The sequence below is a fragment of the Lottia gigantea genome (genome assembly GCF_000327385.1).
Source record: "Lottia gigantea unplaced genomic scaffold LOTGIsca_14, whole genome shotgun sequence".
NCBI lineage: Eukaryota > Metazoa > Mollusca > Gastropoda > Lottiidae > Lottia > Lottia gigantea.
This window is the reverse complement of record NW_008707617.1, coordinates 3,978,872-4,048,941: the sequence shown is the minus strand read 5'-3', so window position 1 is coordinate 4,048,941 and position 70,070 is coordinate 3,978,872. Positions and strand designations below refer to the sequence as shown.

The following is a 70,070-nucleotide window of genomic DNA, read 5'->3' as shown; positions in this document are numbered from 1 at the left end:
ATATTCAAAGTGTCTAGTTGTATTCCAAATATCAAGGTTCTCCATAAAATAGGTCATAAGATATACATACACCAAGATCAAAAAGACACAAATATGGTAAAACAAAACTCAAATTTGAAAAAATCACGAATTTCAATTTTGCTTTAAAAAAGCAATTGTTCTATATCTATGTAAAGTGCATGAGAAGAACATTAGGAAACCAAAAAAATTAACCCTCTAGGTTAATTAGGTCACGTGTTAGAGCAGTCCAAAGTTGCGAATTTGGCTTTTTACGGATAGCTATAAAACCGGAAGTACATGTCTGGGGTCAAAGGTCAAAGTATCAAATGATAGCCAAGGTCAATGACCTTTGACCTTAAAAAGGTCAAGGTCATCAAAGGTCAAGGTCACGAGATACAAGCCTTCAAAAAGTGAAAAAATTCGACCGGAAGTTGCAAAAAAGCAAAAGTCAAATTCAAAAATCCATTTCCAACATTTTTGTCGCCATCGACTAAAGTATACACCAACATAAAAATTTGACCAATCCCATTCTCCCCCGAAGCCCCATTTTGAGTTTTATGAAAACGTATCAAATCAAGATGGCGGCCGAAGTATTTTTTTCGGACTAAATTTTATTTTAAAATCGGCCATAGAATTAAGATTAATAACGATATACATAATTTCGTTGAAATATTTCAATCACACCGGAAGTTATTCAACCGGAAGTGAAAATCGATTTTCCACTTTAACCGGAAGTGACGCAAAAATTTTGAATACGTCAAATGGTTTACATTAGTGACATGCATCTTTTATCAAAATTTCAAATTAATCCGAAAAAAACTGAAAAATGGTCCAAAAATTTCGAAAATCGGCCAAAAAATGTCTGCGACAAATTTTCGAATTTTGAAACTGCTATTCTTTCAGATTTTAACAGTAGATTCCAAAAATGCAAACCCAAAGAAAATCGACCGAAAAATACGACTTCTAGAGCCGATTATCTATTCTTGCACATATTGAACTGTGGCACTTCCGGTTTTGCAAAAAAGATCCAAAATATACTTAAGCACTTCGTCGCCTATATCTAAGGTTCGTGAATGTTGAATGGTTGCTGCAACTATTGTAGTCTAAGCTCAGGAAGGTGTGTAAATTTCGAAAAAAAAAAAAATCTCATTAACCAACTTAAATTTGATACCACAATGTTAAACGAATAGAATTTTTAAATATGCATGTTACATAGACATGTTGTATATCACTGGAAAGCTCAGAATCTCAGCATTATGAATTCGAAAGAATTATTGCTATATCACTATTAGGCTACGAGATACAGCACTGCAAAGGTTCAAAATGGATCATTTTTAAACCCATATAAAATCGAAAATATTTTTCTGAGCCCAAAGGTCAAAAGGTCATCAGATATTCAAGGTCACAAATTATCATCGTTATTATCGTTCGCTTCCGAACGCCCAGCAATAAAACATTCCTGTCTTTACAGGAAATACAGTAAATTAAATTATAGTTCAATGAAGAGAGGGATTCTAATAAACAAAGACTCATTTTGGTAAAGATTGAAAATGTCAACTTTTTGGTCGTCCTAATAGGTAGTAGGCTTATACTATATAACATGTTTGAAACATGTGGTTGATATGAATGCATATCTATTTACTTGACGCCAATGTATAAGAAAATAGGTCAATAGCTTGGATTATGACATTTATTAAGGTAGGGCTAGTTTCTTACGCTAACTCATTGCTCTGTTTATATACACAATTTCACCTTGATTTGGATTTTCGTGTTATTTTAATATACCTTGGATGATACAAAGTTAAAATATCCAAAGATAAATGTAATTTAGGGATAGGTTAGCTTTTGTCACTACTCGAGAATGTTTGTTGCATTGCAACTACCGAAACTATATATGGCCGTTATTGAGTTTTGAATTATTTCCTCCTTGCATAGGTGGCCGCCCACTAAGCGATGTGTAGATTCGCAAACTGTTTTTAAAAAGGATCTCCACGAAGTAAAGGTTGCTTTAGTTCTTAATGGTATATTGTTAAAGAACAATTTGTTTAAATTTGGCCTCTTACAGCCAGTTCCCTTAAGTTCCTGGAAGGCTTTGTCTTCGTAATAATCTATATTCTATAAATACTGTCAGGTTATGGTTAGTTTTTCATTTAACATTTGTTGCCCTGCCAGTTAATGATTCTGTTTCCGAGGTATTAGACGATGCCATAGCAGAACCTTCAGAAATGATGCCTGAATCACCCTCTTCTTTGGGCCTTCAAATCTAAATCAGTAGACTCGGCAGCATTTGTTGAATCCAATGGTTCATACATACCACTTTCTTGTATTGGCTTCTTTCGTCTCTTTCGATGTTTCAGATAGGTTATTACTCCGATAATGGTTGCAATCAACAAAATTACTACAATAATACTTGGTAGACCGACATTAAGAAATTTATCTGAAAGTATAGAAGTAGGACTTGCTGAATTTTCTACCTGTATAATACACATTTGAATAGTGACATCCGTTTTGAATAATGTAATGACAATTTCTATCTACGATTTTATAGGCAAAACATATTTGACTTGCAATATTATAGCATTAATATATTAAGAAGTACAGTGATCAAATTTTGTGACGTTGCATTTCTTGTCAATTTGACGACAATAATTAAGGGAGTACAATATTAATTGTTCTGTTTTTCGATGTCTAGGTGTTTGAATTATACTTGTTCGTTTCAAAAACAAGATTAGTCTCCCATAAATATACGTACCACAATTTGCATCGAGTGTCGGTTCCGTTGAAGAAGTCGATGTCGATACTTTCATCATATACTTTAGATAATATTCTAGATAAAAAAAAAGAAGAAAAAAACAATAAACATGATTATAGAGAATTCTATAAAATATAAAAGTTTATAACTAATACTTGCGTAAAGGAATTCGGTACATTTCGAAATCTTTTAATTGATTTCATAAAAAAATCACAACATTCAGACAGTTAAAAGAAACTTGAATTAAACCTGAATTCATATATAGGAAGAAAACTACCTACATTAAGTATTCATATTTAGAATTCTTAACCAGAATATGGGTGGGTTAGGTAGTGACTTTCAACATTCCCTTTAATTCATAGTTTTTCAGGCAATCAATGCAGTCAGTAGGCCTATAGCAATCAGTTTCAGATTTTTGTTTTGTATTTCATAAGCATCTTCACTATTAGTAGTTCACGAATCGTATATCAGACTTTGACAATGCAATCAGCAAATATTTAATTGTCATTTAATCAACATTAAATACTGTAGCCTTACCTAGACATTCCTGTAAGCATGCAGATAATGCGTTTCCTCTTGATTCACGATTATGGCATAAATTTTTGCAAGAAAAACAATCATCTAATGATCTAACATAATACTGATAATCTAAACATTTCATCTTGTTGTGAATGTAGGCCTATCTAACTGAAGTAGTGATAATAAACCATGCCTATTACATATACTGGTATATAGGGTAATTCCCTTTCTGAATTTCCCTTATAATGTGAACTTTTATAAAGACACACGCTATTGCACTTTCTAGTTCTATAGCGTCAGCCACATAATAAATGTGCCATTATATGTTATTTTTTACCATTAATGTAATAATGCTGATAAAAGGTCCTTACTATCCTGTACCAAACATCTAGGGAAATTGACAAATAAAATTGTTAGTTATTTATAGATTTTCAATATGCCTAAGTCATTATGACTTTGGTATTTTTCAACTAAAGAAAATAGCTTCTACTACGCCTTTTATGAATGGCAGGAGATATTTACTGTGTTTGGCTATAATATGTACTTATTGTTATTTAGCATGTTGAATTTTCAAGTTAGTAACTTGAATTTTCAAGTTATTATCTTGAATTTTCAAGTTAGTCTTGATTAATCTAGTAAATCTAGATTTTAATGCGATAAAGTTTTCATAAATTAAAGCAAAAAAAAAAAATAAATAAATAATACCACCTATGAATAAAACAAAATGCCCCTTAAAGTGGAGATGGGTCCCAAAACGAACGAATGGTCTTCCTGTCTCTCAACCATAAATCGTTGGAATAGTGCGTCGCAGGCTCAAAATTTCGGATATCATGTCCCCCCCAGGTACCCCTTCCCCCCCGTGATCTCTTTGTCTCTTATGTCTCTTATGTTTCTACTGAAGTTGTTATATTTAATTGAGGACCATTAAAACTCTTTTGAAATAGTTTTTTGTCTTTTCCTCAAATAAAACAAATGACTTATCTATATAGACACTATTTTTTTATGAGTCTGACGAAATGAGAATTGATTAATTTATTGTTCAAATGAATTCTAGTTTTAAATTAAACAATACAATAAATGTAACATTATAAGTTAAATATAAAATAATTTTATGAGCCATCTCTATTTTAAGGTAGATAACTCTCTAAGGACAGAAGTACATAGGCTAATCCAACTCTTATAGGATAAGAAAGGTATATTATATTTGTTGGGTAAGAAAGTGCAAAACAAATTTTTGTTTTGCTATGATGTATTTTATAATCATCGAGGGGTTCTTCTTAATTATAAAATGAAATTAGGATTACGTTCAAGTATTTGAACACAGGGGCATATCTAAATTGATTGACACAATAGTATTTTGTCATAATTTTCAACGTTGCCTAGTAGCACTAAAGTAGTGAGAAAAATTATTTGATGTAGTTTTTAACCAACTAAAATGTTCAATGTATCATTTAAGAAGATGATGATGTTATTTCAGTATGCATGCAGTAGGGATTTGTGTGATTAAAAGTAACATGAAATAGAGAAATATATCAATAAAACTTTTGATTTCAGGATTATTAAGTATCAAACCCAAGACCATGATAATAATAGAAGTATTATCTTTTCACTAAATAACAGCCTATACTCGTAGAAGAGGAACTGAGAGATTGAATTAAGAGAAATGGAAACAAATAGGCCTACACCCATTGAATAAATCCAAGACAAGTTTATTATATTCAGTGCAGTTTGTGCTGAAAATGGTGGCCACGTTGATTATTTGTTCAATTGAAGATGATAGTAAAAAATGCTGATGTTTTATAGTGTTTCAACTTTGATGTCTAATATTCTCAATATCATTATTCTCTAAGCTTTGATAATCCTGAATTAATGATTAGTGGTAGGCCTATAGTTTTTTTCTGGCCCACCAGATATTTTCACACCTAACAAAAGTATGCCATTTTCATTGAGAAAAAGAGCCCTCATGGATCTACTAAGAGGGCTGTGTAAAGGTAGGGGTGAACCTAACATTATTATCGTGGTAACTGAATTAGATAAGAAGTTTATCTCAATCCAACAATTTACTTTAGAGAAGCTTTCTTAATTGCCGATCTACAATACTACAATGGCAAGTCTACAGCCGATCCTACAGAAATATGAATGCAGGAATGTGTAACGGCAGTGGCTATTTAACTCTGGCTTTGTTACCGTGGTAAACAGTCATAAGTACCCTTACAGCTTTACCACGGCGTGGTAACTTGTTGAATTAGGCCAATGTCGCCATATTAGTCTATGGAGGCAAACGTGGTAAATTTACCAGGTTTTTTTTACTTGATGGATTTTTAAAAAAACCCATAATTTTAAGGTTTCTAAAATATAAATATTGTGCACATTTAACATTGTTAGCACACTAAAATAAGCATTTTAATATCCCTACCGAAGGAAAATATCCACCATATTTAACATCGGTGACTGTGGTTTTCAAGCATTTTGGACGCTAAATTTCACAGTCTAAAAAGTTTTGCAATCGCTATGTGATGTGAAAAATAAGGAATGCGTGTTTATGATAATACCTCGGTATTGCGTCCATTTCCAGCTGTCTAATAGTCTGCAGTTCGTTTATATATACATTTTAAAGCTTTTGACAGACTTTTATTGAATTTTTAAATTCGAAGCTATAATACCGTATATTCCTGGTTCCCAGCCTGGGTTTCTTTTCACCCCCTGAGGTGTAGGGTGCGACTAACTATTGTAGGAGAAGAATTATAGAGTTTCAGGATTTCTGGTGGTGCCCTTCAACACAACGAACCCAAGCGAACATTAAATCATCAAAACTAAAGCTATAGAAGTAGACTTAATGCGGCGGATGATATTCGTAGGATTTGTCGACATGTTCGTATATTTGGACTATTGGTGCAAAGAAAACAACAAAGTCTTCCTACTGAGCATCTAATTGCTTATTTGATTAGTATATTATCATACGAGTGATTATTATGAATGAAAAATCATAAAATTATTAGCGCTTTGGACGAAACATGGTTCCTATCACGAGCCCTATTGAACTTTGAAATATTTGATATTGCCCTTCTCTTGGAAACGCGTTCAATGTTTAGCTTGTAAACAGTGTAGAATGCACAATTCTTTTGATTTGTAGATTTTCTTTTTGATAATTACTGACCTAGACTACATACTACAGTCAAACACTATCAATATCTGTATAATTACTGGCCTAGACTACATACTACAGTCAAACACTATCAATATCTGTATAATTACTGACCTAGACTACATACTACAGTTAAACACAGTCAATACCTGAATTATTACTGACCTAGACTACATACTACAGTCAAACACTATCAATATCTGTATCATTACTGACCTAGACTATATACTACAGTCAAACACTATCAATATCTACATAATTACTGACCTAGACTACATACTACCTCCAAACTCTATCAATATCTGCATAATTACTGACCTAGACTACATACTACAGTCAAACACTATCAATATCTACATAATTACTGACCTAGACTACATACTACCTCCAAACTCTATCAATATCTGCATAATTACTGACCTAGACTACATACTACAGTCAAACACTATCAATATCTATATAATTACTGGCCTAGACTACATACTACAGTCAAATACTATCAATATCTGTATAATTACTGACCTAGACTACATACTACAGTCAAACACTATCAATATCTGTATAATTACAGGCCTAGACTACATACTACAGTCAAACACTATCAATATCTGTATAATTACTGACCAAGACTACACACTACAGTCAAACACTATCAATATCTGTATAATTACTGGCCTAGACTACATACTACAGTCAAACACTATCAATATCTGTATAATTACTGACCTAGACCACACACTACAGTCAAACACTATCAATATCTGTATAATTACTGGCCTAGACTACATACTACAGTCAAACACTATCAATATCTGTATAATTATACCGACTTTGACTTATACTACAGTCAAACATTATCAATATCTACATAATTACTGACCTAGACTACATACTACCGTCAAACTCTATCAATATCTGCATAATTACTGACCTAGACTACATACTACAAACACTACCAATATCTGTATAATTACCGACCTAGACTACATACTACAGTCAAAGACTATCAATATCTGTATAATTACAGGCCTAGACTACATACTACAGTCAAACACTATCAATATCTGTATAATTACTGACCAAGACTACACACTACAGTCAAACACTATCAATATCTGTATAATTACTGACCTAGACTACATACTACAGTCAAACACTATCAATATCTGTATAATTACTGACCTAGACTACATACTACAGTCAAACACTATCAATATATGTATCATTACTGACCTAGACTACATACTACAGTCAAACACTGTCAATATCTGTATAATTATACTGACTTTGACTTATACTACAGTCAAACACTATCAATATCTGTATAATTACTGACCTAGACTACACACTACAGTCAGCCACTATCAATATCTACATAATTACTGACCTAGACTACATACTACCGTCAAACTCTATCAATATCTGCATAATTACTGACCTAAACTACATACTACAGTCAAACACTATCAATATCTGTATAATTACTGGCCTAGACTACATACTACAGTCAAACACTATCAATATCTGTATAATTATACCGACTTTGACTATATACTACAGTCAAACACTATCAATATTTGTATCATTACTGACCAAGACTACATACTACAGTCAAACACTATCAATATCTGTATCATTACTGACCAAGACTACAAACTACAGTCAAACACTATCAATATCTGTATCATTACTGACCTAGACTACATACTACAAACAAACACTACCAATATATGTATCATTACTCACCTAGACTACATACTACAGTCAAACACTATGAATATCTGTATCATTACTGACCTCCACTACATACTACAGTCAAACACTGTAAATATCTGTATCATTATTAAACTCTACTACATACTACAGTCAAACACTGTCAATATCTGTATAATTACTGACCTCTACTACATACTACAGTCAAACACTTTCAATATCTCTATTCTTACTGACCTCTACAACATACTACAGTAAAACATGGAAAATTTTGGACACACGTGAATTCTAAGGCTCAAATTTTGACGGTGAACTGTGAACACTATTACTGATTGGCTCAGCTAAAAAAATCCCGTTTCTGAGACTAAAGTATAATTGGTCAAAAAATTGGCGTAACCGTCAAATAATTATTTGTCCTGGTCGAAATAAAATTGTTCCATGCTGCATGAATCGAGTTGAAAATTGGGCCATGTTTCCACTTTCCTGAGAATTTTAAGGAATTTTTGAAGTTTTTACTTAATTTATTTCTTTGTTTCAAAGTTCATGTAAATTCTGAACACTTTAAGAATCGTTTGGAGAAACAACATGTTTCTGGATGACAAATTGGAAAATGTTTGAGTGAACGACTAACAAGTCAGTTTTTTTACTCACATGATAGCGGACGGATCCTTTATAAATTTATAAGTGACCAAGTTTGACAATATAACACATATTTTGCCAAAACCTTGTGGATTATGGATTATTGTGTTGCAAAATATTGTGGAGCGAATGGACCCAGGGCGAACGAACTCGGGGCGAACATGAAAAAGGCCGAAAATATACAGGGGCGTACGCGCTTTTGTGAGATTTTTTATTCTCATATCACCCTAACACCCATAGGACCGGCCTAACATTACAATTTTTGTGGAACTCAGTGGCGTAGCCAAGATTTCATTGGCGGGGTGAGGGGCACCTTTAACCCATTTTTGGCTTTTAGAGGGCACTACCCTCTAAATACGCCACTGTAGTTACTTATAAAAACGCAGTAATATTAGAAGACAAATTTTTTTCAAAAACTATTCTCAAACAAAGAACTATTACGACCGTTTGGGGAAGATTAGTCCTGAAAATAAAAATTTTAAACTAGGCCATTTAGAACATATTTTCATCAGTAGATATACCTGGTGTCATTATAACATAACAGGATCCTTATATAATCCGATAAATCCAAAAAGCTATTGAAAAACGCCTTATATTATGATTAAGCGTTTTTCAGTAATTACTTAGTTTTATGAATTTTCCAATTTTCTAGATATTACAGGGATTCTGTTGTAACTTTATGGCACCAGGTAAGTTCACTGAAGCATATATACTCATATTGACCATTCTTGATAATTAAATTTTATATTCATTCTAAGACGTAGTATCACTTTAACAAGGTTAAAAATAAATTTTGACTAATTAATATCTATTGCCGAAAGAACAGGTAAACACTAAATTTCATACAACGCGGAGCTTTTTTAGATTGGTTTGAATTGAGAAGCCTTCAGCCTTGTCTTTACAGTCGGCCTTGTTTGTAAATAAACACGACTTTTTTTTCAAAAATGGACTTTTTGATGAACATGATTAGGTTTTAAATGCAAAATCGTTCTATTGAATATTTAGGTAGCTTTAAGCAATTTTTCTCGAAAGGGTACTATGGATATTTACCATGCTTACCACGCCAGTGGTAAATAGCCACATGACTGTCATGTGTAACTGTTCATGATGTGATAATACCTGCATTGTAGTTGTAGTAGAAAATGACACGAGCTTAAGCTAGCTGCATGGAGTCTTAAGTTTCCTTACAGATCTTACAAAATCCTGTTTTATAACCTTTCATCCATCTCATTACAACTGGTAGATATGGAGTAGTTCAGAGATTTCTACATTGCTGAAAGTTCACAAAGCTGGGAAATGATGTATAATTTAAAGTCTGCCTCTTTTATCAGTGTACATCTTGAAAAAAAATGTGTTTATAGAACACTTTGGTAATGGTTTTGGCTATCCATAGTTTTACTCCAGATTTTACAGCTTAAATCACATGGCCATACTGTGGAATCTGCTGCAGTCGATTTGATCAGTTGTTAGTTTATCGGGGATACTGATAGCATCAAGTGTATAATAAATCCTTTAATATTTTGAAGTGCCTTGATTATTTACTGACAACTCTAGAACCTGATTGGTTCGCATCTGGTCAGCATCTGTTCTATCAGGTGTCTATTGTATCTTTTATATGGGTGTCAACTACTTGAATTTTCTCACAAAACTACTGACTAATTTTTATTGTACATAGAGAAAATCTATTAAAAGAGTGAGGAATATCTCACCATTAACGCATAGCAGGCGTCTGCACCATCTTCACCATATGCTCTGACTTAAGCAAAGAGGCTCAACTATTGAAACGTATTTTAAAATTTATAAATGCGATTTAAAATTTGTAAAAATAAAATCACTAATTTAGGTGGACGACTGGCTTTGTAAAATTAAATGCACAGCTTTTTTCATGTATAGCCTACTTATTAAATTTAAACAATACACTTAATATAGTTATGAAATAATGAAAAAATTCATGCAAAATCTACTATTTTTCTTTAATTGATAATAATAATGATATCATTAGTTGGAAAATAAATCCTGACCTACATCAAACTATATAATTTACATTATGTACAAAGTATTAATATATATTTTATTCGTTCTCAGAAAACATGGTACACTTTAGACAATATATACAATAAATAACTTCACATCAATTCAATTACGATGTACAAAGATGTTATGTTAGAGTAATCCACTTTGTGTTCTTTTGACTCTATCAATGACGTCATATCTCTAATTGATTCTGCAGTCTCGTGATTGGCGTAGAAAATATTACACGCTATATAATTTATGTTATAACGGGAAAAATTATATTTATGACAAATATATGATAGGGTGTTACAAGTGGCAGACTGGCTTCCATTAAAAGCAAGATTACTGCACATCTTAATACATTCATAGGTTTTAATTTATCAATTATTGTTTTACCGAAAGACTTTTCTAAATTTTAATTTGTTATACTTCTTGTTTAAGAACATGTTTTAATTCATTGAATTACTGCTTTAGCTAAGATATATCTAAATTTCATATGTAAATAACTATGTTTTAACCAGTATGTGTCACATAGGCCAATCTTGGCCGGGAATCTTATTACTGTATATAATATACGTTTTATATTTTATGTAGCTGATTCGTGACACAATGAATAAACTAATTTATTATTATTATTATTTATTTTCATTCTTATTTATAAACGATATTCAAATTATCTGTACAATCTACTTTAAACTAAGTATAACTTTAGACTTTAAAAAATACCATAAAAAAATATTTTCGCTGTTAAAATGGTGTTCAATACATCAATTGTAGAACGATCTTCGGAGAAACTGACCTATTTCAGCCAGCGTCCATACTGAAGTTTGGCAAATAGAACTTATGAATTAAATAAACCACAAAAAACAAAACAAAAAATTAAATTATTATTTTTTTTTGCAGGGCGTCCCTTGCTTTGTTTGCTTAATTGAGAAAATATACTCTTTTTTTGCTTTGTTTTCATTTTTGTTTTTTCGATGCCATGAAACGATACTTGGAATGATATTTCATATAACTAAACATGTGGAAGAATAGATTTTAAAAGTAAAACGGTATAGTTTTGAATTAAAGGGAACGCACAAATAAGAGAAACATTAAAGTCGAATCGAGCGCATATTACCATTTATCTTATTTCTTTTCCAAATTTCTTCAAACTTCTATGTTTTCGAATAGACAAGTTCTGAATTGCAGGGCTATATTGAAATTTGTGCAATGCGCATACGCGACCTTCACCCTTTTCCACTTTCATCACAGTATCCTTTTGATAACAAAATCCACCAAGAATTATGCCTTCTAAAGTGTTTACGAGCAATCGTGGGTGAACTGACGGGCGGATGACGTTACAATTATATCAGCTATCTATAATGCTTGGGCTCCACTAGCATCGGAGGCTGAAATGGAAAAAAAAATATTCAATTATTGAAAAAGAAAGCTTGCCAGGCAAGGCAAGGTAATACACACCACCGAATGGCAGAAAAAAATATTTATTTGGCAGTACAGTAACAATCACCAGTATGTAATATTCAACTTGCCTTTAAGTGTTTACGAACTAAAAATTGAAAGCGTTTTCAAGAACAAGGGCAATAACTCATTTTAAATATTTATCGATTTTTTTGATTGTCGATATAGTAGATCCTTTAAGGATTGCGAACACTCACACCAAGTTTCGTCAAAATCTGTTAAGAATTGTGCCTTCTAGAGTGGGCATAAATTCATACTAATTATTTTTCGATTTTTCTGATTTTCAATAGGGTTCATCCTTAATATGATTACAAACACTCACACCAAGTTTCATCAAAATTCGCCAAGAATAGTGCCTTGAGGCGTGTCTACATGACCTAAAAATTGAACGCGTTTTCAAGAACAAGGGCAATAACTCATACTAGAGCTCTGTGACCTAGGCCAGTGCTTTCATTGAGACTCGTCTCAATACACCCTAACACTAGATATTTTTCAATTTTTCTGATTTTCAATAGTGTTCCTCTTAAAACAAAAACTTACCATTCTTCAGATATTTAGAATTACAACACAAATCACTCAGTACAGTTTGAGTTTCCTGGTGTATACTTCCGCTTATTTGATATCCATCTTGTTCAGTCGACCTGAGTGTAATATCAATTCTGGTGGTATCTATTCCGGAATCCCCGAGACACTCTCGTCCTTCAACATCATCACCCACTTCTTCTTTAGTCAGTGTGAGAGGTGGAGCTGGGGTATAATCAACCCGTGGCAAATTTTGTCGTCGTCTATTGTGATATTGTGGGTTTCTCTTACGGCGATGTTTTAAAATCAAAACGCCAATAATAATGGAAGCTGATATCAAAAGTACAATTACAGGTACGATGATTTCTAAATGATCTGAAAACAATACAGTCTTCGTGACTAAAATACGAATTTTCTCATTTTAAAGATCTTTAAAATGCATATGTAGTTTGAATTTATTGATATTTACTTTCAGTGATTTATCATGAGTTTTTCTATGACATTATTCAAAAGCAATATCAATAACCCCAAAACATCAAATTATTTTAAAAGTAAAGGGCAATAACTCAAATTCAACCTTGACCATTCATCAATATAAATGAATACAATAGCTTGCCAGGCAAGGTAATATACGCCCACTGGCAGCTTTGATTTTAAATAAAAATATTTGACAGTACAGAAACAATTACCAGTATGAAATATTCAACCTTAAGTCATACATAATAACATTACCAAGTTTCGTCATAATCTGTCAAGAAATGTGCCTTCTAGAGTGCTCATACGAATTATTTTTCGATTTTTCTGATTTTCCATAAGGTTCACCCTTGGGTGATAACACTCACACCACGTTTCATCACCATCTGAAAATAATTGAACTTTCTAGAACGTTTAAGGGCAATAACTCATACTAAATATTTTTCAATTTTTCTGATTTTCAATAGGGTTCATCCTTGGGTGATTACAAACAACCATACCATGTTTTACCAAAATCAGTCAAGAATTGTGCCATGTGGAGTGTTCACAAGCAATTGCAGACGGACCGACGGACGGACATATATTACTCCGCCAATTCATGTGGGCGTATAAAAATGTAAAACTTCATTAATTTCATTTCATTTTTCTATGTAAATTATCCCACCAAATTTCATTAAATTCAGATGAAAACTGTAGTCTCTAAATAGTGCTCATGAAAAATTTTGACGCGTTTTTTGCTAGGTCAAGGGCAGTAACTCAAAAACTGTTCATCGAAAAATCGTCAAATTCGCAATTGACCAAGATATCATCAATATGAATTATCCAAATCAGATGGAGACTGTAGTCTCTACAAGTTTTGATGCGTTTTCCATAAGTCAAGGGCAATAACTAAGATAGATTGCCAGGAAAGGTAATACCCGCCCACTGGCAGCTTTGATTTTAAACATAAATATTTGGCAGCACAGTAACAGAATGAAATATTCAACCTTCAGTCACACACTTTTGAACTTTTTGGGTTTATACTGAATAATAATACCTTATTTTGTCAAAATCCGACAAAATTCAAGCCTTAAAGTATTTACGAGTTTCTAGTTTGAGATAAATAACTCTTATAAAATAGTTCTCAATATTTTCATTTTTAATAGGGTTCAACTGTATAAATTTTTGCATGAGTGTTTACGAGCAATTGTGGATGGACCGACATGGGAGACGCCTATATATATAAAAGCAATATATCAATATAAATGATCATGCCAAGTTTAATTAAAAGCAGATAAAGATAGCTTGCTAGGCAGGGTAAGATAAACATACGTCCACATAGCAGCTTTGTTAAGTTTTGTTGCTCATGAATAAATTTATCATGTTATAAATAAAGGGTACTAGCTCAAAAAGTTTTAGTCAAATGCAAACTTTTCCAATATATCAAATGTGTGATCACACAAAATTTCATGTGTTTTTTGATGCGTTTTGACGTTCGCATTTTCATTACAAGATACCCATTCTCATTATACATAGGATAAAAAAGTGTTACCAATATTCTAGAATTATCGTCAGAATTAGGCGAAATTATTGTATACAAATCACTAGTTATGTTGAACAATTACTTACTCTCTTTGTAGTCTGTTAGGTTTTTATGGCAAGTAACTCCTATTTTTCACCAAGTTATTCTGGTATAAATTTTGAACTGATTAACACTCTTCTTATTACTCAAGCAAAATGCATCCAGTGTTTCAAATATTTTTATGATGTGTATGAAATTGGATTATATTTTGGTCAGTATATTCAAGGAGAGAAGCAGACATGATTATTTTTAGCATTTTTCCAAACATAGAAAAGAAACGTTTACAAAATGTGTGGCGGGACCTTTTGTAAAGTCTATTGTCGCAATATATTAAGAAAGGCTATTGGCAAATTTTCAGGATATGATTTATAATAAGTGCTCACACAACACACACCTCTATCACGTTCACAAGCTAACAAATTTTGATGCGTTTACCAAGAGCAATAACTCAAATTCCGTTGATCGAGAAATCATCAAATTTGAACTTGTCCAAGATCTGATCATTATAAACGATCACACCAAATGGACACTGTATAGTCTCTATTGTGTTCACCGTCAAATTCGAACCAAGATCTCATCAACACAAATGATCATACCAAATTAACTATTATCAGATAAAAACTGTAGTCCCTATTGTGTTCACAGGCAAATTTTAACATCTTTTTCCAGAGTCAAGGGCGATAACTCAAAAACTGTCCACCGAAAAATTCGAACTTGACCAAGATCTCATGAATATTAATGATCACACCAAATTTCATTAAAATCGGATAAAGACTGTAGCCTCCATTGTGCCCACAACAAATGTTGACGGACGAACGGACCGACGGACAGAGGCGACGGCAATATACGACCACATTTTCATGTAGACGTGTACAAACTGTAGTCTCTATAATTTCACGATCAACGTTGGCGGACCGCAAGTCAGTGAAATGGGGACATATATTGCCCTGTCCGTCGGTCCGTCCATCCACATTTCAATCGGATGAACGATTTCGGGGTTATTGCCTTTGACTTAGTAAAAACGCGCCAAAGTTTGCATCTAGGCACGATAGTGACCTACAGTTTTTATACTTTCTTGATGAAACTTGGTATGCACATATTCAAATATTCATCTCATGTTGACAATTGGTAAAAATAAGATGAACGTTTTGTGACTTGTAGGCACGATAGAGTTTACAGTTTTTATCCGATTGATGGAACTTGGTAGGCTATGCCTGAATATATTGATGAGATCTCGGTCAATAACTTTTTCAGAGTTATTGCCATTGTGTGTACGTCGATCAGGCCTTGTTCATGTTTTAATTTGATAATTTGATGAACTGTTTTCGAGGTTTTGCATTGACTTATCAATATTAAAGGACAGGTAGGCCATTTTTTTTTGACAAATCATAGGCTATACTTTAATCTTAGAAACTGTATTTTTTTTAGATGAGCACAGCTCACAATCGAAATTTGAACCTTTAAATCCATATGTGTCCAGATTTATCTGCGTTTGAATGTTAAAATGACGACTCCTCAATATAAGATACTCTGTGATATATAAAAAGGCATTATAGAAATAGTGAGTAAAATTCATAGTTTGAAGTTTTTTTAAAGGAACTATCGTACATTTCTAGTACTTCTGCAGAATATTTACATATATTCAAGACTAAAATCAACCCCCCAAAATGGCACACCTATCCCTTTAAGATATGTTATACTTTCTGACAGTTGGTAGTGGGCATATTTTACCTTGTCTGGCAAGCATTTTGTGTATAATATATAGTCAGCCTGCTATGATAATTGCAAACTCATGGTTTTGAAAAATTATTAGCGTATAAAAAAAAATGGCTAACCCGGCAACAAAAACTTGGTGGCGTGGGTGGATATGAAATGCAAAAGATCTTGTGCACGCATCCCAGTGGCAGAACGCCTCAGCGCGGATTAAATTTAGCACGGTACCTATTAGTAACCTTCAGCACGCAGTCAACGAACCAATGTTTCAAGCCACGGAAGTGTTAACCTTGGGGCAAAGATTTATGATGTAATATTCTAAAATACTTACGAGATCCAGTATTAGCTTCCGTTGTCTGAGAAAAGGTTGGCTTGTATTCTGTAAGAAAATGAACACAAAAACATGTTTGATGTCAAATAAACGAACGGTCGCAGATACACAAAAAGTTCAAGGTATCTTTGATTTTTGGAAGAAATTATCAATCTGTAATTAATATTGTCCAAAGGTTCACCAAAGGTCAAGGTCATTACTTAAAACCAAACAAAAGTAAATCAAAGAAACTCCAAGCTATGATGATACGCATCAATTTTTACGTGTTTTACTAATAATATAAGTACCGGTATGTAAATTGAAAAACGGTAGCTTTTATTTTTCTTACTCATCCACTCCAGTTAGGGTCTGAGGACTCTTATTTCTTTGTATCAATAACCTTTGCCCTAGCCTGATGACATCTACTTACATCGAATAACACTGGGATAATTTAGAACACTGAATCCTCGAAATACGGGAAATACATTTTCAACGGAACGAAAGATTGGTTTAATTCTAAATAAGACTGTCATTGGCAAAAAATATATAATGGTGCATAAAATACGTTACTTTCAAGAAACGAAATATAAATAAATAATTTTAAAAACACATTGTCTCCAATTATTGTTTGTAACTGTCTATTCCTAAAAAGTCACTGTTATGGCCATTTTAGCATTTATTGAACGTTTTAAACTTATTTCGTTTTTTTCACAATAGTACACAAGCTAATTCCTGAAATTTAGTATATCATATTATCTTTTCGTTTCTTATTGTGACAATTGAACCATTTTTTAAATGAATCATCATGGCAGAATGTAGAATTCTCAAATTAACATTTTTTATCAGTTTGAACTTATCCGTTTTCAGTTAGTTCTCAGACTTTATCAGATTGTTGTATCAATATTGTAAAAGGGGCCAGGAATGTCTAATAATACGGTATTTATATATTTATGTCATATGGTGTGTATAATTTGCAGACCGGGTATTCACCTAAAATCCGCGCGGTATTTTCATTTGTCAGACCACAATTAACTTTTTTTTTTTTTCATATTAAGAGTTACGTCCCCGTTATACTATTGATTTACTTCGCGTTGACATAAGTAAACCGCTATTTTATGAATGTAATAAGTAGTTTATTATTGTTTGTCAGTTATTTATTTATCAGATATATTTTTAGATTAGGATTCATTTGGGAACCATATTAGTCTAAGTACCCCTTGACATTTTATATACATGAGCCTATACTCCCATGGTTTCCATTTGTTATCCAACATTTGTGACATTTGTAGTAAGTCTTTTGATTGATTTATACATTATTTTGACAGCCATATTTATATTGTATATTTCAGTTAATCGCTCTATGCTCTACTTCTACAGTTATCAGATGTATAATAATTCAACTTTTCATTCATCTTATGTTTTATGCTTTTAATTATATAAACATTTAAAAAACCAGATTCTTGTTCAACTATATCCACAGCGCATTATCGTACCACTCCTCCTGACCCGCTGGCAGCCACAATAGTCACTGTGAGCTAATATTCTTTTCTTTATACATGTACTTTATTTTTAGTTTTTATATAGAATTTATCTACAAAAAAGGCTACTTTGGGTATTCATCCGATAAAACGTTTCTCATCACAATTACGTCATTCTTTTGAGGAATAGTCCTCACAACAACCATGAATATATTACATACTTTACCAACACCCTTTTCTGTGGTGTACATCATAGATATCCTGTAATAGGATAGGCCTATATATTATCTATGGTCGATCGTGCAAGTAATAGTTTAACAAAGTAATGAAATATTGTATGATTATTCAGAGGATCAACTCCTACAAAATGTCCTATTTATCAGGGACAAGAGATTCAAAATTTGCAGTTAGGCCCTAATGTTGATATTCAAAGGTTTAAATCTACAGATAGAAATGTCCACTTTAAATCCTAAGAAGAATTCGGTTACATGTATATGATCTTAAATGGATTAAGATAAAGGTTAACTGTCTCCATGAAATTGTTTTGATAAAAAATTAATATATCAATCAATGTCAATGTTCATCAATGTATCAATATATTTTAGCATGTGATAAAAACATCCAATAAAGACGTATTGAAGGACGTAAAACTCATTTAATTTCTCTCTCTATAGGCCTAGGCCTATATATATATATACATTATATACCATTCATACATGTAGTTTGTATTGATATGAAAATCTGCATTTCTTGTGTACGATCTGTGAATGCAATATTGTTATTTCTAATGTTTATGCCTTATTGGTACACTAAGTTTGAATACTTGAAAAGATTAATTTTTTTCTTTTAATTCAGATAAAGCAAAATTTTGAGAATTTGAAAGTGTAGGTTGGAAGAGGATCAGCTATGTCAATCATTTTTATAATTCAAGCGTTACCGATTTCATTCTTAATCCAATTAACCCTACACTTCCAATTAACATGCAAAATTCTATACACGGTCATTATGTTGTAGCATATGTTTCGTTTCGTAAATTTCATTTACGTTTACGTCCAAATTTTGCAATTGGTACGATCATTGTTTTTATTCACGTTAATGGCTGGATTTTGACACGATTGAAAAATACTTTATTATATATTTTATATATAATATAACTTGTGCTCAATAATATCAGAACAAATGAACTTTCGTGTTTTGTTGACCATAAGAATTCTTATTTTGAACGCATCGTTTGCATTCCGTAATATTCCGTTAAGAATAATATGAATAATGTACTATAGAGGGGCCTAGGCTTACCTGGGCAGAGTTTTAAACAATATTCTTTGGAATTACCAGTTCCTTTTAAATTATCACAGATATCGGAACACGTGAAACAGCTTCCAACGTTTTCATTATAGAAAGAATTAGCCCCGCATTTCATTTTGTCAACCGTCACCAAACGTTTTTACCAATAATAATCGTGTAAAGTATAATTGTAACTTTTTTATATGATAAGTTCTTTGTTTATACTGAGATCCAAATTAATCATCCATCACATAATTGATAATAATCTGTCGCTCCGATATATTCTTCTCCCTCTATCTAACTTTTATAGCCGGCCGGCCGGCCGCTCCTGTATGTACATGGGATGAGTAGGTTACTAAATATAGCCACGACGCAATATCTTAAAGTTATAGGATAACACTATACAGTGGTTGTTTAGTTCAGGTGATATTATTATCATAGTTTTGTACAAATTCAATTATCCCACCAAAACCTCAATATTTCGAATACTATTTCTGTCCGAAAAAATTGCAAGATATTGTTTCTCGCCTGAAATGGGTTATACAATGGTGTCAAAATATATGTTTTTCATATGGAATTCATTTATGATGGTTTTTACCTCCTGTGGGCAGGTTGTTTCGTTAAACTTTAAATTGACTCAAAATAATATATTCAATACTCAGTATAAATCGCATTGTTGTAAACAGGTTATGTTACGTTTTCTATTTCGTTTGGTAGGAATTGATTTATATCTGTTGGTATATGATAAATGTTCAGAAGATAGGTTCATGCAAGGAAACGTACGACCACTGCAAGCTGTCAGAAATAAGAACAGTCTTTAGTGACTTAAACATGAATTTTTCCATACATTGGCGACATCGTGAAATTATGTTATCTAATATTTTCTTAACTTACGATGCCCATTTCGCTTTTGTTGTGTTAAATTTATTCTTTGTGATCTTCTAATGTGATGAAAGCTTCATTTTTGACTGGGGTTTCCATTCTATCGGCAATATTAAAATTTTCAGATATTTCAGTTAGCAACTAGACATCAAACAAAACTTGAATGTTTGTGTAGTCCTACAATCAAAGTCTAAAATTCATATTTATTATCCAAATTTCACCAAACTTGGTATGTATGTGTATAATCAAATTCTGAAATTGATAATAAATATTGAATTCTTGTTCTGTACATGCGCAATATCAACTTTCTCTATTATCCAAGTATCATCCTGGGGCCATGATAAATAAACATTTTTTTTTATTCTATTATCATATAATTTATGTTAATAAGGCGAAAATCAGAACTAAATTTTTATTTTTTGAAATGAAATTAACAACGCTTTTGGAACATGTCATTAAGGTTAAAAAAGTTCCCCTTTTCGACTTAAAGATGGGTTCCCTTATTTTCATTTATGAAAATGAAAATGCTAAATACTCATATGAATAGAAAATAGAGGTCACCAATGTAGCATATGGAAAAATACCTTGTCTGTCATTGAATGGTATAATACCAGGTTGTCTCACCTGTCCATAGGGAGCCGTGGTGGTTCAGTGAGTTAGACGCTTGCTCGCTCTCCTGAAGGTCCAGGGTTCAATTCCGGCATGGTCGAGATTTTTTCAACCAATGCCTGTGCTATCGTAATATTGTTGTCAATGCGACACAATCATTATTTTATCTTCACATGGCATCTTCAAAATCAAAACATTTCAAATGTTTCTCTCGTAACTTCTCTAGCTGACCTTGGACCTTCGATTTGAAACGTTTCTCAACCTGTGTCCATGTATACCCCGAGGTATGAACCTGAAATGCTCTGGGGTAATGTTTGGAAAGAGGAGAAATGGGGTGAAAAAGGCAACAATTCCAAAATAAACTTGCTGATCTTCAGAATGACTCATCAGCTGCAATTATCCAAAGATTATGAATGTCTGAGTCCCAGTTTGAATGCACAAGCACAAATTTTGCTATTGCCGTTACCCACTTCGCATCTCATACAGTGCTTTTAGCACCATAGCGGCAATCTTGACAAAAAACGAGTCAGTCTGTACATTTCTGAACGCAGTGCGCTATGCCTTAAATAAACAAAGCTAGTTCGATCAAGACTGATTTCCTACAATGTCCCTTTTTCCCACACGGTACCAAAATACAGTCGGGAGGTAGGCTTTACTTACGTACTAAGAATGGGAAATCCTTCCCCTCGAGTGATTTGTGGTACTGCGTGGGTTACAGTGACATCGTGGAATATTCGGTAATGTCTTGGTGGAAGCCCAATTCAACTTTGTTCGGATACCAAAATTTCTCCGAACTTTGGATTTTAACTCGGTAGAAATTCTTAAAAACTAGCGACCTAAAAGTTGGTCGAAGCAACTCCCATAAAAAGTGTCTGACCATAAACGTTATCTCATCCGTATGTCTGTGGATGGCAGTATATCTTGCTGAATGACAGTATATGACATTGGGCGACAATACATGGCGGTTGGTGACAATATATGACGGTGGATGAAGTATATTATGATGGTGGAATACAGTATATGACATAGGATGACATTTAATGATGGAGATTGACAGTATGGTTGTTGATGACAGTATTTGACGGTATACGATAGTAGGAGAGGGGGGTGACAGTATAATAAATATGATGATAGATGACAGTATAGATCGTAGGTTTTCAACCACAGGGATATGTCCCAAGGTGGGAACATTTGCACTTTTCTTTTGAGACATTTGATGTGTCATAGCTGCGGTACTACGGTGCAATATATACAACATCTCATATAATGACTGCACTATACACAGCCTAAATTAACATTGTCTAGGAGTACTCAGAGAATTATTACTACCGGTATCAAACTATGCGAGTACGTGCCTGGTATCCAATCATAGATACGCTTTCGATATTTGGGGACATCATTTTCATGCTGATTCGACTTGGGGACGCATACAAAAAAGGTTGATAACCACTGCAGTAGATGATGAAAGATGACAGTATGGGTGGTAGATACTGGCATGACAGTAGATGTTGATAGATGACATAATATGAGGATAAATTACAGTAAATGATGGGATGACAGTTTACATTAATGTATGACAATATATGATGGGGTAAAAGAGTATATAATGGTGGGTGGATGAGGTAAATTATTGAGGATGACAGGACATGACAGTAAATTATTAGCGCCTTTCCATACTGTAGAAGAATGCCCAAAGCGCTTGTGTGCTCAAAGCAAGATAGTTTATTTGTAGCGATTAAACAACCATGTCTTGACACGAGATTTGAAAGTGGCAAGTGATGGAGATAGATTAATAGTATCAGATAATTTGTTCCATAAAGAGGCCGCCGTAAAGCTAAAGGACCTGACAGTCTAAAGGTTAACCATTGGTATATCTAGCAGATGCTTTGTTGAAGAACGTAAAGATCGTGGTGGTGTATACACCGACACTAGATTCCGAATTTGTAGATCTTTGTTGATATGCTTTGACATGTTAAGATGTGAATCAATGAACAAACCCAGATTCTTCACATCAGATGTAAATTATATATCCGATTGGCAAACTGATATTGTTTTTTGCTGACATTTACTTAATCTGGTAGGAACTCTACAGTGAAGACATAGATTAACTGATTTCACATTGTTGACTTAAACATACTGCGACCTATCACAAAGATAGGAGGCAAACTAATCAAGCATTACCAACAAAGCAATGTCACCAGAATCCAATAGCAATAGAAATCAAAAGCAGAACCGAAGTTGTCTAACTTTTTTACATTTGCTGCTAATATAGTGTAGTTGGTATAATACATATATTGTTGATATAATCATCAATACAACATCAATCTATCTACCTAGGTTGTATGGTCTGGAGGCAAAACTCCTTCTCAGGCTCTTAACCTGGGAACTGACTATTCAAAAAGGTTTTAGCAGGTTTCCTCGGTTGACTGGTTAAAACCTTTAGCGTCCCTGGTCTTGAAACCTGATTTGAGGATAAGACTTTTACAAGTAAGACGTTGATTGGTCAAGGGACTGACGATGAGAATGATGACATTTGTTGTCACAGGATACAATGCATAATCTTTTATAATACTTGATAAGCTTAATTAGTTCGGTAGACTCTTGAGGTCAGAACAAAGAGGTATTATTGTTAAGGACAAAGGGTGTTAAAGGTGTTACCCTTAGATGTAGATCACAGGCATCTATTTCTGTCAATAGCATCCGGTGGAAGCGAACGTTAACTTGTCATCTACCAACCACCAGGACTATCTCTATACTAGTATATACTAATTGACTATTGATAGAAAAAGATGCCTGTGATATAGATGCTATATTAGCAATGACAACAGACATTTAATTTCAAGTAGCCGAGGTGTTAATTGACTATTTAGAATATCCTATTCGTACCTGTCCTGACACTCATTGCTTGTCAACCCCAATGATATATTGTGTAGCATATATCAATCGCCAATTCAAGCTCGCATCATATCTAAAATTAATCTGGTTTTGGAAAATCCCTTCCAAAAATAGAATTTTTTTTAGGGTATTGTTTTCTCATAAATTGTAATTTTGAAAGATTTCTACCTCTCATTTCTTGTCAAAAAAAAGTCTTGTGAAAACAATCAATCTATACTAATCTTCTTAAATATCCTTCCCAATTATTTTCTTTATTAGCTACTACGGGATAAGTAGAAAATAAACTCAGATCCTGCACCGTCGTCAAGTATGTTTGCAAGTGGTTGCACAACAATTTTCAATAAGGTATAGTCCATGCATTGCTAAAAATAGATGACACTTACCGGGACACCGAGAGAGACAATCCTTAACATTATTTCGCTGCTCAGCATCATCACATAGATTACTACATGGTAGACACTCGCCAGGTGGTCCTAATCTTGATTCGAAATATTCATTCCTTTGGCACATGTCTCCCATCTTTATTTCAATTCAATCCAGTTTTTTCTGACTTCATACATGTGTCATAAAACCGGTTTGTGCTCAGCTGTTCAAGACTTCCGTTGCCGGTAGGGAATTTCCCTTTATCAAGTAGGAGCTAAAAAGTCAGTTATCATCGATTCTACAAGAATAAATCTTGTGTTACAGGCCCAAGGTTGGCTGGGTGGTCCAGGCATAGTTTTCTTCAGCTTTGAGAATCCATGTCACGTACATGCATGGGGGCTTGGCTTTAGGATGGACTATTTGTTATATAGAAAGTGAAAGTAGAAAGTATTTCTAAGCTTTAAAATTGTTCTATTAATATTTGTCAGCTTTTCTTTCAAAGAAGAATCTGGAAATTTTGTCTTTGATGGACATGGCCAAAATCAAAACAAATATTGAGAATATTCTTCAGTTTATTTTTTTACATTACATTTTTGGGACAAATTCTTGGATTCATTATCTAACAGTAGTTCACTTATACTTCTTATGAAAAAAGTAGGCCACTGAGAGATATCCTATTTCACCCATTTACAGCCCACAGTAATCCATCTCACAGAGACACTGGTGGTATATAAAAGAATATCAAGATATATATATATATAAAGTGTATTATTGTTTATGATCATAATAAATCCTGAATCTTTACATTTCTCCTCACAGCATTAGAAAAACCTTCTTTAAAATGAAACCAAATATCGGTAGCTAAAATTTCACTCTTCTTTTCCTCTGAAAGGATATAAAAAAAAAATTTGAAGAAAATTTCAAGCCACAAAATTTCTTGGTATATGATTAAAGATTTTGGTATATAATATGAGTTTCTTGGTATAAAATTGTAACTTCTTGGTATATGATTTTTTCATGTTGGATTTTTTCTGTTTTGGCATTCCATACACCTTTTATTGAAAAATTTGCCTAAGGAACATGTATGCTGCTTGCATAGTTCAAAATTAGTATTCAGTCTGTATCACAGCTAATAATATTTTCAGATAAAGTCCTATACATCTTCATATTATTCAGTTGTAATACTTGACACAATAGATATTTCACATGAGATGTTGATTATTTAAAATTGCTATTTATATTTGCAACAGGTAGATGATGAAAAAACTCGCCTCTTTCCTCCTGTAATTTTTCTGGCCTGACTTCTCTTTTAATTCTTGTAAAATTACTGAAGAAATTCACAGCCTGGAAAAGGAATTTGAAAATTAAGGAAAAACAGTCCAGGATTGGCTCAATAAATTTGATAAAATGATAAAATACAGATCAAAACTCAAAACTGTTAGTATACAGATAGATAGAATAGACAACCATTAATAATAGCTGTAACACATTGTAATTGATGTTAACAAAAATGCTATCTATACAAACAATGGTTTGACTTAATTTAAAATTTTCAGATAATGAATAAAAATATTATACACAGACAGGGCCATCTGACATTTAGAATTAGAATGTGTATATGCCCTTACATTACAAAGTGTAATTCCATAAACTTCATGACTTGTGACTTGAAGATAAATCAACAGGCTAATAGCAGAAACAAAACAGCACCGTTTGTTTTTAACAAAGAAAATGATGTCACATTTTAATGTTCAAACCCACTGTGCTACGGGGTGCTTATAGAATGTTTCTGTATGTATGACAGGTCTATAAAACTATAAACATGATAAAATATACCCGTTTGTCTTGTAATGGTTTGGCTTGAAGAGTTTGTAAATGATTTGGAACAGAAGGACCTGATGATGTATTATCATTATTTTTCTCCCCTGTTATATGCCTGGAAGTAACACCAGATGTCTTTTCACTAAAATATAAAACAGATTTACACTTATATCTATTACAGAAACAAATGTTATTTGTTGGTTTGAAAATTTAGATCTATGTCATTGAGGGATAAAGGAAATTTGTCTAACTTTGGTATAACTTTAAATTTCTTTGAATTCTTGCTCTTTGCATAGCCAAAATACATGTTTAATAAGATTAAATTCAAACATTTCTTGCTAGTGATTGTGATAATTTGAGGTACAGATGCTTTTTCATGAGCTGCCATGAAATTTGTATACATTTTGGGAAGTACTCATTCCAATTGCAGTACTCATTCCAATTGCAGAGTTAAAAAGATTGTCCACATCCACAAAATTAGAATTAGGAATTATTCTAATTATTATTATAGTTTTACTTCTGATTAAATCTTATATCAGATATTATAGTATCAAATGAAGGATAATGATACACCAACCTGCTATCTATAGCAGTAAATCTGGCTTCATATCTTCTCATTTTCTCTAAATCAATCTGTAATTCAATACATTAGACAATAACTGAATTATCTCACTGGCACAGCCAAGGTTTAACTGTAAAATTACTCTGATGTTACTTCAACAAATAATTGTTCTACAAATCTTTTTACTAACTTCATTATATCCATAGCGAATTGTTCACATTTAAATCCCCTATACTATAGCTGTAAGTCCGAATTTTGGACTAACTAAATATTGATCGTCCTCAATTTGAATGTTTATTGATTTTGTTGAAATCTATGTAACTAATGTTTTTGGTAACTATTTTCAGATTTCCTAGTTTCATTGGTGCACAGATTATGCGCTGTGATAGGTAATACCAAAATATCATTTACCATCATTACTGACAATGAAAAATCGGGTAGGAAAATTGTGAATAAAGACCAAGACCAAGACTTTTGAAATTGGACAATTCAAACTAGGAAACCAGTCTTAAAAATCAACTAAATTACCTCTCTGGCAATCAACTGTTTGGCTGCGTAAGTTAACTGTCTGTGTTGTTTCATTCCTGGAAATTTGACTATTTCATCTATTTTCCTTAAATAAAAAAAATATACAAGATCTTAAAATTTACAATGTTTAGTATTAAATAATATTATAAATTATAAATAATGCTTGACCGTGTATGTATTTACATCATCCTACATGTATAATTATGGTGTGCAGAAAGAACAATGATCAATGTCTCTATATAATGACACCGTATCTGAGATGTCCTTGTAGTCAGTCAAATATGATAGTTGAATTTAACTGTAATTACTATTGTTTGTTATACAGATGGAGAACAGGTAATCCCTCACTGGTTATCCAATCTACATAGACAAAAGAAAATTTGAATTATACTGTGTAAAGTGGTACATGTAGATAAAGTCATATGTTTGGACTTAATAATCTGTGTTATAATATACATTAATACATACGGTTCTATAGTATAATTATACTGTCCATCTTCTTGTTTCTCTTGTCTATAAGTCATATTATATGCTATCATAATACGTATCAAATTAGACATTTCATCCTTTTCTCTTTGACTGTACAACTGGGTATTTACCTACAGGATGATGATAATCAAGGTAAAAATCTGTGTGATGTTTTCATAAACCTATGATTCCTTAAAATTGGTCATCTAAAGGTCATAACTACACCCATATCTGTGCAGTATTTAATTATATCCCATGGATCACGTCCTTTATACAACATTAGTAAGGTGCTAAAAAACAACGTACTTAAAAGAAGGACCATATTTCTAAAACAATTCAATCAATGCAAAACATAATGTTAGTAAGCCAGTAAATTTTTTACTAATGGATACCACATTACCTTTGAGAGCAATTTTTTTAAAATAAAGTAATTTTTGTAGTACCAAATTTTAAAAAAAATCACCTTATTCGGAGCCCTGAAATTCAATCGCAATATTTCAATACCTAAAACAGGACTGTCAAGGGTATAGAATGGATTCAATTCAATAAGAAAAAACATACTGACTTCTGTTTTAGAAACTTACTGGTCTGAGTGAAGGTTGCATTATATCTAATAAAGGAGGTATGACATCCATCACCATAGCAGGTTGATTAACAAATCTTCTAACACTGGGTAACATATCAGCCATCATAGATTCTATAAGATTTATTGACTTGGTCTCCTTTGTTTTTATCTATAAACAGAGCAAGTTAATTACCTCTTACCACGTAAATGACCAGATCTGACAAAATATGTATCAAAATAAAGAACTCTCTGGTAACACATTTCTTACTACTGGATTTGGCAAGAAATCAGAACTAGTGTTTAAGAATATAAATTGACATCTTATATAAAGAAAAACAAAAACAAAAGGGTCATTAATGATTAAGTTTTGCAATTACTCACATGGATGGCATCATTTTAGCACATCATCACCTACCTTCATCTCACCTCAGCTGCAGATATAATTGACACTCTAGTTTGGGTAAGGAAGCCCAATTACATTCAAGAACTTTTGAGAGGATACTTATCATTGGTCAAAATATCTTTACAATTTCCTAAAGAGTCCAATCAAATTCGACTTTCACCAGCAATGTGTCTAATGCATCCACAGCTGAGTGATATGTGATGAGTGAGCCAGGGAATTTTGTCCCTGCTTGACCCATAATCATAAACTAAATACAATAATCTTGTTATTATCAAACTGAAAATTTACCTCAAATTGTGTATGTGGATACTGAATTCTAGGTGGATTATAAGAAGCATACAGTAAATGGAATGTAACTGGTAGAAAAGGAACATATTTCATTACTGAGTAATCTTGACTATGATTGGTATATTTCTGTATTAAGTCTGTAAATCCTATCCATTCATTTGCTAAATTTAACTGAAAAACAAAACAAAGTAAACCACACTGTTCTTTACTTCATGGTCTTGTTTTCAGCATTATCTAAAAAGATCATTATTTTGTTAGCATTGATAAATAATCCGTTTTCTTTCAACCACACACACCGTCCTGAATGGTTTACTTATCAAGAAATGCAAATGTTTCTGTAGGCAACTTTACACTTGATTGTGTCATTCAGATAGGTCAAGGGAGATAATCTTAAAGTATTCTAGAGATACTGTTTGTAACAGATGTCATAGTTAAGTAAAAAATTTAAATGAACTAAAATGAGTTTTACGTCCTACTCTTCTGCACCTTTTTGGGTTAATGAAGACGGGCAATGCCACACAGTGTGCTTAGTTGGTAATTTTGCCAGGAAAGCAGCATTAGCCTACTCCTTTTTGATTTCTAACTGTCAAGGGAATTTTTTACGTGCACAGCTTGTAGCACATAGTTTATTGTCCCATTCAATGCTTTTTCCATGTCAGCCCCTCCCTAGCATCGCTGAAAGGTGAAACCAGGCTGAAAAATCCAAGGGTATTATCTTTAGCTATGCCAAGATTGAACCCAGAATCTTTGGATTAAAGCCTAAGTCCAACTCACTTAGCTCCACAGCTACCTGTAAAAAAATCTAAAAATTGTAATATCAAATGAGACAGAGTCTTGAGCTGTTCATCTGTAATTGTTCTTAAGTACATGAACATTTCCTCATAGACGTCAAACTTCTCGGAAGAATGAAAGTAAGTTCATTCTGTCAATATTCTACAAATATATCTGACTCAATACAGAGAGCAGGATAACAACCAAATCTTCACTAAAGTTCACTTACTGCTAATAAATGAGGATCCTTTGATTTGGCTTCCAAATAATTTTCAAATAAACCTTGTCTTATTTTATCATATTCACCTGCTGCTTGAGCTACCATTAGTATATTCTGAAACCTGGAAGAACCAGCCAAATATTTTATAAAAAATATATACTACAAATATCAAGACTTTTCATTTGAAATTTACATTGCAAAGAGAAATAATCTTCTGAATATTTGCTTTTCCAGTTCAAGTTATCTACGCTGAATTATATAATTCCATATTTAGGTTCGAGTGAAAGTCAATAAGAGTATTATCAGCTGGAAAAGCAAATATTTACACAACTACTTCTGTCATTGAATATAGAAAAAATTTCAATTTCTATAATTAATTGTAAAATTGTGTAAAATAAAAAGCATCTATAGCAGGATAAATAGGAAGGAACTTTACCTGACACCAGGTGTAGTAGAATTAACAGTCTTCTTCTTATCACTCTCACTCATATCTCTTACATTCATAAACCTATTTCTAGAGAAAAACATTCACAAATAGTTTTAACAATTTTCATTTTCTATTATAAGATTTATGTCTGTTCTTTATAAATAACAATTATCCAGCAGAAAAGTTAGTTTTGAAATTTCAGAATCCTATATTGGCTCTTGATTCTTTAAAGGTTTTAAGAGCCCCCTCAGGGAGTCAAGAATAACTATGTTGCCACTATTCTGTCTAAATGACAGGATGCATTGCAATTTGTCTGTGTGTCAATATTAAAAGTTAAAATTCAAAGAGCAATTAAATAGCTTACTGTTTGGCTCTTGGCATAGTGAAGATCTCATACCAGGTAGCAAATAAACTTCTATGTGCATCTTTCTGTCCTATACTCATACCTTGTATTGATTGAACTGTTAATTCTTTACGATTCTGTCGTACAAACTATAATCACAACATTTTTCCTAATTAGGTTGACCTCATTCACATGAAAAGTATAGTCCATTCATTTCATAGAGATATAGAACCCCAACACTATAGTCATATACAAAGATATAATAAACCTGATCACATCTAAAGTCTTCAATGACCAGATACCACCAAAGGGAAATAACTGAGAGGATTAGAAATATATCTCTGTTACAGAGTAGAATCAAGCTTATAGTTATGCCATAAAAAGACACACGTAGGGATGTTCCACAAGCCAGACTTAATATCATAATCTTTATTAGGCAGTTGATTAGTGAAGGAATCACTTCTTAATCAACAAGTTACTAACACATTGAAAAGTATTTTTCCTGATCAGTAGAACAAGATGAAAATATAACTTAATGTCAGGTGGCATGATGAAGCCATAAATGAGGACTTCACTTCAAAACAATCTACAATTTAAATTGAATGTTACTGACCAACTCAACAAGTTAAAAAGGAATTAACTTACTTGTAAAGTATTTAAACAAGATCTTATATCATTATCTGTTCGTTCACACAGAGCCAAAAGGGCGTTCATATCACCTTTTATATGTTCATGTCTTATAACCTGTAAAAAATGTTTAATAATGTGTTAAAGATACACAGCAGGGTCCTGTTATCATTCTTATTAAAGCAAGAGGAAATAGCACTGGAATTCTTACCTCATACAATCTAGAAGCTAGTCTTGTTGATTCTGTCTGAGGAAAACTCAATATCAAGGCCAGTTGTCTTAACTGGCGTAAAGATGTTACATATCTGAAAAAGAATCGCCCAAAAACTTGTTATTCCTCAAAAGTTTTAAAGATGATATCATATTAAATTATACATAGAATCAGGATTGGTTCTGCTGATTATAAAATATTCTATTTATAATCTACTTTCAAACCATATTCTTGACTTGTGGCCTAAGCCAGAGTATTTTCTATTACTATTACAACTGATGAACAATAGGAGATTACAAAACAACTTCAATTATAAACATGCCAAAACAGCTGCAAGGGTGTAGAGATCAGAATTTTTCTCAGTATCTTGAAACTTAACATACTTCATAACTTCATAAAATAATAGACATTACTTACTGGTCATTACAGATACAGATAATAGGACGTAATAAAACATCTCCTTCTTCCTTCTTTTTCTTCCCCAGTAATGGTACATCAGTTCTTTTAATAAGGTTCAGTAATATATTAATAGCTGGCTGAAATTATATTATAATATAACAGTATCTCATATATTACATAATGGTACATCAGTTCTTTTAATAAGGTTCAGTAATATATTAATAGCTGACTGAAATTATATTATAATATAACGGTATCTTATATATTACATAATGGTACATCAGTTTTTTTTAATAAGGTTCAGTAATATATTAATAGCTGACTGAAATTATGTTATAATATAACGGTATCTCATATATTACATAATGGTATATCAGTTTTTTAAATTAGGTTTAGTAATATATTAATAGCTGACTGAAATTATATTATATTATAATATAACGTTATCTCATATATTACATAATGGTACATCAGTTTTTTAAATTAGGTTTAGTTTAGTAATATATTAATAGCTGGCTGAAATTATATTATAATATAACGGTATCTCATATATTACATAATGGTACATCAGTTTTTTTTAATAAGGTTCAGTAATATATTAATAGCTGACTGAAATTAAATTATAATATAACGGTATCTTATATATTACATAATGGTACATCAGTTTTTTTTTAATAAGGTTCAGTAATATATTAATAGCTGACTGAAATTATATTATAATATAACGGTATCTCATATATTACATAATGGTATATCAGTTTTTTAAATTAGGTTTAGTAATATATTAATAGCTGACTGAAATTATATTATGATATAACGGTATCTCATATATTACATAATGGTATATCAGTTTTTTAAATTAGGTTTAGTAATATATTAATAGCTGACTGAAATTATATTATAATATAACGGTATCTCATATATTACATAATAATACATCAGTTTTTTAAATTAGGTTTAGTAATATATTAATAGCTGGCTGAAATTATATTATAATATAACGGTATCTCATATATTACATAATGGTACATCAGTTCTTTTTAATAAGGTTCAGTAATATATTAATAGCTGACTGAAATTATATTATAATATAACGGTATCTTATATATTACATAACGGTACATCAGTTTTTTTTAATAAGGTTCAGTAATATATTAATAACTGACTGAAATTATATTATAATATAACGGTATCTCATATATTACATAATGGTATATCAGTTTTTTAAATTAGGTTTAGTAATATATTAATAGCTGGCTGAAATTATATTATAATATAACGGTTTCTCATATATTACATAATGGTACATCAGTTCTTTTAATAAGGTTCAGTAATATATTAAAAGCTGACTGAAATTATATTATAATATAACGGTATCTTATATATTACATAATGGTATATCAGTTTTTTAAATTAGGTTTAGTGATATATTAATAGTGTGGAATCTTCAGAAAGTGACAATGAAAGTTCGGTGTCTCGGACTAATATAATGTATTAACAACAACACGAAGGTGTCCCCAACGTAGACTACAATAAACGAACTTGTACCAAAGCCAAGCTTTCGACACTTCCTAGCATGCCGTCATACAGTCAACAACATGGCATGAGGTTGTAACCATCTTTTCCTCTATGTAAATCACTGTAATAAAGTTATTTAAACTACACATTGTGAAGTCCTACATTTCAGTCAGTCTTGTGTAAACCCTAGTACACAATTTGGTGCCGTGATTAGAGAAAGAATTTGGTGCCATGATTAGAGAAATACTTTAGAAACAACACTGGATTTTGTGATTGACTTTTACAGTGATACATCAACAGAGAGATGGAAGAGGTGTACAGTTTCATCGTCAGTTTATACCACATGTAGGCGGCAGAAGTCAGGATTCTTTTCATCCACAGACATTCGAAAACGCACCATCGACAGTCAGCATCGAATTATTTGTGAAGAATTTTGGTAAACATAATCCATTTTTGTTTTTCTTTGTCTTCATGTATGTTAAAATTCACATTCAAGATGCCAAAAGATGGTGAAACGTCAGATGTTACAGAGAACCTGTCCGAAACCCACAAACGATTCGTATGAAAACGAGCTACTTTGAGAAGTTTGTTTACGAAAGAAGATCAAAGAGTGAATGCCATAATCGACAGTGAAGAGCCTGATTTAAAGACTTTATACGTTGTCAAAGACAAGCTTGTGAATGCCAAACACAGACTTCAAGAATATGATGACAAAATTCAAGATCTCCTTATTCAAATGAAAGATGATCAGAGCTCTGAATATGATTTTGAAGAATGTGATATAATATCAGATAATCATTCCATTGCTGTTAGTCCGCATTGATGATTTCCTACATGCTCTTGAAAAAGCAAGTCAACTTTCTTCATTAGCCGCTACCAAATCAGCGAAGCACTCATCTGTCAAACTACCAAAGATAGTACTTCCTACATTTGATGGTGATCAACGCAAATGGTATAGCTTTTGGGATGTATTCGAAAGTGAAATTCATAGCTGTAAGGATATATCTGATGTCACAAAGTTCAACTATCTGAAAGGTCAGCTGAGTTCATCTGTCAAGAAACGTATTGAGGGTCTCCAAGCCAGTAACGACAACTATGCTCTCTTGGTACAGACAATTCAAGACAATTATTGTAACCGTACTCTCATCAAAAATTCTCATTGTCTTGCTTTGGTTAACATTTTGAAACCACAGTATAATGGTTCATCTTTAAGAGCATTTTATGATGCAGTCATCGGTGATATCCGATCTCTGGAGACGTTACAGTTGTTACCTGACCGTTATGGGGAATTCTACGTTCCAATTCTAATGGAAAAGCTTCCAGCTGATGTTCTAAAAACAATTCTCGAGACATATACCGATGATAATCCACTTCTTATGGAGCTGATGGACATTATACATGCCGAGGCCAAGAAATTGGAGCAGATCACCACCATAAGTCAACAGAAAGTCAAGACTATTTCAAGCAAGCCTACAACAGCTGTCAAACCAGAAACTCTTCCATCAGGTAGTGCAACAACCATGCCAGCTACGTCATCCACTCAGTCTTCAAGATCTTTCAAAACCAAACTTTTCAAGAGACCAGCTCGTCTTTGTCAATTTTGTGGTGGTCAACACAACACATTCCAGTGTACACTTTCGGTCGATGATCGTGTCAAAGCTGCCAAGTCACATAATCGGTGTATGAACTGTCTTAAAGATTCTCATTCAATTGAAAACACTCCTTTACATTGGAGGTGCTCAATATGTAAGGAATCTCATCATACAGCAATTCATGATTCGAATATACTACAGTCTGCATCTACATCAGGGAAGTCACAAAGAACTGCACCTTCTGCACGGACTGGTACAACGAACGCAGCTTATTGAATATCATTAAATTATATATGAACCTGTTATTGTTGATCCTGACGAACCAAATTCAAATGGTAACCTATGTTTATCTACGGTTGCTTCAAATGAAAGTGGTTCAAATGGTACAGTTAGCCAGTCTCCAGATACAGTTCTTATGAAAAACTGCTTCGAATAGTGGTATATGTTCAACGATTCATACAGAACTTAAAACAGCGTCATCTGGTTACCAGTCAGCATTGTGATATCACGCTAAGTGTTATTCCAGTTCCTTACACAGAAGAAATTCAACGAGCTGAATTCAGCATTCTTGAAGCTCACCAAAAAGAATGTTTTCCAGTTGAACTCGCATACTTACTCAAGAAGTCAAATTCTGCAAAGACCAGGCCTCAACTAGTTCGTCAACTGTGTTTGAGACTCAACTTGGGTAACCAAGTCTGCCCTTGGCAGACTCGAGCATGCCCAGCTCGACAAAGATGCAAAATTACCGATTCTGATATCCAGGAAAACCCATTTAACGGAACTATTGGTTAAATCAGTACATTCTTCTCAACTACATGCAGGAGTAAGCTCAACTGTCACAGCTTTACGAAGACGTTTTTGGTTACCAGCAGCACGTAGTGAAGTATCCAGAGTTCTACGGCGATGTGTTATTTGTCGTTACCATGTTGGCAAGCCCTTCAGACTTCCTCCATCTCCAGCCTTACCAGATTTTCGTCTCAACCGCATTAAACCATTTTCAACGGTTGGTATCGACTTTACGGGTCATCTGATGGTAAAGAATGGTGGAAAGAAAGTCCAGAAGTGTTACATTTGTCTATTTACATGTAGCACAACACGAAACGTAAACCTAGAAGTTGTAACTGACATGTCTACAGATTAGTTTTAAACCAGCCGTACAGAATCATCTCACCAACAACAAAGTTATCTACATGAAGCACATTCCTGCAAAATCTCCTCACTGGGGTGGAATGTATGAATGGTTGATTGGTGTGGTGAAAATGGTAATCAAGAAGGTGTTACGTAGAGCGCTCATAAATCTGAATGAAATGCAGACACTTGTTAAAGAGGTACAGTCTGTTGTGAACGACAGACCACTCACATACGTATCAACAAGTGTTGAAGATCCTCAACCAATTACTCCATCAAAACTGTTATACGGTTATGATATTACCGCATTACCTCATCCGGGTATTAACCCTGATGTTGAAGTAGACGAAGATTACCGACTTCATGATAGTTTGAACAAGGCGATGCGACATCGAGCAGCAGTGTTTCACCATTTTGTCAATCGCTTTAAATCTGAGTATCTGTCGACTTTACGAGAGAGGCACACCTACCAGTTAAAGATGTCTGAAGCCAAAACAAATCTCATACAGATTGGAGATGTGGTATTGGTGTATGATAAAGATCGACCCCGAAGTTTATGGAAACTTGCTCTTGTGAAGGACTTAATCCATGGAACTGATGGTTTTGTTCGTGCTGCGTCAATCCAGACTAAACATGGTGTTACCAATTGCTCTATTCACCTACTTTATCCTTTAGAAGTATCTCTTTCGGAACCAAAGGAATTCTTTACGGTCACAAACTCTTCTATTCCACAAGAGGAGACTGTTCCCTTGAGACATAGCAAGAGACTTGCCATTCGCCCCTGCCCCAAATTTGTGGAATCTTCAGAAAGTGACAGTTAAAGTTCGGTGTCTCGGACTAATATAATGTATTAACAACAACACGAAGGTGTCCCCAACATAGACTACAATAAACGAACTTGTACCAAAGCCACGCTTTCGACACTTCCTAGCATGCCGTCATACAGTCAACAACGTGGCATGAGGTTGTAACCATCTTTTCCTCTATGTAAATCACTGTAATAAAGTTATTTAAAATACACATTGGTAAGTCCTACATTCCAGTCAGTCTTGTGTAAGCACTAGTATACAAATAGCTGGCTGAAATTATATTATAATATAACGGTATCTCATATATTACATAATGGTATATCAGTTTTTTAAATTAGGTTTAGTAATATATTAATAGCTGGCTGAAATTATATTATAATATAACGGTATCTCATATATTACATAATGATACATCAGTTTTTTAAATTAGATTTAGTAATATATTAATAGCTGGCTGAAATTATATTATAATATAACAGTATCTCATATATTACATAATGGTACATCAGTTCTTTTAATAAGGTTCAATAATATATTAATAGCTGGCTGAAATTATATTATAATATAACAGTATCTCATATATTACATAATAATACATCAGTTTTTTAAATTAGTTTGACTGAAATTATATTATAATATAACGGTATCTCATATATTACATAATGATACATCAGTTTTTTAAATTAGGTTTAGTAATATATTAATAGCTGACTGAAATCATATTATAATATAACGGTATCTTATTTATTACATAATGGTACATCAGTTCTTTTAATAAGGTTCAGTAATATATTAATAGCTGACTGAAATTATATTATTATATAACGGTATCTCATATATTACATAATGATACATCAGTTTTTTAAATTAGGTTTAGTAATATATCAATAGCTGGCTGAAATTATATTATAATATAACGGTATCTCATATATTACATAATGATACATCAGTTTTTTAAATTAGGTTTAGTAATATACTAATAGCTGGCTGAAATCATATTATAATATAACGGTATCTCATATATTACATAATGGTATATCAGTTTTTTAAATTAGGTTTAGTAATATATTAATAGCTGGCTGAAATTATATTATAATATAACGGTATCTCATATATTACATAATGATACATCAGTTTTTTAAATTAGGTTTAGTAATATATTAATAGCAAGCTAAAATCAATAATATTATTGTACATCAGCTCTATTATATAAAGGTTCAATATAAACTAATGCTAAAATACTCTATAATAGTATATATTACTTTAATAAGGCATAAATTGGGATACAAACCTGTGGAGCACCATCAATCTCGTCAATAACTAAACAATTAGGTCTAGGATCTGCTTCAATTACAGACTTCATTTGAGTGGCAGCTTCAACTTTATTTTTAAATACTTCAGCACTTCTGTCATCACTGAAATTATTTTTTGTACAAATTGCGACTGAATTTATTTCTCATGTCAGTTGATGAGCTCCAAATCTCTATCTGTTAAACAATTTGATGCAATATGGGCTATTGGTGAAGGATATTAGTACCTATATGATATGATCTCTTGATTGAAATTGGTCATAGCACAATCTTAATCATAAAACTTACAGATATACTATATACAGACATAAAAAGATGCCAACTATTCTTACCTAGCATTCATTTCTACAACATTATAACCGGCATGTGATGCTACAATCTGAGCTAGAGTTGTCTTCCCTAACCCAGGAGGTCCACATAATAACACCACCTAAAATACAGCATGTATGGTTATGTATACAGTATGTTGTATCATAATCATATATAAGTTTGAGAACTTTATTTTTCTATCAAGAACCACAAACAAAAACAATTCTTATAAGCAATGTGCATTCAATGATGATATTTTACAAAAGTAAAGCAGTAATAGGTGCATTGGAAGAGTTAATCTTTGCTATATCATATGCAGCAGCATACCTAAAGAAGCACAATATTCACCTTATAGAGTGGTCGATTAAATTTATCTAATTCATCTGTTAATTCTGGTAATTTTTTCCATTTTTTAACTTCTTTCTGTTTCTTTTTATCCTTAACATGTTTACTGGGTAATTCTTTACCAAAAACCACATGATCCCACAGTTTGATCCAATGTAGAAGAGTACGATTTATAGCCTACAAACCATGGAGATGTCATAAAACCTTAGTTTTAGTGGATTTGCAGGAACCCAAGATGACTGATTGAAAATTGGAATGGTACAAAATTGATGCTATCAGTGTCCCGATACACATAAAAATTGTAGAAAACCTCTTTATAATCCCTTTAATCAATTTCATGACTGTATGACTAGAATTTTTTGTTGTTGAAAAATTCAATGTCAAGATAAATTTAATAAGGTAATAACTGGGCAAAACACAACTTAAACCTACATTGGTTATAACCCACAAATGTAAAATTGGAACAAAAAAGGATTTTATTCCTTTAAACAATAACATAAAATAACACCATGTAATCAACCAAAATATTGTTACCTCTTCACTAAGTAATTCAGTATATCTTCTGGGGGCATATTTCTCTACCCATAAATATTTCTGAGGTTCTGTTAATGTCTCGGGTACATTATCAAAATCTAAACCCAAATCATTATCTATTTCTCTATAAAATATACATATATCATAGCATTTCAATAGGTAAAATATAATTTTATTATAATTAAATGTGGTATAATAATATCACATGAACATATATCACCAAACAGTATTCTTTGGAGAATATATATCTCATGTATACAGTATAACAAACGTAAAATTTTTTTTTTGTAATAATTATCAACTTATAAGTAGACTTATTTATTAATACTGTTAAATTATTCACCTGATTACGAGATAACAAGGGTGGACAACTGTTATAAATATGATAATGTTTTTACCTATTTATTTCATCAGTTATTTTTCTAGCTTCTTCAATGATCTTGTTTTGTCTCTGTAATAAATGTAATTGATAGTAATTGATAACGAATTTACCACTGAGATACAATTTAGTACAAAATCTGCCTATTTCGTTCCAATATACACATATCATTATTGCTTAGAGTGACTTCATAAGAGCAAGTGATAGCACTTAGAGTGCTTTATGATCAAAGATAGGGCTGCAACGATTCACCGATGAATCGAGATTCTTTCCTTCTTATCGATGCATTGCGCTGCATAAAATTAATCGTGATGTATCAGCACAATTAAATTCTAGCTCTTTTCATAATGAATGATACAGAATCCTTGTGTGTTGAATAAATTGTTTCATATTTTCATTTTTCAAGTATGACTAACATATCAAAATTGCAAAAATTCATTTCTGACTTTAAAAAATTGAGATTTTTTATCACACTGCCTTAATTCTAAATGTTCTCAAATGTTGATAGTGTCAAAATTGTTGACTATATTTTTTCATTTCAAAACCAATAAATTAATTGCAATTATCACCGCAATAAATTGTATCGTTGGATGAGTATCGTTTCGTGTATCGAATGGCAACTTCAAGAATCGTTGCAGCCCTAATCAAAGATGCAAGTAAAGTTGAGAGAAATATATTATACATACCTCTTGTTCTACTTGATGTTTTAATACAGAGTATGGTACACTTAATAATCCTGTTATCCTTTTATTTCTACATACATCTTGTATCTTATAGAAAAAAAACATTAAAAATATTATTCTAATTCAATCTTAAACATGTTACTTATTATTCTAAAGGGCCAAAGTGGAATGAAGTGTGGCTTTTTTGTATTGTTCTGTAACAAATGGGATAACGAGGACATCAACACCAAACAATGAACAATGAGGGAAGTTCTTCAGAACAGCAGCAACTATAGAGGTATCTTTATCATATACAGTCTGAAACTCACATCGTAACACACAACTAGAAGCTCTTTCAACACGAACCCCTGCATTCAGCATCACTAGTTACGGATAGAGTTATGAAATGATAAAATACTAACTCTGTCTCCAACACAGAAACTGTACACTAGCATTCAACTACATGCTAAGTCACAGAGCTTTACTTTGTTTTCCCTTTTCCAAAAGAAAATTGAAAAGCCACAAGCATTAAGGTTTTTTTTCTATTTAAAATAAGCATTTAATAATCAAAACCTTACTTCTCTTTCAAACTTGTCTTCATCTTTTATTTTAACATAAAATCTATTACCATTAGTATTAGTTACATTAAAAAAATTACCACTTGGTCTTACAGATAACAGTCTTTTTACATTTGAGATTTCAGATACAATTTCTGAAATAGTATAAAAATAAATCTCTGTTTGAGCAATAATTCTTTCTCTATAAAGCTATTTAATGAATTAAAAAAAAGATTTGCAACTATTTCTAAATACATTAACAAATAACTTGGCATTATTTTACATTATCTTTCCATTTAATACTAGTGCATCAGAAGAAACTTTTGTTTGTTGCATTACTTATTGAGATTTACACATGGTTTATCTACATATACTCTTTCATTTTATACACAGAATGTTTCACTTACATGTGAAGGCAGCATGATGGAGTTATGACTCTTCAAACTATAATACATGTATTGGCATTTATGCCTGTTTTCATTGAGACTTTGCTGCTCATGTGTCCAAAATTTTACTAAATGAAGTGACAACTTAAGACTGGATATTTTCATATATTATGTACAAAGTAATTATACATAGTAATAACAATACTAGAGCCACACTTGGCACAGAGTGGGACTTTGCAAATGTAGCAAAATGCAAAAGACTCTGAAAAAATCAACCTTCTACGATAATTACATCACGCGCAAGAGCAGTCTAAAGTTGAGAAGAATTCTTTGGAAGATTGTTATAACGGAAGTAGACAGACCTCACAAATGAAAGTATCAGAAGATAGCCAAGGTCAATGACATTTGACATTGAAAGGGAGACGATCAACAAAGGTCAAGGTTACGAGATACAAATCATCAAAATTTTTAAATATATACGATACGGAAGTTGAGATAGGACAGCAAATATAAAAGTATAAATAGATAGCCAATGTGAATGACCTTTGATCCTACAAAAATCAGGGTCAAAAAAGGTCAAGGTCAAAAATTGAAAATTTTGAATTTTCATAGCCTGTTCCTTTTTTTGAACTTTAAAGCTGAAACAATTGAACTTCTAAGACAACGTGGCTCAACAGATGAAGTAATTGTATGCAAAGTTCCATTTTGAACAAATGTATACGTTGCGAGTTATGTCCCTTGCCAAAATTGTCAATAATGAGTAATTTAACCCAGATGTGCTACGCCCACCTCAATTTCTTTTGCACAGGTTAATTGATATTCTGAATGTTATGTTGTGTTCCAAATTTAAAGCTTCTACATCATACAGGTCAAAAGATATAGGTCAACAAGAGTCAATAAAGGTCAAAATAGAAAATTGAAAATATGGAAATTTCAAAACCCGTTCCTTTTTTGGAACTATAAAGCTGAAACAATTGACCTATTAATACAAACTGGCCAAATTAATAAGGTAATTGTGTGCAAAGTTCCTTTTTGAACAAATGTATCCTATGCGAGTTATGCCCCTTTCCCAAAATGTAAACAATTAGTAATTCAACCCGGATGTAATGCCCACCTCAACTTTTTTGTCATAGGTTAATTTATATTCAAATTGTCTTGTTGTGTTCCAAGTTTCAATGTTTTACATAAAATAGGTCATAAGATATATACACACCAAGCTCAAAGAAACAGAAATATTGTAAAAAAAAACTCAAATTTGAAAAATTCACGAATTTCAATTTTGCTTTAAAAAACGATTGTTATAAATCACTTGAAAGAGCATTAAAAGCACATTAAGAATCCGAAAAAATTAACTCTCTAGGTTAATTAGGTCACGTGCTAGAGCAGTCCAAAGTTGCGAATTTGGCTGTTTTCGGACATCTATAAAACCGGAAGTACATGTCGGAGGTCAAATGTCAAAGTATTAACTGATAGCTAAGGTCAATGACCTTTGACCTTATGAAGATCAAGGTCATCAAAGTTCAAGACCACGAGATATGACCCTTCAAACTTTGAAAAAAATTCAACCGGATGTTGCAAAAAAGCAAAATTGAGAATCGAAAAACGGCTTCCTAATGTCATGTTTTTTTTTTTATCTTCTTTCATTTAAATCGGATGAGCCATTATGTCTGAATAAAAATCGAATCATTTCAGAAAAATCAAGATGGCGGCCAAAGTTTCACGTCTGGTCTGGATTTTTTTTTCTTCGTTTTTTTGTCATAACTTTGTCTACCTATCAGCATAAAATTTTTTAACCTCTACAAATTACACCGGAAGTTTTTCAACCGGAAGTGAAAATTGATTTCCTGTTTAAACCGGAAGTGAAGTTGAAAATTTGATTGTACCATTTTATTTCATTTCTTAAACTGTCTTTGCTCAATTTTTTTCAGATTAATCAGACAAAAAGCAAAAAAATTGAAAAAAAAGCAAAATTTGGCAAAAGAAATGTCTGCGACAAATTTTCGAATTTTGAAATTTTGAAACTGCTATTCTTTCAGATTTTAACAGTAGATTCCAAAAATGCAAACCCAAAGAAAATCGACCGAAAAATACGACTTCTAGAGCCGATTTTCTATTCTTGCACATATTGAACTGTGGCACTTCCGGTTTTGCAAAAATGATCCAAAATATATTCATGCACATCGTCGCCTATATCTAAGGTTCGTGAATGTTGAATGGGTGCTGCAACTATTGTAGTCTAAGCTCAGGAAGGTGTGGACGAAACGAAAAAAAAAAAAAAAAAAAAAAAAAAAAAAAAAAAGAATTGACATTTCGATAACAATAAATGTTTGTTATTGTCATTATTATAATTTTGTATATCTATGTATTTAGACTGGTACTTAATTTTATTGCAATTAACAGTATCAAACACACTAAAGCTGTAAATAAATAAGTTTTTAATCACCTGTGGATTTTGTAAATGTTTTTGTCTGATTCCTTCTTTTAATAATATCATCAGCTATTGCTGTTGCCTTTAAAAACTCTGGATCAAAAACATTGTCATCTTCTGTATCTTTTTCTTGCTGTTTTTTACCAGAAGATGACTTAGAAACAGACAAAGGTTTCTGTGGAGTGAGATCATGCAGTCTTTGTCTCTTGCTGAGTGGTTCTTTAAAAAATAAAGATAACTTAGATTAAAATTTTTCTAAGAACAAATCTTACAGACATTTATCACATCAATCACATAATCAACATAGTAGGCCTTGCAAAATAACGCAATTCTATAGTATCAAGACATTGGGTGAGGTCAAATATTTAGTTAAGTTGGATTGAGTTATATTAATCAAATATTGGATTGAAGCAGGATTGGAGTAACTCAGGTGTTATCTTTTCACCTTAACTCAAAGTTAACTAAATATTTGACCTCACCCAATGTCATTTAACTAGTGCCAATGTTCTACATAACATTTACCGAATATAATGTGCCAAGGGATGTAACCCTTGTTATGTTATATTTAAGGTGCATTCCACTTTTTTTTAAAACATTTTTATTATCAAAAACATCTTAAATATACCTGAAAATATTTCTAAAAAATTAATATTTATATCTCAGTATAATTGATAATTAATTTGACCTAGTTTCATTCAAAAGTCAGGAATCAAATTCACAATCAAAATAAACATAAAAAAAAATTACAGAGGATAAAAAATCCTTAGAAATAAAGAGTTCAACTAATTAATATAGTAGCCTATCAATTTAGGCAACAAAATCGGACAGTAAGAAATAAAGTGTAAAGGGAGATAACTCTAAACTTTGGTAAATGTAAAATATTTCATATCTGCAAAAAAAATTATGATGCAAATAATCGTTACAAAAGATTTCACTTTCTAAAGTCAGGAATCAAATACTTAATCATAATTAGTATGAAAATACTTTCATCAAAATTAATACAGAGTTGAAACAAATTCTTAAAAATAAAGAATTTGACCACTTAAAATGTCTATCTAGAAAAATGAAAAGCAAAAGAAGCCAATCACGTTACAGATCAAAAATGCTAAGACACCTAACATGCCATACCTAACATTGAAAATCAATGAAAGGTGCCAATGTACAGGTAAGATCAAAAACCTAGCCAATACTGAAGCAGGGAGGTTACTTCTACCTCACCTGTGCCGACAGGCTAGGAACACTACTGAACAAACCATACATGAATAGTCTACACACTACTGAATAAACCACATATGAAGAGTCTACCCCTTCAGAGTATACAATAAGATAGCTTTCCAAGCAAGGCAATGTGGGCAGGTTTGATTTTGAATAAATATATTTAGTAGTACAGTAACAATGACCAGTATGAAATATTCAACCTTCAGTCAAACATTTCTTTTGAAAGCGCGGTACTATATATAACCAAGTTTTGTCAAAACCAAGTTTTGTCAAAACCAAGTTTTGTCAAAATCCGGCAGGAATCATGCCTTCTAGAGTTTCTACGAGCCACAAATTGAACGAGTTTTCAAGAACAAGGGCAATAACTCATACTAAATATTTTTCGATTTTTCTGATTTTCAATAGGGTTCATCCTTGGGTGATTACGAACACTCACACCAAGTTTCAGCCCAATACATTGGTGAAACATTACACTTTAAAGTCACATTGGGATTTCTAATTGAAAAGAAAAGCTTGTAAATAAACATTCAATTAAACTGTATAAAGTTCGGTAGTGAAAAGACGCATGAATTCGATACCATTCGGTACTAAAAGGTGTAAACTAAAAGGTATTACCATTCGGTAATAAAAAGGTGAATTTCAAATAGCTGTAAAATTAAAAGTAAAAACGCACAACAAAAATTAAAAATATTTTTGGAAAGGTCTCTTCAAGCAAAATAACTAAGAGGTCAACAAAGGTCAAAAGATAGCTTGCCAGGCAAGGTAATATACGCCCACTGATTTTAAATAAAAGTATTTGGCAATTCAGTAACAATCACCAGTATGAAATATTCAACCTTATATCATATACTTCTTTTGAACTTTTTGAGGAGATACTAAAATAATATTACCAAGTTTCCTCGAAATCTATCAAGAATTGTGCCTTCTAGAGTTTTTATAGGCTAAAACTTGAACCCAACGGACGGACAAGGGTGACGGCAATATACGTCCCCCCATTTTATTTGGGCATATAAAAATGTGTCCCTGATACACAAAAAAAGGCTAGAAAATCTCTTTATAATCCCTTTAACTGGTCCCACACCACAGCAACTGACCAGCGACAGAATTTACTTACCTATTTCAGGTTCAGTATCTATTTTGGAACAGCTTATATCTTCATCCTCACTATCCCCAGAAAAATCTTCAAATTCTTCAACACGACATCTTTTATTGGATTTATCTCCCTTTGACCGCAATAGTGAACCATTAGGTATACATTCAGGACTAACTAATGGTTCTAACAAGCTGTCATTAAAATCATTTTCCTTTGATTTAATACCATTTTCCTTTGCATGAGAGTTTTTTGACTTAGGTGTTTCAAAATTTAATGCTTTTTTAGACTTACAATAACTTGTGTTCTCTGGATCTAAAAGAAGATAAGAGAAAATCTTTATAAGTTTTCGAAGTTTTAAAATGAAACAATCATAGAAGATAGCTTGCCAGGCAAGGTAATATACGCCCACATCCTAATCAACAGAGAAATTCTACCTATCGGAGATATTACCCTGACCTATTGACCAGCCATGTTTAAAATAGTTCACGCGTAGACGTTAATACCGGAAGGGACATTCGAGCGATCAATAAAATTAAGGGAAATAAATCAGTAAAACAGACTGTAAAACTTAATTAAACATGGTGTTTTTAAAGACACATATGAAAAGAATGAATTTTATTTGATAAATACTAAGTAAATAAACATAAAAATGTAAGCACAGTAATGTTAATGAGGACGAAATAACTCATTATGGTGCGAACTGTCTTTAAAAATCCTCCTAATCGTCTTTCCGGTTTCTAGTTTCGTAACTCAGATACGCTTCCACTCTTAAAAATAGTTCGGTATTGCAACTTCTTCAGTAAATACACACGGTTAAAATTGGGAATATTTTGAGCATTTGAGAATTTATTGATATCATTCAGACGTTATAATATTTAATTTGATGCATATTTTATCATTCAAGCTGTAGCCTTGGACAAGATGGCTTGTGATTAGGTTCGTGTCTAAATCTGCGACTATACGGAGCTAGGCTAGATGCGAAGTTTCATATATATACGCCCACTGGCAGCTTTGATTTTGAATAAAAATATTTGGCAGTACAGTAACAATTACCAGTATGAAATATTCAACCTTCAGACATACACTTCTTTTGAACTCTTTAGGGCGATACTGAATAATATTGAGTATGAGTTATTGCTCTTGTTCTTGAAAACGTGTTCAATTTTAAGCTCATGAAAACTCCACAAGGCAAATATTCAATCTTTAGCACGGGATTGAATAATTAAACCAAGTTTTGTCAAAATCCAGCAAGAATCATGCCTTTTAGTGTTTAAGAGTTAAATTTGAAAGCGTTTTCAAGAACATGGGCAATAACTCATACTAAATACTTTTCAATTCTTCTGATTTTCAATAGGGTTCATCTTTAAGTGATTACGAATATTCACACCAAGTTTCATCAAAATCCGTCAAGAATTGTGCAAAATCTGTCAAGAGTGATTACAAGCTAAAAATTGAATGCGTTTTCAAGATCTAGGGCAATAATTCATACCTAAATATTTTTCCATTTTTCTGATTTTCAATAGGGTTCATCCTTGGGTGATTACGAATACTCATGCCAATTTTCGTCAAAATCCGTTAGAATTGTCCCTTCTAGACTGTTTACAAGCTAAAAATTGAACGCGTTTTGAACTGTCATAATTGAATAATAAGATTTCGTTATATATACAGTCAAGTAACCTAATTTCGTGGAAACCTATTATTCGTGGATTTCTGGAAACGATTAATAATTTACATGAGTGACCTTGCGCGACCACCGCATTAGTTTGTTTTGATAAACATGGGTTTTCTCTACAATATCAGCTAGTATAATGAATTCAGTACTTTCAAGCAAGGTAAAATGTATTAATGTATACTTTGACAAATACAAAATGGCGGATTTCAGTTATTACCAAACGTCTCAATTTTTTATCATCCGAATTTCCTTATAATCTTCTGCTGTAATCGGAATTCCAAGTGTCGTCTGCTAGAATGTAGTCCAACGAATGAAGTCATGTGATCAACTAGCAGATTCCGTGTCAGCAGAAAATTTCTATGGAGCACAAAGTAGACCATATTCTTATGTTGTTTCAGTGACTTTTAGCAATAAATCACGCTACGTTTGTCAGTCACCATTTTTTTTAAGATCATGGTTCTTTGAAGGAATTGTCACTAGTTATAATGAATTGATATTGAAGATAAATACTAAGAGAAGTTAATTATACCACCCGGTATCCATACAACATGTTTTTCTCGACTTATTTATTTATCAAACATTGTACACGAAAATAGGTGACGATTCTGCCGCCGTTGCCGAAATAAACCAATTTTAATTATTTTGTAGAATATCTGAGGAAACATCTAAGACATAAAAATTTTTTTTCGCTTTTTTAACTTTGACGAAATTCAGTGTTGAATCCTTATATCCACGAAAATAGGTTACACCACTGTATATATTTTTTTGAAGTTCAGTTCCCTTATTTTCATTTATTTATATTCCATTATTGGATGGCTAATACTTATATAAATTGCAGGCAAAGGTGTTCTAATGATTGGAAAAAATACCAGTTTGTCTCAGAAGTAAATAATTAAGTAGCTAATTACGAGGGGATTCCAATGACTTAATAAAGATTATCAGGTCTCACAATTTCCATAAGGGAGGTAACTCGGTTTTTTCTTTACAAAGATCAATTAATAGAACAATAAGCATGATTTGACCAAGAAAAATAAGCAATGGCAATTTTGAATATTGAATACTGTTAATATAACACAGCACAAAGTCTCTTAACTCTTAAAAAATTTGTGGTTATTTTATACCCATGTACCAGGAAATATGCCAAAATGTAGAATTCTTGTATTATATTCAACTTACAATCATCTTCAAAATCAGCTAATGCCTCTAACTCGTCTGCGAATTCTGCCTCAAAAATATATTCATCCATTCTTGTTGTTTTATCCAACCTTCATCTTAGTAGCAGTTAGTGATTCTTAACCTGAATTACATAAATTTGTATATCCCTAATCTTAAAATAAATTAAATCTTGATACAAAAAACAAACAAATCAGTTGAGATCAATTACAAACAGCTGAGGCCTACAACATGCATTTTATGGCTATTCTTTTAACTCCACCCTGGTGTTTATCTTGTAGATTTCTTTATTTGTGACCAGGCCGAATTTCCTTATAATCCCAAGCGGTAATCGGAATTCCAAGTGTCGTCTGGTAGAATGTAGTCCAACGAATGAAGTCAAGTGAGCAACTAGCGGATTCCGTGTCAGCAGAAAATTTCTATGGAACACAAAGTGGACCATATTCTTATGTCGTTTCAATGACTTTTAGCAATAAATCACGCTACGTATCTTATTCTGTCAGTCACTATTTTTTTTTTAAAACGTGGTTCTTTGAAGGAATTGTCTAGTTATAATGACTTGATATTAAAGATAAATACTAGTTAATTATACCACCCGGTATCCATACAACGTGTTTTTCTATACTTATTTATAGATCAAACATTGTACACGAAAATGGGTGACGCATTCTGCCGCCGTTGCTGAGTTGGTTGCTCATGGGTCAAAGTGAAGGATTCAAAAGAAAATCGAAATAAACCAATCTTAATTATTTAGTAGAATATCTGAGGAAACATCTAAGTCTAAGACATAAAAAAAAAAATTCATTCTTTTAAATTTGACGAAATTCGGTGTTGAATCCTTATATGCACGAAAATAGGTTACACCACTGTAATATTAATAAAAGGGAATTAAAAATATGCTTTATCTGATCTGATCTGAGAGTGAGAATGAGAATGAGATGTCAGTGAGTGATGTGATGTTGAACGAAGAAATGAATTGTCTGTGATGACGTTATACATTTTGCTAATTACACTGATCATCAATTTTAAATGCCATGTACCGATAATGACTTCCAAAGAAAAGGTATCAAAAAAAGGTCAAAGGCACTTTGAACGCGTTCAGAAAATTGTACATTACCAACATTTTTTGTTATTGTTTACAATAATTTCCCGCGAAATCGTATAATTTCCGGTCAAGGAATGTAACTCATGAATGCTTCAGACTACAACAAATTATATCTTATATTCACCAGAGCCGTATATACGGCTCTGATATTCACATTAGGATACACTCCGGTAATTCATTTGCCATTTGTTTCCATGTTAAATCTCAAAATTCAACCTTCTATAACTTTCTCCAGAAATCTCGTTGAAAACTTTCCAATGTGTCACATGAAAGCCTGGCCAATGCTAAGTTTCTGGACAAGAATTCTATGAAAATCTTGAACAAGCCGAATTATCCTTCCGCATGAAAATCTCCTATCATCTCGCAATATTTGAAAGAAAATGCAATTTCAGACATCAAATTCAAAATCTAGACGAAATAGTAGTCAATAATAGGCATGCAAATCCCCCAAAAGGAAGGGAAAAGGGATTTCTAAAAATAGCACTGACTAATTAAATCCCCTATATTGTTTAGAAAAGCCTATTTAAAAGCTGCACTATATATCTCACTAAATTTTTTTGCACTGCACCTCATTTGACTGATTAAGAACATAAAGTCCAGTTTGCCATAAGAAAAAGACATAATATGGGCATATTTATTTTCAAGTGAGTTCAAAGGAGGAAATGTGCAAACTGCATGGTACATATTAGTCTAGTTGTTCAAAATTCTAAATTTCAGTCAGTGGTTAAGGGATTATTTATTCGAAATTATTATTTATTATGAAATTCGACTATATGCCTTAGTAGGCCTACTCCGCATCTTGCATCTCCGACAAGAATAAGTCGAAATGTTCGGAAACCAGGCTTCAGTTCTAGTCAGAAATCAATGTTAGGCTACAGTTTTTTTATGGCGGCCATCTTGGTTTTTTGGGTCGTTTTGAGAGATATTTTGTGGGTCCACCTCTGATATTGGACAGATGACCATTCTCAACAAACATATAAAATTTGGTGATTTCTTCACCAAGTGCATGATTTTTTCACCGTTTGACCCTACTACTAGTGACGTAGGCTTACAAGGACGATACTGTAGGCCTGGGCCTATTTACAAATTAATCTGTTTTTTAAAATGTGACTGGGGACCGACAGGGCATTGACAAAGAACAATGGAAAACAGAAATAACTTAAACCTAGGTAGATGACTCCATTACCCTCCCCTACGATAATGATAGTCATAGACGGTCTACAGGATTATTTTTCAGAACAATTAACACCGGGATAATCACTTGTTGGATTAGCTCTGGTTACTAGGGGTAGACTAGGTAATCCCTTCTTATTTTCAAAATCAAATATGTACATTAATACAGACCTAGTTACTCCTTAGGTTTTGAGTTTTACGAAGTTGACCACACCTCTGTAAGGTAAGATTGGACTTTTTTTTTTGGCAATTATTTTCTTGGAATATTGGCCTAATATATGCATGTTTTGCTTACATTGCACGAAAACAAGCAGTATTTAAAATTCTGTCTGCAACATGATAATCTTGTCTTGAAAGTGGGGGCACACGCTAGATTTTACTCAAGATTCATGTCAGCGACAAAGATCGGCGACCAAGACTGTTCGTGAGCCCGCACCATTAATTAAAGCGGATTTTGTAAGCCAACACTATTTTAAGGGCTTACTAGTAGCCTACCTTTCAAACCACTATAATAAGCATATGCTGTGTAAGGATGATGTTCCTTTGTTGATATTATCGACTTAAAAGTTGTGTCTTCAAAATTTCGGTATTGATAGGCTTATTAAATTTCTACTTGCATCAGCCGGAAATCTTAAGACTGGTCTTAAGACGCGTGACGCGTCGAGAGATCAAGGTAGGCCTATTGTGTGATAAATAAATTCACAAATAGCCTGGTGGTACATTATTAATTAAATAATCCCAACATTGACGTTCACGCGAGTAATATACACAATTAACTCCCTTTAATAAAGTGTTGAATAAGGACAAAATGATTCACAGTTCTTTCATTGAGGATCTTTGCATACCTGTTGGAAATTCCGTATATGGACAATTATTCAAAATGTTCACTTCTTCTTTCAAAATCAGAAATATATTTTTAATTAAAATCTAACAATAATTTTACCATTACTTTAAAACCAATTTAATTTTGTTTTGAATAATTTTAATTACAAATTTGATCTATTTTATGATTGAAATCACGTAATCCCAACAAGCCTTCACTGAATGTGATGTCACTTTCAGTTACTTTAAAAGGGTGAGAGAAATGAGCATGACTATCTCAAAAAAGTACTTAAACCTTAATGCTTGAGCACTTGAATTGACATGCACATCAATATCCGATATCATCAAGTTTCCTAAAAAACCGAACACTTGACCTTCCTGCAAATGAATGACAATAGAAATAAGTACAATCTAATATCACATTCACATGCTGAGAGTTCACACTTCTATTTGACTCTCAAATATTTGAAATAGAGAAGATAATCTACCACCTTTTAACTATATATATTTACGTATACTTCGCAAATTATCATTGCAGTGTATTCTAAGCATAAAACAACGAAAGCAGTAGTAAACAACATATATCGGAGCATTAATTATATCAAACCATAAGAAATATTAGTTTGGATATCGAATTGGTTCACCACAAACTTATCGAAGTATAAAACATATTCAGTTGTCAGTTTGAATAAAGAATCGATAACATGTGTCCTCAGATTAAGTCTGAGTATACAGAAAACTAAATATAACATACATTATATGTATTATTAAATCGTCCACAATTATCAACTCATTTCTTTCGTTTTGCAGGAAAATTGAAACAGATTAATGTTATCGAGCATGGAAACAAACGACGTAGCTAATGGCAGCCATCGATTGGAAATCACTTCCGGCATATCTGAGCTGTGGCGGAAACGTCTGTTCACAGACCTGGTACTAGTGGTTGATGGGAAGTACCTTCGATGTCACCGTTTTGTTCTAGCTGCTATATCTCCATATTTTCATGGAAGGCTTTTTAACGGTCAAAGAGAGTCTGTGACAGAGAAACTATTTGTTAATGCTGCCTCTGTGAAAATCGTACACCAGGTTTTAGACTTCATCTACACAGGAAGTTGCAAACTGACAGCTAAAAATTCAGAAGAACTTTTAAAGACAGCTTCTTTGTTTGGAATCAAATCACTTCGGGATAAATGTGACACATTTCTATCAGATTCTGTCGGGATGAACAATTGTTTAAAAATGATGAAACTAGCGACGGAAACAAAAGCATTAAAATTAGAATCGAAATCTAGGTCCGCGATTTTGAATAACTTTATAACGCTTTATCAGACCACAGCTTTTAAAGCTCTATCAGCATCTGATGTGATTTCCTTAATACAAGACAATGATTTACGTGTGCCGAACGAAGATGTAGTTTGTGATGCTGTTCTGTCATGGGCGAACTCAGATCCAAAGTTGCGAAAATCTGCTCTAGCAGACATCTTTAAACACATCCGATTACCCCATGTTCAACAACATTATATGAAATACGTATTAGGTAATAATGAATTGGTGAAGGAAAATGTCGATTGTAAAGATATTATTGATGAGGCTAAAACTATTCACCAAGATCCTGGCAGACGTCATGAAGTCAATCTGCCTCGACTAGAATATAGAAACGATGCCAGAATGGATGACGTAATCGTTATTCTTGGAGGAACTGCTTCCGGTGGTGCCAAAAACCATCTACGACAGAATGTATCAGGCTTCAATATGTCACTAAGAAAATGGTTCCCATTAGCTCCGTTGCCTTATGGCTATGATTCTGGGACCACAGCCTGTGTTTGTGGTAATGATATCTATATTTCTGGTGGAGGAGGGTCCAGACAAGGTTTAACTCTATATGAAAGTTGTGTGAATACCTGGCATATCTGTGCACCAATGTTAGTTGGTAAAAGGGGCCATGCAATGGTTGGATTCGGATCTTCACTTTTTATATTAGGTGGTGTTATTGGTCAATCAGATGATGGACATCTTCGGGTTACGACGAGTGTAGAAGAATATGATATGAAAGGAAATGATTGGAAGAAATGTGGCAATTTGAATGAAGCTGTTTGGGGTATGTCATGTGCTGTTCACGACGGTAAAATATTTCTATTCGGTGGTTATAAAGACAGGCACCACTCAACACAAACGATTCAAATTTATGATCCGGCTACTAATTCATCCATAAATATCGGACGACTTCCGATTCCATGCGGTTTAACTAGGTCAGTGGTTCAAGATAGCGTGGTAACTATCGTTTGCCCTACTGGAAAACTTCTGCAATCAGATGATTATACAACATTTCAACACATAGCAACCATTCCGCATTTCACACGCGCTATGTTTGGTGTCACGATGCATGAAGGGAACCTGCTAGTATTGGGTGGAAAATACGGACATGACGTATTCGATGACATTATTCAAATGGATTTGGAGCACTTGTGCATGACGACATGGAATGAGACTCTAGCACTTCCAGTTTGGGGCTTTGCTTGTGTGAAAACTACGTTGCCAAGGAAACATATGGTAAAAATCAAACATGATGAATTATGGGATAGTTCTGTTGAAAAGTGTTCTCAAGAACCATCGGAGAGATCCATATCACCTTTAAAGGACTCAAAAGATTCTCTTGAGCCTATCGGTCATGTAATTCGCTTCTAGAATTGATAGATGTCAGCATAAAATGAAATACAAGTGAAGAAGAATGAATGAATTATAATTCCTATACATAATAGTCCTCTGATGAATAATACCAACAAATTTCTTTTTTTGGCCGAGTAAAATTGTTACAGCATTAGAATAATAATAAAATAATAATTTATTTTGGATAGCCATTTTGACAAAAGTCTAATTTTCCACGGGATCCACTAAATACATAAACAACATTATACAAGACGACAAAAAGAACAGAAATATTATAAATATTGTATGAAAAATATAAAACTACCGAGATTATCATTTTGATCATTATCAACAAGAGCAAAGTTCAACAGAAAGATTTTGTTTTTACAGTTTGTAGTAATGAAATCGGTGGGTTCGTTTTGCCGCATTGCCCAACTTGCCGCATCGTGCCCAACTGCACAAAAACGACTTGTCAAACGAAACTAAAGGTTTCTGATAAAATCCGGAATGGCCATTTGTTTCACATGAAACGAAATATTTCAATCTGTTGTCCCGCGTCGATTTTCTTTTTATTAATAATTTGGACCTGTTAGGGAAATCAAAAATATAGTTTCAAGACTTTCGTACTGTGCCTTTTTACAGAGTTATACTTTTCGCTATTATGGTGACAATACTGAGTTTATAAAATATAACCTCACCGCTCACGGTTTTAGATTCTGCAATACCTATTTTCCTGTGGATCCATCCGATGTCTGAACTGTCATTTTTTCTAAACAATCGCAGGTTGGTCTAATTTTGTCTTTAACTGCCACCAGGACATTCTGGGACTTATCTGGAACCATTGGGGGTTGAGCCACTGCCGAATTATAGGGCAAATCTAATACGAGAATTCTAAACTTCTCGCTTGATAATTCTGATTTACTATTCAGAAGATTTTTACTTTCAGACATTTCAGTGGCCATATTTTCTAGAACGTGGGTGATGTTATAGGCACGCAGTAGAGGGACATAACTCTTGCAAGTTACGACAAATATTTTATTTATTGAACTTGTCTTCTTTCGTTTTATGGATTTATGTATTTTGTATTACGGTTCTGATTGTTTGTGTGGGAGCCGCGGTGGCTCAGCGAGTTAGACGCTTGCTCGCTAACCTGAAGGTCCAGCAGAAAAGTAGGACGTAAAACTCCATTCATTTCATTTCATTTTTAACCTGAAGATCCAGGGTTCAATCCCGATATAGGTCGAGATAATACCTTCGGATTTTTCAACCCGGTTTCTCCCTATCAGTGATGCAGGTTAGAGGAGCTGACATGGAAAAAGCGTCTAGTCGCTCGGATGGGACAATACAGGCTACAGGCTGTGTACGTTAAAGATCCCTCGACAGTTGGAAATCGAAAAAGAGCAGGCTAATGCCGCTGTCCTGGCAAAATTTCCTTCATCGCACCCTGCATGGCGTTGCCCGTCTTCATTAGCCCACATGGTTCAGAAAAGTAATTATTTTATTCCAGATTTTACCATTTTTAACTATAGTTTCGATTTCCTTAACAAGTCCAAATTATAAATAAAACAGATTAAAATATTCCGTTTCATGTGAAACAACTGGCCATTCCGGATTTTATCAGAAACCTTTAGTTTCGTTTTACAAGTCGTTTTTGTGCAGTTGGGCACGATGCGGCTTGTTAGGCAATGCGGCAAAACGAACCCACCGTAATGAAATCCAAAGTAAGAAGCTGTCCTTTCTATGACCAAAATACCGTGTACCCCTATTATTGTTACCATAATACCTTGTGCCCGTATTACTGTAAATGATTACCAGAAAGTAGAGTTTAGTTTTTATACACCAAGACGTATTGTTGTATTTTCCGGAAATCAACCTGCGTGGTAATTCGCTACATAATAGTGTTAATCTTTGAGAATCAAATTTGAAAAAATTTTCATACTGACCTGAACATGTGAAACTTTCAACTGATACAGCAGAGTGATACTGCAGATGCCAGGCCATCTGAAGTACAACGAATTACTGTTTCAAACTTAAAGTGTCTACACCTTGCAAAGATTGGCTGCTCTTTTAGTTCGCAGGTGCTTGGGTCATGATTGACAAAGTCAAGATCAATTGCAGTCTAATTAAAATGAGACCAAACTTTCGTTCCTTTTTTAGCTTTTATTTTAATACACTCACTTCAGTTTGGTTCTTACGTCAAATTTACATTTTGACCTAACTCGATGACGTTCAAGAGGTCTTTCGTCCCTTTTAAATTTTAATGTATTTTTTTTGTGGTGATGATTGAACTGTTGAGACATATAGTTGAGCCCCTTTTCGATATTTTTAGCGTCAAAATGATGAAATGTCAGTAGGACATTAATTAGAAAGATCGTAATTACCTTTCAAGTCTGATTTCATCTCTGCATGGGTTGTAAGTTGTTACTAGAAATTGTCCGTCAGTAGGCAGTATTCCTCAGTCACCCGATTCGCCTTTTATTAGTTGATTCTTTCAAGAAGTTGTTAGTGGCTATTACTGCTTATAGTTATAACATAACAAAGGCGCCTTTCCGCCTCCAGAGGTAAATGTTAGCTGCTACGAACAGCTAACAAAGGCTATCATGTTAATAATAATCCACTGCTTACAGCAGCTAACAAAGGCTAACAATTATACTGCTGCCAACAGCTAACAAGGGCTAACAATGGGCCAGAGGTAGCACCGGGGTCTTGTATCTTGGGCATTGCCTGTACCCTCAGTGATCGTGTCTATATTTATACTTTGTATATATTCGAAATGCTTAGTCAGATGTATTTATTGTACGAACTAAAATATAATATAAGTTAAAAAGATAAAATATTTAAAAAATGTCTGGCATGTCTCCTTAAATCTTCAGAAGGCATTCTGGAACATCACATATTATCACGAACATCATTTAAATACCAGAGCCATTCAAATCGACAAATTGTGTTGAAATTTAACGAAGATTTTTAAATTGTTTTAGATAATCAGTTTATAATAGAATTTGAAAATTCTTGTTTTGTTTCTCGTCTCCAATTCAATCGTTTTCGTTTCATTAAAGATGAATTATAATTTAGATAACAAAATTAATGACAAATTTAAACGATAAGTGAGTTTTGAAGAAAACCACGTTGCAATTTCTAACTCTAATATAATTCAATTATCGTCATTGTCTTTATTCTATTGCTAATTATAAGCTTTTCTACCGCTTTGGCTAAACGACTTTATTGAATTAGGTAAGCTGTAAGTCGTCAAAACTGTGATGTAGAACTGAAAATAAAATCAGAGGCTTGCATACGTAGACTAATAAAATTAGTAGAGAGAACTGTTGGAAATAAATCAGGTTAAATGAGAGAAAAGAGAGAATTAAGAGAATACAGACCTGTGTAATTTAATAATTAAGATGTTGGAGGTAATTAAAGTGTCGTTTTATGACCCTCTTTATTCCTTTATTATATTACTCATATATAATCTAATAATCTATTTTATTCTATTTTGCCCAGACTTTTCCCTTGTGTTCATATTCAATGAAGTTATGCTTCCATTTATCTTCCAATCTTATAAATTGCGAAATCCGTTGATCTATTTTCAGCTATTGTTTAAGAAATAAAAGCTGTGTTTCTGCACGAAGGTTCGATGTGTTCCATTATGAAACTAACAATGTCTTCTTTCTTAATACTAGGGCTATATTGTGTTACTTTTGGTAAAAATGTGTTTTTAAAATGCATTTCATTTCGATAAAGCTTAATTACTTTATTAGCTAACGGCTATTATTGGTGTTGTTTTTATCCGCTTAAACATCTGGTCGGCATGGAGCCTAAAACTAAAACTAATAGCAAATCAGTTTTTATTTTTTTAAGAGGTTATACATAATATTAGTGAAAAGGGTATTATGAGTCTTTCAATTTACATAAAAGGTTGACATATTCCACAGTTTGAATTCCAAAAATAATTTAAAAAAAAAATCATTTTATTCCAACCCAAATAATTCTTCTTTTTCCACTTTTAAAGCTAAATAGTGTTCTAAAATTTCGGCTGGCCATTTGACATTATGATTTATTATGAAGGTATCGAACGAATTAAGATGAGGAAATGTGTTTAAAGTTTGTTTTATCAAGATATGATAGAGTAATTTATCTTATCGCCGTATAAATAATACGGAAGATACGTTAATTTATTACCCATTACAGATTAATGGTAATTTTATGCTTTATTTAACACTATATAATGGTATGAAAATTGTTATATTATTTCTTTAATGCAGTAATTATCAATAATTAGGTCTGGATAACTTTCTCTACCAAAACCACACTCCTAGATAGATAACGTTGATTAAATATTTCTTAAAGCCACAACTGAATTTCTAAAAAAAAAAAATAATTTCTGCTAAACTTTGTGTTGAAAGTACAAAACCATATTCAAATACGTCTTGACACGAGGGCTTGGTAATCCACTTATCATTGATCATTGTGGGGAGTAAAGGTTGTAACTTTGTACTAAATGACAAATTATGAAAGTATGCACTGGATAATTTGAATAAACAAAATGTGTGTTAATGATTTTATGTTCGTAAATATAAGTTTTAAGTTCTTTGATTGTGGGTTACGTTTGCATCTTCAGCAAAATAACTTTAAATAAAATATTTTCAGCAACAAAAAGTCTATCTTTAAATGAATAATCTATTTCGGTTCAGCAATTTACATCCTGGTCAAACTTTAATGGATATGGGTAAAGGTATACTAGGATAATTCACAGAAATACACAGTGCGCATTACTTTGAGTAATGTTGCCTGTAATGTTTCTGTCTTTTGTTTCTGTTTCTTCCAGCCTTGAACATAAGTTTTTTTTAGCTACGCTTTAAAATCTCTAATTCTATTAACTTTCTACTTTTCAACGTCGTAAATGACAGAAACCACTTTATTAATCCCCTTAATGGAGGACAATATCGTATTATTTATCCAAATTTATCCTATTTTCTCTAGAAAATCACGACAAAATATGTTTAATATGGTAACTCAATACTTAGACAAATTATAAAGAAAATAGGATTAAATGAGATTAGTTGTCCATAGAAAAAAGGATAAATTTTCATAATAAATCTCGTATTCAGTGTGATAATCGGATAATTATTAATATTTAATGGTAATCTCAATTTTAAAAAGCAAGTTCCATCTCTGTGGACAAATTCTACTGTTTTAGACTTAAGAGGATCAAACTATTAAAACTGTGTCCTTGGTATCAAATTTCCAGCGCCCAGAATATGCATATTATCAAAAATATCATTTTTTTGGGCCAAACACATAATAAGCAGATTCTAAAAGCAAATTTTCGCATACTTCATAATAATCAGATATGAAACACTTTATAAGATACGGCATATACTGACACATATTCACTACAACAAAGGTCATATAACTATGGAATACCAATTATATTTTAGAGGCAATAATTGTTGACCCTTTCCAAAATTGAATAACAAGATACATTCTTTAAAGTGATACTACGTCTTAGAATACACTCGCCCTGTGGCTAATATTTGTGATTAATAGTGACCATTGGTTAAAATAAGTATGCATCCCACACTTTATCAAGTTTGAAAAATCGACAATAAAACTATAATCATAATTTAAAAAAAAATGTGAGCAAGCCATGAATCCCATCTGTTTGAGAAAAAAAAGAGTCTGGGTAATCAACGCTAAAACAGGAAACAATCATCTTCCGGTGTATACAAACAAACTTTGCCAATGATTAATATTCGTTGAAAATTGTGTCAGTGGTGGAGTATTCATTCTAAATTATATGAATTGCTTTTTCGCGGAGTCGCTTAATCTCCTACGAGGCATCATTATTCCGTCTTCAAAATATGACAATGTCCAGGTCAATTCAAGAGTAGACGTCAAGGACGCGGGAAACCCCACTTGAGAGTTACTTCCCCTTGAAAATTACATCGGATTTCCTAGACTCACGATTTGAAACTCGCTTAATGGATGTATTAAGCATTTCATAATTAATTACTTGATTTTGTGGATATATCGGATTATAGGGGGATTTTGGTGTATAGTTAGGACACCAGGTAAGTCCACTGATGGATATATACTGTTATTGGCCAAATTTGAGCAAAATTAAAATTTATGTTCATCCTAAGACGTAGTATCCCTTTAACCAAAAGCTGCGTGTTTATCATAAAATAATAATTGTGTAAGTATCATTAGGAAATTTGAGGTATTCGCTTTGGATTGCTTCTAAAATGAGAATATTCATTCATTTATTGCTGACTGCAATGTGAATGCCACTGAATATTCAAGGGAAGTAACCTGATATCCTAGTAATATGTTGAAAGATACGGATTAATTGTAGATGTGAATGATAGTGATAACACTGAAAGTTATAACTTAAAATCCCGGGGCATTAATCTTGACATATTAACTCCAGCAGGCCTTATTAGAGTCGCCCGCTGAAATGACCACGAGTTGCACCCCTTTGGCAGATACAGTCTTTTCCGCGAATGTTTAGAAATTTTAAGGATTCGTTCTTTTATGGAGAGTAGGCCTACCTTCTCAAATATTTCTACTGCCAAAGTTCCAAAGCATTGAAAACGTCCATCGTGACCAAACCACTTACTAAATAAGATAATGTTAAAACTCGTATTCGTGATACGATCTTGCTCCCTGTTTGATGAACTGACCGTGTCTTGAAGCCACTAGTTGCGCCCCTTATTTTATTATTATTTATTGTTTTTTTTTTAATTTAAAAAAAACAGCAAATGGGTTATAAGGCAGATAAAGTCTGTATGATAATAGCTATTCTCAATAGCCTATCATTTAACAGAGGTACGTATGGTTGTGCGTATTTTCTGTGATAATGTGTCAGTTGTATAGTTTTAAAGGCTTATGTAATTATTAATTTCACATTTAAGAAGCTTGCAGTGACGCTTCAATCTAGATAGGCCTTCAGAACTCTAAATTATGGTATAATTTAAAACTATATATATGATGATAAATATACCATACAATAGAACTATAACTCAAAACCCTTCAAATCATGTAATGGCGTGGTAAATGAAATGATGATTGGGGAAATCACGGGAATTAAATTTAACTTCAAATTACAGACTCTCATCACAAGCTCATTGTTCACCAAATTACTTCTCAATCTCTTTTCTTTTGATTTTATTTGAATAAATGCTTATTCACGAGGTTTCCAATCCGTTTATATTGGCCATAATTACCTTTTCACATTTTCAGTTTCGATTTGCCCTTAAAGTAATCTAGGACTTTCTAAACTAATAATCCACCAAAATCAACATGGCTGCCTGCAGCTAGCAGACGAATATAAGGAATGGAAGCACGAGATGATGAGATGTGTTGAAAGGAAGTTAAAACTCAATCATGAGGGATTTTATTTAATCACTTCTTACTATTACTTCATTTATCTCCCCCTAATATTCTCGGCGATCAAATTTACTCAGGCACTTCAACTCATTATACCAATCGACGAACTAATTTTGTCGGAAAATATTTTGTCAATTACATATTGTGTGCTATTCTGTGTAATTTTCCGGCTTGGAGCCACCACTGATGTGTTTACAGTTGACTTACAGAATAGAATAAGAATATGATCGACCCGTAGCTTCAAGACCGGGAATTAGACAGCGTAATGAGGGGTTTAAGTCTCGGATATTGTCCTATCATATTATTTCCAGTAAACGAAGTGATTTGATGTTTAATTTAGTCAATCCATCCTTCCTTCAATTCTTACAGCTAATAATTAGGTTTTATAACAGAAAGATTTAATTCTTCAAGAAAATCCCTCGAGTCAATGGCGACAAGCTTAGAATAAAATCTCCTTCCTGTTGATTTTAGCTTGATTATGTTTGTTGTCTTCATAGACCACTTTTAGCTTAATATCATTTTAAATAAAGAACTTTTACAAGAAATGCCCTAAGAAGTCGAAAATATTAAACCATGGCATTATGTAGTATATAATGTCTACATACAGATTATGATTTTACCAAATTTTCTTTATAAATATATTCAAACTTCACATGATATGACATGATACCCAGCCCTGCCTCTGTATTATGGTCGTCACTATGAATATTGCGTTTAAATACTAGTCAGTTGATACTTGAGTATGTTTTAATTTGCAGATTTTGTGTCAAAGACAACATTCGCGCAGATTTGAAAGTATGTTTGGAGTACAATCAATGTTTTTTCAACTTTGATTCTCGGGCACTAATAGCCATAATTTTGGTGTCAAAATATGTTTTTGGTTGTGATGGTTTTTATTAAATCGTGAAAATGAAATTCTATTAAGATATTCATTAGGAATTGGCAAATTTTGATGTTGGTTTAGTTTTTCATTAGTGGTGTCCAAAAGATGATAACGGTCTAAAAGCACCCGCTTCTAGCAGTCCAGCAACATCTTTTACCCAGAGTCCAACAACATCTCCTTCTATCAGTTCAACAACATCTCTTACAACCAGTCCAAAAACATCTCCTACTACCAGTCATACAACATGTCCCACTACTAGTCCAACAACCTCATCTTATACTTGTCCAACAATATCACCAACTACCTGGCCAACAATTACGCCCAGTCGCACAACATGTTACTGTTCCAGTCCAGCGGTGAGCGTAAAATTCCGAATTCTCCGAATTGTACAAAACGGTTCAGAAAAGACATAAAAATCGAGCTTTAACTTACGCCAAAGGCTGTGAATATATATGAGAATGACAACAAATGTAAAGTTTAAAGCAAATATTTAGGCTATTTTTCTTGTACAGTCATTTTACTTAGCTAAATCATTATAATTTTGACAGTCATTTGGTATAATTTAATTATAATTAGTACAGTGGTGTAACCTATATTCGTGCATATAAGGATACACCACCGAATTTTGTTTATGTCTTAAATGATTCCTCAGATTCCTCTATAAAATAATTAAAATTGGTTTGTTTCGATTTTCTTCATGAATCCCTCACTTCGACCCATATTGGCTGCAAAATGCGTCACATATTTTCGTGTAAAACATTTGATCTATAAGTCAAGAAAAACACGTTGTATGGATACCCAATGGTATAAGTAACTCTTAATATTTAGCTTTAATAATTTTTCATTATAACTAATGACAATTTCTTCACAGAACAATTATTGTTTTTAAAAAGAAATAGTGACTGACAAAATAAGATAAGTATAAAGTGATTTATTGCTATAAGTAATTGACGCAACATAAGAATATGGCCCACATTGTGTTCCAAAGAATTTTTCTGCTGACATGGAATCCGTTAGTTTATTGGACTACATTCTAGCAGACGACACTTTGGAATTCCGATTACAGCTTGGGGTTAAAAGGAAATTCGGTCGATAAAAAAATGTGACTTTTGGTATTTGTCAAAGTATACATTAATACATTTTACCTTGCTTGAAACTACTGGATTCATTCTACTAGCTGACATTCTACAGACAACCCATGTTTATCAAAACAAGCAAATACGGAGGTCATGCGAGGTCGCACATGAGAATTATTAATCAATTCCGAAGATGCACGAAAAATAAGTTAGCACGAAATTAGGTTACTTGACTGTATATTATCACCATCCTCATTGAAGAGTGTCATCAATATCCAAATATAAAATCTATACATTCTGAAAACAATGGTCCTACAACGCCAATATAACAACCCCATGTGGTTGCAGGGATTGCATTATGGCTTGAACCATTTGCTCCTTTGAGTATTTAGCAAAGCCAACTGACATGAAGATTTGGGAATCCTTACGGCCTAACTCAAAACGTCAAGTAAATGATCATTAACTGCCTGGCTGGAAGCTACAAAATTTCCAAAGCTGTGTTTGGGATGGTAGATGTTGCCTGGGTATGGAAACTGATTGAACCAGACTGGAACTTCTGATATTATTAAGAAACAAGATTGCTCTCAAATCAATGGGTGTGCAGCCCTATTTTGTCACTGACCACAAATGATTAATTTTTTCTGATTAGATAATAAAAAATTATCAGTTGATTAAGTGTTAGTATGAATAAGAGTACTAAAGTTAATTTACATGAAGAAACATAGTTGATTATTAAATATGTTTTAAAATATTCTTTCGTTGTCAATCACACATTTGTTAACAGCCTTTGGCGCAACTTAAGTCTCGATTTTACACTCACCGCCAGCCCAACAACACCTATAGACTATCTAGCAGTCTAACAGCATAACCTACTACCAGTCCTGACACTAGGCCTACATACTAACAGCCTACTATCACCCTGAACTACCAGTCCATCAATATCCACTTCTATCAGTCCTACAACATCTCCTACAACCAGTTTGACAACATCTCCTTCAACCAGTCCTTTAGCATCCCCTCATTCCACGACAACGAATGGTAAAACTATCATGAATGAATTGACCCTGAAAACCTATGCTTTGACACCAAAATTATGTTTAGGCCTACTATTACCCTATAGAAGCGAAGCTATAACAGAAAAAGTACTCGGAATATCGGCCCTGTTTAATTTGGTCCATAAAAAGTTGTCGAATTTGCAACCAGTTCCGAAGAACTTTCTGAAAAAATAATAAAAATTTGATTGAACTCCAAAACATACTTTTGTGCACTGAAATAACGCTGTGAAAGGATTTGTAGCCACCAGTTTCAAATTAGAAACGTTCTCTTTCGACATCACAACGACATATTATCACTGCCTATAACATGTTTCTTTAGCAATGTTTCGATGATAATGATCATCGTTAGATATGAATTATCATCGTACCGTTGCTAAAGGAACACTTTATTATTATAATTTAATACTAATTATACTCAGTTACACTTATCAAAGAAACTGATATGAAATAAATCTTAAAATTGCATCAATGTGGAATAACACTCTTAAAATATCAGCTAAAGTTACTTCCCTTTGGGAAAGATAAATTTTAAAAGACAGCATAGGGGCCTATTAGTATTGTGTATTGTATTAAGTTTTTAGTCACTAAGACAAATCCAATCATTTTTTAATATTATGTCATTCTTTCAACTTTCGTTTTCTGGTTTCTGTCAGTTGCTTCGAACTATTACTTTTATTGGGGAATGATATTCACTACACAGTACAGGCAGTTAAAATTCGTGTCGTGTATGTGTTTTGTGTCATAAGTTTGCCATTAGAACTATTATGCCGAAGGAAAAACTGATGCTTGCAAGACGTTTGATGGAATTATCCCCCGAACCCAATCTCATTTTCTATATCTGATTTAATCTCCGTTAACATAAAGAAATTAATTTAGTTTCGTTTCTTAACCAGGTCCGCTATTCTCGACTTTTACTCTGCCAATTTAATATGGCGGATTACATGTAATCTTCAAGCCGATTTGGACAAAGCGAAAGAGCAAATAATTCATCCTGTTTCCATTCTTTTTCCTTTCGTAAATATTAAAGTAAATGGATTTTCTTCATTTTCTAATTAGAGACCTTTCTTTTGAGTACACATTTCACATAAAAAGGAAAATGTTCTTAAAGCTGAGACCAACGGCAAATATTAGATTTTCTATTTTTGAATTTTCGCAGCTCAGAAGAAATTTGAAGTAATTAAAAGATAAGAGAGCGAGAGAAAGTGTGGGGTTCCCTAATCCTAAAAATATATTAAAATCTATTGGTTGGATTTCGTTATGCAATGGTTTCGAATATGGTTTCAAAAATGTCATGAAATAGGGCGGTAACTCAACTCAAATAACACTGATTTCGACGCCATGATGAAATGAACATTGTACATTGGATTCGATCAACATTTCAATTACTAGTATTCACGTTCTCGACCAGTTTCATACTAGCTTGTATTTCATTTCTCGATGATACATGTACCGTATTTTAGCAAGATGTGACTTTTCTTATAGGTCTATAAAGAATTTGACCTTAAAACGACCTCAGAAACGGGATATCATTTAGCTAAGCCAATCAGTAATAGTGTTCACTGCTCACCATCGTAATTTGAGCTTTTAAATCCATGTGTGTCCAGAATTATCCGCATTCGCCCCACCAGTATAGAGTATTAATTGTCTTGTTATTACCATCATGAATATCATTGTGAACTTGCAAATTTTAAATTTAAGTTTCTAAAATTTCTCTAGAAGCAGTATTCTAGAAGGTTTCTGGAAGCAGTATTCTAAGGTCGTCGTTTTCCATCACTTTACTATACGCATGGAAGCTGGTGAAGGCTGCATGAATTTTCCATAAATGAATTAACAGAAATCTGCTGAAATTGCTGTTTTACAACTGAACATCTATAGCCAAACCTGGAAGCGTTTTGTATGAGCTAGGAATTTGATTCGTCTGTCAATATTGGCCAACATCTTGATGCAGATGAAGTTGAAAGTATTAAAATCAAGGAAAACCCTGAACACACAGATATGTCAACATAGTTACCAGGAAGCAGAACTATGATGCACTAATTTTCTGATGCTTTGCAGCTTCCTTGTCATCCGCAATACCAATTGTTGGATTCCTACCCAGTCTTGAGCAGAATCTATGTTATCGCAGAAGCTCTTAGGTGGCTGAACGCTCCTTTTCTGCCCTGAAACCAGTCAAATCGCGAATACGATCCTAAGCAGCTGTGATGGGTGTGTATGCCTACTCTTCTGGATACCTTATTATACAAATTTTCCTTATGAAATACTTACTCACTTATGTGAAAAGTTCAATAGCTGCCTCTAATGTTTCGCCAATATGTTGTTTGAATTTTGGGTTTTGCAGTTCGGCTTGTTAATATTGTACTTGGTTATGGTGCAAGATCGATTAGACTACTGCTGATGACGTATGAGCGTCAGATTTGCTGGTCACTTGATTATGATTGACACATTTGGGTTCGAGAATAATCCCGATACACCGGCTTCGGCGCCGGCAAACGTGAAGCAAAAACAAGAAAAAGTCGAGAAAGCGAGGATAAAAAAAAGGCGAGGAAAAGGGCGAGAAAGCGAGGGTAAAAAAAGGCGAGAAAGGGAGGGTAAAAAAAGGCGAGGAAAAAGGCGAGAGGGAACATTTTTCCTCGCTTTCTCGCCTTTTTCCTCGCTTTCTCGACTTCTCGCCTTTTTAACTCTCGCTCTCTCGCCTTTTCCCTCGCCTTTTTTTACCCTCGCTTTCTCGCCTTTTTCCTAGCCCTTTTCCTCGCCTTTCTCACTCTTTTTCTGGCTTTCTCGCCTTTTTCCTCGCTTTCTCGCCTTTTTTCTCGCCTTTTTTTCTCGCCTTTTCCTCGCTTTCTCGACTTCTCGCCTTAATTAATTAGTTCGACCTAGTTTTGATGTTTGTCTGTTTAGTGGCTCAATACTTTTAGTTGGAACCTTCAGAAAAATTAGGCGGCATATATTTCTCTAAAATAAAGCGTTTAATTTGCTTAAATTCGTACAATAGTTTTCTTATTCAATTAACAAAAACAATACAAACTTGCAAACTTTATGTAATGTGTAGCCTATAGGCCAACGTCATAAGCTTATAGAATAGTTTTGGCGTTTAACGGCTAGATTTCTTAAGTTAAAACTTTCATATATCATTATTCAGAGACACATTTTTCTAGATTTTGGTATGTCTTTTGTCTTTTAACTACAAAAAAGCGGAATGCCGCTGTTGAGAGAATTTCATATCAATCTGAAAACTAAAAATTGAATTTTTATAAAAATATTTGTACACATATATCTTGTTACAAAGAACATATAAAAGAAAACCGAGTTTAATTGGTCCATATATAAGCCATACAGACTCCAAAAAATAGTTTTTTTTAACAATGTGCCCCAGTCCGGTTTTTCAAAAGTTGTTATGTTTGATAGGCTATTTTTATTTGAAGAATAGCGGAGATATTCCAAAACACTTTAAATACTCTTTCCTTTCAAATTACACATTAAGTTACAAGTCCTGCGCCTGTGCTTTCGTAACTTTTTCATTGTACCAAATTACAACCTATACTCCCTAAGATTTATAATTGGTTGAAAACTAAATTCCATATCATGTTTAACATGGCATAAGACATCATTTTGATAGGCATATTCATTATTCCATTATAAATGAATACTTATTTCATTGATAAATCGAATTGAAGGACCATAGTTATTATATTACAAAATAGAAAAGGAGACGCATTTGTTTGTTGCCCATCCCATTTCGTAAACATATATATACAAACGAAACGAAAGTTGGGTCTAATATTAACTGCGTATTCTTAATGCATACAGCCCAAGGTCGAGATAAAGACTATAGAGACTATTGTGATACTTTTTACCGAATTAGCATATCGGTAAGATTTTTAATTTGTCTATGAGTAACACTGTTTAGAAAATATATGAGTTGGTTGTATTAAAGAATTTCATATAAAAACATAACATCACTTGGCATGTAAGAACTGGGTGGAATTTGTATGGCACTTCCGTACCCACTCTACAGGCTACAATTCTTAAAGGACTTTTTTCTATATTGGTGTGCATGCTTGAAATGTAAGAGTAAATCTTGTAGATTTTAGTATTAGTACTTCTTCATGTCGATATGAGATAGTCTTCTCAAAAATTGAAATGGATTTTGATAATAATTTATTTCCACAAATAACAACTAAGACCATGTAAACAAATAAATAACATAAATATAATTAATTTCTTTTGTATTTTACATCAACAAATAATGATAGGGTTTTATTTACATAGTAAAATGGTTTGAAATAAAAGATATAGTATAGCATTCAGTTAATAGAGGATACTTCTGAATTCAAACAATAAATATAATCGTACAACGGACTAAATTTTAGGGGTTTTTCCTGATAGGAGTATAATACATTTCGTGAACATAGAGCTCAGTAAGTCAGTCATGGATCCCAACGAAGATTTTTTGCAAGATTTTGTTACTAGTCAGACGTAGATCAGTGACAACTGAAATTATAAAGGAACTTAAACAACTTAAACAAACAATTAACTAAATATAGCACTATTTCCAAAATCACAACCAACTTCAATAATAAAATATATTTGTAGGTTAAAAATATCTATATATACAGATGCATATTTTACAAAGCCTAGAATGTGTTGATTATTGTTTTTCAACATTATTGTGCTCTGAAGATCTCGAGAAGGTAATAAACTCATTTTCTTGATCACATCATCTACCAAGTCGAAGGCTGTATTTTCAAAGATAAAATTGTTTTCAAATGAAAGATTTAGGACACATAAATGATGATTTTCAAAGATATCAAAGCTGACTTCATATACTTCATGTTTAATATA

The 70,070-nt window shown here is 32.9% G+C and overlaps 3 protein-coding genes across 3 annotated transcripts; 1 reads left to right on the top strand and 2 right to left on the bottom strand.

Annotated features, from left to right (window-relative positions):
• Window positions 1-11,724: 11,724 nt before the first annotated feature.
• LOTGIDRAFT_230722 (hypothetical protein) lies at window positions 11,725-19,852 on the bottom strand. Its single transcript, XM_009049850.1, has 4 exons — window positions 19,597-19,852; window positions 16,844-16,891; window positions 12,783-13,139; window positions 11,725-12,172 (listed from the first exon to the last, which is right to left on the bottom strand). Exons 1-4 carry the CDS (start codon window positions 19,718-19,720, stop codon window positions 12,141-12,143), a joined length of 561 nt encoding a protein of 186 aa, XP_009048098.1. The 5' UTR covers window positions 19,721-19,852; the 3' UTR covers window positions 11,725-12,140.
• Window positions 19,853-24,892: 5,040 nt separating this feature from the next.
• On the bottom strand, window positions 24,893-49,152 carry LOTGIDRAFT_230720 (hypothetical protein; the record flags this gene model as incomplete). Its single annotated transcript, XM_009049849.1, has 24 exons — window positions 24,893-25,218; window positions 25,605-25,677; window positions 26,170-26,296; window positions 26,732-26,787; window positions 27,245-27,329; window positions 27,713-27,843; window positions 28,297-28,446; window positions 28,969-29,139; window positions 29,969-30,080; window positions 30,396-30,473; window positions 30,751-30,878; window positions 31,375-31,473; window positions 31,568-31,661; window positions 31,985-32,103; window positions 38,305-38,428; window positions 38,656-38,753; window positions 38,981-39,154; window positions 39,512-39,635; window positions 39,910-39,962; window positions 40,577-40,660; window positions 41,131-41,264; window positions 43,939-44,142; window positions 46,256-46,546; window positions 49,083-49,152. The coding sequence occupies 24 exons, from the start codon at window positions 49,150-49,152 to the stop codon at window positions 25,115-25,117; spliced, it is 2,883 nt and encodes a 960-aa protein (XP_009048097.1). The 3' UTR covers window positions 24,893-25,114.
• A 3,858-nt stretch (window positions 49,153-53,010) lies between these two features.
• LOTGIDRAFT_82889 (hypothetical protein) lies at window positions 53,011-54,411 on the top strand (the record flags this gene model as incomplete). The annotated part of the gene is made up of 1 exon (XM_009049848.1): window positions 53,011-54,411. A coding segment is annotated over one exon (1,401 nt), but the record flags the coding sequence as incomplete, so codon positions are not given.
• Window positions 54,412-70,070: the final 15,659 nt, after the last annotated feature.

Excerpts from the sequence above, each read along its gene's own strand:
- LOTGIDRAFT_230722 (XM_009049850.1), bottom strand. The coding sequence starts at position 19,720 with ATGAAATGCGGGGCTAATTCTTTCTATAATGAAAACGTTGGAAGCTGT. Across the intron at positions 16,892-19,596 it reads TTGTTTAAAACTCTGCCCAG|AATACAAGCCAACCTTTTCT; the intron begins GTAAGCCTAGGC and ends ATTTTCTTACAG. Across the intron at positions 12,173-12,782 it reads TTCTAAATATCTGAAGAATG|CCTCCGATGCTAGTGGAGCC; the intron begins GTAAGTTTTTGT and ends TTTCCATTTCAG.